General features: G+C 17.4%; 5 protein-coding genes across 5 annotated transcripts in view, besides 11 other annotated features; 1 reads left to right on the top strand and 4 right to left on the bottom strand.

The window, feature by feature from the left end:
- The window catches only part of PGAL8A_00329700 (hypothetical protein), a gene marked incomplete at both ends in the record, with an annotated part of 3,526 nt that extends 798 nt beyond the window's left edge, over window positions 1-2,728 (bottom strand). Inside the window, 9 exons of the mRNA XM_028672326.1 lie at window positions 1-841; window positions 924-1,040; window positions 1,124-1,291; window positions 1,382-1,531; window positions 1,631-1,789; window positions 1,869-2,036; window positions 2,126-2,293; window positions 2,371-2,535; window positions 2,619-2,728. The exon at window positions 1-841 is cut by the window's left edge and continues 798 nt beyond it. Of these exons, the coding sequence (XP_028528889.1) occupies window positions 1-841; window positions 924-1,040; window positions 1,124-1,291; window positions 1,382-1,531; window positions 1,631-1,789; window positions 1,869-2,036; window positions 2,126-2,293; window positions 2,371-2,535; window positions 2,619-2,728 (2,046 nt within the window). The remainder of the gene's footprint in view (window positions 842-923; window positions 1,041-1,123; window positions 1,292-1,381; window positions 1,532-1,630; window positions 1,790-1,868; window positions 2,037-2,125; window positions 2,294-2,370; window positions 2,536-2,618) is intronic.
- Window positions 2,729-10,010: 7,282 nt separating this feature from the next.
- Window positions 10,011-11,834: a repeat region.
- A 287-nt stretch (window positions 11,835-12,121) lies between these two features.
- Window positions 12,122-12,541: a repeat region.
- Window positions 12,542-13,223: 682 nt separating this feature from the next.
- Window positions 13,224-13,643: a repeat region.
- Window positions 13,644-13,652: 9 nt separating this feature from the next.
- Window positions 13,653-14,124: a repeat region.
- A 281-nt stretch (window positions 14,125-14,405) lies between these two features.
- Window positions 14,406-14,933: a repeat region.
- A 2,080-nt stretch (window positions 14,934-17,013) lies between these two features.
- Window positions 17,014-17,737: a repeat region.
- Window positions 17,738-18,262: 525 nt separating this feature from the next.
- Window positions 18,263-19,231: a repeat region.
- A 2,547-nt stretch (window positions 19,232-21,778) lies between these two features.
- On the bottom strand, window positions 21,779-22,574 carry PGAL8A_00329650 (Plasmodium exported protein, unknown function; the record flags this gene model as incomplete). The annotated part of the gene is made up of 2 exons (XM_028672325.1): window positions 21,779-22,255; window positions 22,386-22,574. 2 exons carry the CDS (start codon window positions 22,572-22,574, stop codon window positions 21,779-21,781), a joined length of 666 nt encoding a protein of 221 aa, XP_028528888.1.
- A 5,156-nt stretch (window positions 22,575-27,730) lies between these two features.
- Window positions 27,731-28,138: a repeat region.
- Window positions 28,139-28,976: 838 nt separating this feature from the next.
- Window positions 28,977-29,644: a repeat region.
- Window positions 29,645-42,616: 12,972 nt separating this feature from the next.
- Window positions 42,617-43,708, bottom strand: PGAL8A_00329600 (Plasmodium exported protein, unknown function; the record flags this gene model as incomplete). The annotated part of the gene is made up of 2 exons (XM_028672324.1): window positions 42,617-43,417; window positions 43,532-43,708. The coding sequence occupies 2 exons, from the start codon at window positions 43,706-43,708 to the stop codon at window positions 42,617-42,619; spliced, it is 978 nt and encodes a 325-aa protein (XP_028528887.1).
- An 8,626-nt stretch (window positions 43,709-52,334) lies between these two features.
- On the bottom strand, window positions 52,335-53,301 carry PGAL8A_00329500 (Plasmodium exported protein, unknown function; the record flags this gene model as incomplete). Its single annotated transcript, XM_028672323.1, has 2 exons — window positions 52,335-53,003; window positions 53,110-53,301. 2 exons carry the CDS (start codon window positions 53,299-53,301, stop codon window positions 52,335-52,337), a joined length of 861 nt encoding a protein of 286 aa, XP_028528886.1.
- A 5,416-nt stretch (window positions 53,302-58,717) lies between these two features.
- Window positions 58,718-59,251: a repeat region.
- Window positions 59,252-67,345: 8,094 nt separating this feature from the next.
- PGAL8A_00329400 (Plasmodium exported protein, unknown function) lies at window positions 67,346-68,085 on the top strand (the record flags this gene model as incomplete). The annotated part of the gene is made up of 2 exons (XM_028672321.1): window positions 67,346-67,381; window positions 67,504-68,085. The coding sequence occupies 2 exons, from the start codon at window positions 67,346-67,348 to the stop codon at window positions 68,083-68,085; spliced, it is 618 nt and encodes a 205-aa protein (XP_028528885.1).
- Window positions 68,086-69,681: 1,596 nt separating this feature from the next.
- Window positions 69,682-70,087: a repeat region.
- Between the last annotated feature and the right edge of the window lie 2,002 nt (window positions 70,088-72,089).

Raw genomic sequence — 72,089 nt, 5'->3', positions numbered from 1 at the left:
TCTAGAAAGAATAATATTTTGTTGAACACTTTTTATTTTAGTAATATCTGTTAATAAAAATCCATTTTTAATTGATTTTTCATTTTCAACTATAATATTTTCTATATCGTCTAAAATTTTACACAAAGCTTCTGAGTTTTTCTCTGGTAATATTTGAGGAACTAAATAAATAAAATTATGGGTCAAATTTTTTGCAATTTTTAATGCCATTTCACTTATTTCTTTCAAAATATAAATTTTAAGTTTAAAATCTTTTATATTATTTAAAAGGAGCTTTACATTGTTACTCACTTTTTTTAGATTATTAAAATTACATTTTATACGTTTACCGAATGATAGAATAAAAATATCAACATTTTCTCCTGAATTATTAGCATTCGCAGAGAATTTAGCACAATGTCTATTCATTTCATCTATATCTGCTTTATTAACATTTTTCATTTCTTTTATAATAGATTCTTTCAATGAATGAATATTTTCATTAATTATTTTTATTAATTTATTGTTTCTGCTTTTTAAATTATCATATATATTTTGTAAATTAGGAGCTACACCATCATATAAGTGGGTTAATTTTGTTTCAAAAACGTTTTCCATAATATATTGAAGAAATTTACTATAATTTTCAGGATGATTCATTTCATCATTTGAATTACTTACATTACATTTTGAAGTATTAGGATCATTATCAATATTTTTTTCTTTATTATCATCTTCTGTATTATCTGTTTTTTGCTTTTTTAATTTATCTTCTTTGTCTTCTTTATCTTCTTCGCCTTCATATTTTCTTTTCCTTAATTTCATATGTAAACTATTACCAGGAGGATCACATGTTTCTTCCCTAAAAATAAAAAAATTATATGTGTAATTATAAAATAAAATTAAAAAAAATATATGACAAAATATTCAAAAAGTATATATACTTTTTTGTGAGTAAACTATGGAAATCTTGTGCATCCGTTATATTATCTTTCTCTACATCTTCCGTTTGCATAGGACTTGTTGTAGGACTATTTTCAGAACTATTATCTGATAATTGCCTAAAAGAATAAAAAATAATATATATAAATAATATTTATTTAAAATAAAAAATATTTTATATGAAAATATTCAAAAAACATACTCTTCGGTAGATGAGCTAAGAGATCCTTCTTGAAAATCAATGGGTGTATTACTCAATTCACAGAGAAAATTCTCTACATTAAGGAGTTCACCTTGTCCTGAATGTTCTGCAAATATTATATCATCTATATTTGGAGGAATTTCTTCATCATTAATAGTTGAACATTGCCTACAAAAAAAGGAGATTATATACATATGTATATAATATCTAATTTAAAATAAAAAATATTCTATATAAAGACATATAAAAAATTTTTACTGTTCGAATGGAGAATTATGAGCTTCCTTTACTAAATAGGGTGGTGTGTTTTCTAACTCACGAAGAATATTTTGTAATTCAACTAATTCATCATCATCTTCATATGTTGTTTCCATTAACTCTCCCATATTAGAAGGCATATTTTCATGACTAAAAGTTGATTTTTTAAAAAAAAAATTATTTGCATAAATATATATATATTATTTAACTAAAACATATTTTATGTGAAAATATCCAAAAGATATATACCTTTCTAAAGGCAAACTATATGGTTTTATTTGAAGATTAGAAGCTATATTTTCCATCTCACCAAAAAAATTTTTTAAATTAAGTATATTCTGCTCAGAATTTTCTGAGGATATACTCATTCCATTACTGGAAGATTTTTCACAAACATTTAGAAATGCCCTAAAAGAAAATTATATACGTATATATATCATATTTTGTTAATAATAAATCTATGTTGAAATTCTCAAAAATTATATACCGTTCTAAAAGATGATCATTCAATTGTTTTTGCAGATGAAGGAGAGTACTTTGTAACTCAAAAAAAATATCTTGAAACATAATTACTTCATTTTCATCTAAATTTTCCATTTGAAATATGCTTTTTATTTCAGACGATATACCTTCATGAAGAACAGTTGAACATTCTCTAAAAAGAAATACATGTGCACACATATATATACCATATTTAATTAAAATAAAAAATTTTCTATGCGAAAATATCTAAAGAGAACATACCCTTCTCCAGGTGAATGGTGAAGTTCTTTCTGCAAATGAATGAGCGTTTCTTGTAATTCCGATAGAACACTATATAATTTGAATTTTCCATTTTTTTCAAAATTTTCTGTATGTTCTATATTTCCTTTTTCAGAAATAATATCCTTAGTTTGAATAGTAGAATGTGTCCTAAAAATGCATTATATATATATATTTACATATTTGATATAAAAGATATTATATATGAAAAAGTTCAAATTGTATACTGTTCTAAAGGAGAATTAGCATCACCATATGAAGTTGATGGTTTGATTTGTGCTTCACTGAAAACATTTTGATGAGGGAGTAATTTATCATCCCCTGAATTTTCTTTGTTTACTATTTCTTCTAACGTGGGATTATCAATTTTGGATTTTTTTATTGAACTTTTTCTATAAACATTGATAATAATATATAAATAAAATAATTAATAAAAAAAAAATTTGATATATGAAAATATTCAAAAATTATATACTTTTTTATAGACGAATTAGTTTTTCCATCTCTTTGTTCTTCTTGTGATATACAAATGTTAATTAATATAAAAAATTGAATTATGTAGTAAAAACAATTTATGTATAACATTTGCTTTAAATTTATATTGCTAACTTTTTACTAAAAATGTTTAAAAATTAAATTTTTTGTTCATATAGTAAAATTTTATATCTTATTTTTACATAGAAGTTCTAATTTTATTTTTTAATATAAATACTTTTTTTTCTAATTTTAGATATCTAAAAAAATATATTAGAATTATATTGTTCATTATTTAAATAATTAATAATATAAAATTTATTAATATTTACTAAAAAAAAATAGTAAAATATTATATATTTAATTTAAAAATTATGTATAATTATTTCCATAAACTAAAGTTCTGTATTTTATTTTATTTTATTTTTTTTTTTTTTTTGATTAAATATATTGTTCTTTAAATTATATTACAACATTTTTAACCTTAATAAAACAAAATAAGTGATATGAATTATAGAACATATCTATGGAATAAATTTCATACAAATTTCGTTAATATATAAAGTAATAATATTATTATATAATATTTTATATTTTTTTTTTTTTATTAGAGTGATATTTTTAACTAAAAAAATTTTAACCTAATTTTTTTAAATAATACTTTAGATAATATGACATTACTTTTTGTTTATATTTTTCAAAAAATTTATAAATTTTTAATTAATAAAAGAAATATAAAAATTATTTATTTTTCTAAAAATATATATATATTATAAATTAAACCTAAAGCAACAATATAATTTAAAAATGAATTAGTATTTGCTATCATAGTGCATGTAGTATAATTTTTACAGTATTATAATGTAATTTAAAACTTGTTAGATGAAAATTTTCTGGATAAATACATGCAATTAATAAAAATTATTTATAGTAAAACAGAACAAATTTAAAGTTGTAATTTGATATTTGAAAAATTCAATTATATAGTAAAAAATAAATTATTTATATTCTAATATTATTAAAGAATTCTTAAATATAAAATATATATAATAAATACCTAGGCCTTAAAATACATTTTCTTTTTTTCTTTTTTCTTTCATTGTTTTTATATTTGGATAACAAATTAAATATGTATTTTTTTACAGTGCCTGAAAAAGTTTTCCTTTTTTATATAAATTATACTCGTAGTATTTAATAGAAAAAAATCAAGGTTATAAACTAAATATGAATTATATAATAATATAAATAAAAAAAAAATATTTTTTCTCTAAACTTGTAGAAAAAACACTTTTTCATATTAAAAATGGAAGAAATAATTTATATTTATATTTATATTTATATTTAATTTTTTTTTTATTAAAAATAACAGTCACTTCCTTAAATTACTAATATATATTTATTTTATCCTAAATAATAAGGTATGTTTATACATTAAGTTATAAGAATTTATATAAATTTACATTAATCTCTATATTTATACGTATTTTATTAATTTTAATGAAATCTTATTAATTCACATATACAAATATTGTGCTTCACTAAAAACAGAAATAAAAATAAAAAGTAGGTTATTGAATCGTTATAATTACTGAAAGTATTCAATTAAAATTGGCAAATTATTTATTATGGTTTCATTAAGTCAAATTTTTATTAATAATGAAAATAAATTTTTTGTTTTTAAAAAATGGAAAGGTGAACTGATACACTTTAATAAAAACATATTTGTGGCAGTAAAATTATTTTTCATATATAAAAAGTGTTCATTTTATTAACTATAAAATCACATCTCTATTTGAAGTACTTTATATATATACATATATTTTCTACCATGTTTCCTTAACATTTCATTTCATTATCATATGGTCAACATAATATAATGGAAACAAACATGATCAGTTCTAAATTATTTTTACAACTAATATTAAATTAATTCTTATAAAGTACAAAATCATAAAAAATTAAAAATTAATATTTTTTTTTTTTTTTTTTTTTCTTTCTATAATTTACTTCAATTTATTAATATATTATATCTACAGTCAATGAACATTTTTATGTATAACTTCTTTCAGTTTATTTCTTTTAACTACTAAATCCAAAGGTTTATTTCAATTATATTTTTCTTTTCTTTGAACTTTTTTCTATAATTTGCCAACTTAGTCAATATTAATTATTTTTAAAAAAATATTACTATTAAGAAAACAAATATTATGCAAAGTAAATAATGTTTTTATTTTATTTCGATCTTCTATTGATTCACATAAATAAAAATTATTATTCTCTCTTTAAATCAAATTTAAAAAACTTTCAGAATTTTTATGACTTGAATATACAACTTTCTTATTCTAATGAAAACTCATTTATTTTTATAAAAAATATACAACAGTATTTTTCAAAAAAAAATCCTAAATTATTTTGGTATATAATTTATTTTTTATTAAATAATAAAAATATTTTTTTATCTTTATCTTGTATATTTCATTTGATATATTCAATAAATTTGACAAATTTAAACATTTTTCCAGTTTTTTCTGCATATTTGATGTAGTATGGAACAAGTTTAATTTTTTTGAATAGCATAAAGAAAGATATAAAAGTTAACAAAAATCTATTCAAAATGAAACTTCATTTTGTTTTATTCTCTAAATTCGCATTAAAAAAAAAAGTTCTTTATTTAATTCCGTAATCACATTTTTAGAGTGAAAAATAACTATTTCCATATAATATTTTTGTTATTACATGATATGAAATATATCCTTTTCTTAAATAATATAAATATATATTACAAATGTTCAAGATATTTTATTGTATATCTTATGTATTCTGTTTTTTTTTTTTTTTTTTTTTTGTTAAAGATATAATTTACATTTTTCTCATATAATATGATGTATTTATAAATTTCAATAATTCATAGTTACTTGTATGCAAAAATCTCAATTTTTTATAGTTAGATATATTTATAAGTACTATAAATTTTTTATATAACGAATATATTTATTAATACCATATCTGTAATATATATTTATGCATATTTATTATATCTTTTTATAAATTTAAGTACTATGCAAACGAATCAAAAAAAAGAATGAATAATAAATCTATTTCATTTAAGAAAAATTTTATAAAATGAAATTACCAAAATAACAAAGCTATAACTTAAGTTTATCAAATCCTTTTTATAAGCACATTTTTTATCACTAAAGTTTCTCATAAACTCTATTTTTTTTTGCTTTATTTTTCTTGCTTCAATTAAATTTTCATTTCATCATGTTCATTTTATTAAATTTGTATACATCTATATATTTAAATGAAAACTGCAATTAAAAAAAATTTTATACTTTTTTATTGATAAGATATTCATTAAATTTTTAATATTGTTAATTAATAGTATTAAAATGAAAAATCCAATTAAAAGAAGAAAATTTGCTTATCATTTTTTCATTAAACATGTAATAATAATATGCCATTAAAAACAAACAAAAAGGTAAACAAGTAGGAAATGATGATATAATAAAATGGTACTTTATTTTTACTTTAATATTAGATATACTTTAGCATGATCTATTAATAAAAATAGGTTTCAAATCTTAAATTACTAATAATATAAAGAAACATTTCCTGTAATATTTTCTTTAGTTGTTACATATATATTGATGAATAAAATCATTTTTATCCGAAGAAGCTAAAACTTTAATATCCCACGTAAAAGTCTGAAAAAAAACATTTATATAAATTAGATGAAATTTAAGCTATATATATACGCTTATTTTATTTATATAATTAGATTTTTTTATTAAAATAAATATATAAATATTAAATATTAGAATAAATTTAAACATTTTTATATTAATTTATCAATATATTTGTTCTGTATTTTCATAGCAAATATTACGTAAATTTGATTATGGATATACATAAAAAAACACTATAATTTATGTAATATAATGGTTTTTTTTTTTCTTCATTTCTTAATAATGTATCTAATTAAATTTTTTTTTTGAGAGTAATATAAATAATTTTAATTAGATAATTTAGTTTATATTTCTATTTTCAATTTATACATTTACTAAAATATATATGGCTATTCTATTTTTTAGTATGAAATCATCAACAATCGAAATTTTAATTTATTTTAATAAAAATAGAGAATAAACAGTTTTACTAATCTCACGAGAAATTCATATTATTTACAAATTTTTCAAGCATGCATGCAACAATATAAACTACGTGAATTTTTACAATCAATAATTTACATTTAAGAATTGTTTGATTATGTAATTTGCAACACAAATACTCGAAAAGTAAAATATTGTAGTTTATTTCTTATTTATGCTGTACAAATTTTAACATTCCTCATAATATTTAATTTAGAATTATTTTAATTTATATAAAAAAAATAAAATTTTCTATTGTATTATAAGATTGATAAATTCATAATGAAAATAATATTAATAATTTTCTGAGTAACTATTATTAAAAAAAAAAAAAAATTAAATATGCATATAACAAATTAAAATATATGCAATAATTATTATTAAAATATATTTGAGTTATTAGAGTGAATTTGAAAATTCATTTTTTAAAAGCAAAATGTACCTGAATTTTATTTCCGATTGATTAATATATATTATTATAAAAGAGAATATTTTTAGTGACTATGCAAAAAATTATTTTCTTTAATTTATTCTTAATTATAGAAAGAAAAAAAATGTTAAATAAATAAATACGTTAAAAGTTTAAATATTGATAAATGAACTCATATTGAAACATGTTGAGAAGCAACAAATACTTTAATAGTGTTTACATAAGAAAAAAATTTTAAAATAATTGTATAAAAAAAATAATAATATAAAAACTTTTTTCATAAAACAATATAATGTATAAAAATTAAAAATTATTAGCCCTTTTTGTATTGCTTTAAATATATTTAAAAAAAAAAAAAAAATTTAATTAAAATAGTTTTTTTACATCTTTATAAAAAAAGTTCATTCTTTTACCATTAGATTCAATAACTTTTATTCACTAATTATTTTTAAAGAAATTAAATTAGAATGAAAAAGTTTTTTTTTTTTCTTTTCATTAATATTTCTATTTTTTATATTATTCGTGTTTTACATATAAATGTAAATTGGATTTATTATTCCTTATTTAAAAAAAGAATGAGAAAATTAGAGGAAAAATTTAGACAGAATATAAAAAAAAAAAAAAGTAGCAATTAAAAATATTGAATCAATTCAAACATATTGCACATAAAAAATGTTTTATAATTTTTTAGATCAAGTAACAGATAATATATTAAACTGAGTTATGTAAAAAAATGTTTTGAATACATTAATAGAAATTATTTTTTGACTACCTTAAAAAACAAAAAAAATAAAAATTATGTAAATTAACTATGGATAATATTTATTCATATTATTCCGTTTTTAATATTATAAAATTTTATTAATTTTTAATTTAATTTTAAAGAATTTCTAAATATTTTTTAATACTTTTCTTTCAATGAAAATCCTTAATAATCATTTTTCTGTAGTTTGAAAAGATTTAGTAATTTCATTAATGCACTAAAAATTTTTAATTTTCGTTGAGGTTACACAAAAAATTTCTAAAGAATTACTATTGTTTGTCTTATTTCTATTAAAAAAATTTTATTAATAATTTTGGTTATAATAAAACATAAGCTATTTAACGAGATTTAAAAGCAAACAAAATTAACACCTAAATAATTTTAAAAAATATAATATTTATATAAAAATAATTATGTTACTGTAATTTATATTGAAAAAAAAATTTTCATAAGAATCCTCTCTTTATTATTTAAAAATGAAAAGTTAAATTATAGGTATGGAAACAATTACAACAACAACTTCTGAATATAAAACTAAAGCTCCAAGTTTCCATAATATATTTAGTAGTCTTTTATTAATTATAAAAACCTATATGCAGATCTAAAAAAATGATTAAAATTACTAGAGATGCTTATCAAAATGGAACATGTTATTAGGAAAGTATTTCAACTAAGGAAAATGTTAAATTAATAATATAATTAATTTTTATACTTCTTTATTTCAAAAAATTTATTGTTTAATTATAAATTAACTTGTTTAAAATGTAATGCCTTTCTCGAATATGTATATCTTGAAATTGCTTTAACAGTAATCCTATTATTTCTTCGATTTTCTCATGTTTATTATGTTTATGAACATTAATAAATAAATGAAATAAAGTGAAATTTTAAACCCTAACTAATTAATAGTGAATAACCAATATCACAATTACATTGGCATCCTTTAATTTGGTAATTGATTGTTCTGAGTCTTTCATGAAATTTTAAGTACTCAATTTAATAAAGGAAATTCGGAGTTATCTCAATTTATCTTGTTTATCATAAATTTAAGTGGTAATTTATTAGTTAACGGCTCAATAACTTTGCTATTACTGAGAAAACAAATTGGTAAAGAGCTTATAGAAAAAACTCCACTTATTTTATTTAAAATAAAATATTACATTAATTATTTATTTTAGTTAATATTAAATATTAAATATTAATCCCATTAGTTATTAATTTACACAGTATTCTATATATGTAATATTTAACATTACACTTTTAACTCTTCGCAAAAACCTCCAGCTACGCTCTCCTCTCCTCCAAAAAATAATAATAATTTTTTTTAATATTTTATTCTTTTAAAAAATATAATTAAAAAAATAAAATTCTAGTCTTTTTTTATTGCATTAAAATTTTTTTCTTAAACAGGAATCATAATCCAAAAAAAAAAATATATAAATATATTTTTTTTGGATTGTAAGTATACACAATAAAAAAATGATATAAAATAATATATATATTTTTAAGTATACACAAAAAAAAATTTTCTTAGTATATATAATTTTTTATTAATAGCACTTTTAATGTAAAAATTAAGATGTGCACATTTTTTCCACATAGTATGCACCAATGAAAAAATATTTACATTGTTTAAATATCATTTAAAGTAAATCTGTAATAGTATTGATTGACAAAGTAGATAGCTATATATCTTTTTCATAATCATCCATATACAATAAAATAAACACATTAATTTTATATCTCATAGTTTTTATTACTATTATGAATAGTTTTTGTTAAAACCATAAAAAAAAAATTGTATTATACTTTTTAAAAAAATGGCTAAAAATTTTTTATAATTTTTTTTTATTATTATTAGCATTAATATTTTTATAAACACATCTTTAATGTAATTCAGAAGATATGAATTTATGGAAAACTATTTTATGATTTTTCTATGTCCACTAAATATCGTTGTACATGTTTTTATATCTTTGTACATTCCTATTAATTATCTTGCATATGCATTCCTTCTTTAATATAATCCACTATTATTATATAAAATCTCAAAAGGTTCATTGAAGTTTTTTATTATCCATACTTCCTCATCTAGATAAAGAAAAAATTTCATGTTAAATTTTTATTTTTAGCTTGTTTCATGATGTCATGTTCCTTTCTTATATCTTTAACTATTTTATTATTGTTTTTATTATTAATATCACAAGGAGTGCAATTACTTCTTCTATAAATATTAAAATAAGTTTTAGGTTTCAGTTTTTGCATGAGGTTTCGTTTATTCTTATTATTTTTAGTAACCTGTATTAAATTTTTCAGTTAATTTTCTTATACTTTCTTTACCTTCTCTCTTAATATCTTGACCTCAGCAAGTGAAATTTGTACGTTCTTATTTCTATAATATATAGGCACTGCTTTTAATTTTTCCTCCTCAATATTAATTATTTTATATGGAAAAGCTGAATATGGTTTTCATTGATAGTTTCCATTATAATTCTACTTTTATTTTATTCATATTCCGGTAATTCACATGATATTATGCTACCTGCATCAATATGTTTAACCATATATGTTAGTTTTTCTGCGAGTTTATTCAAATCTTCATACATATATATCCATGTGTCATTTAAATATATGATTCTCATCTTTGATGTATTTTAAGATACTAACTTTGAAAAACCTATACATATACAGTTCATTATACACATTGTGAGATGTGATGTTTTCCTAAAACTACATGAGGTGTATTATTGTATATTAATACTGCTTTTTTTAATAGTTCTTCAATACATATATCTTTTTCTTATATGAGCTAAAGTATAAAATTAAATCTATTATGAGGATATCTATCAGTATTGTTTTTTTGAGGATAATGAGGACTAATATTATATATTTTTATATGGAACTTCTTGACATTATGACATTATAATCTTAAAATTCTTGGCTCATATAGATTGAACTTTAATCGGTTAAAATACTTCTAGTATATGCAAATATAGAAATTTAATTATTCTTTAACATAAAAATTGTATCACAGTAGTGAACATTTTTTTAATAATATTAGTTAACATGAAAAGAAAATGATGATCTATTACCACTTGTATAAAATATTCTTCGAATATCAAGATTGTTGGACTCATAATATCTGGAGACATAACATTAAATAAGTTAAATTTAGTTAAAACCTGATTATTTTAAAAATTAAATCTTTTTTTACTTTTTACTTAACAAACTTAACGATTTGTTATGTATTCTTCTATATCACAACTGATATTAAACAATGAAAATTGTCTTTCAATTTTCTTTAAAATTTTGTTGACCCTATAAAGTCCAACATATTTACTAATGTGAAACAAGTACATTAAATTAAATCTATATTTCTCTGAATGTATAGATATCTTGTTCTATAATGAATTAGAAAGACACATTTCCATGTTACATTTCTCGGAACATTTCCTCTATCTTTTAGTACATCATTAGCTGCTTTTTGAAAAGGAGATATAAAATAGAAGTTCTCAAACTCTTCTAACGATCTATTACAATAGAGTGTAATATAACTAGGAGGATAAGATGTCTAATTTCCTGAACTTATAATACAATCAACTAAAATATTTTGAGCTCTCTCAATGTGTTCAAATTCTAAAATAAATTGAGATAGTATTAATTAACATTTATACAATTTTCCTGTATTAATAGAATCTATTCCTATGATACCTTTAGGATTAGTTTTAATTAATTCCTTAGATATTTTAATGTAATAATTGGATATTTTGCAATTTATAATTATTGAAAATAACTTTTTTTATATTTTTATCCACTTCAATTGGATATCAACTATCTCAATGTATAATGGATATGTTTAACCTGATCATTATCGTATGATTGGGTTGATAGTTAGAAAAGGGAATTATTAACCTTTTTGAGAATGAAACTAATATCCATGTGGAAAATGTGTAATTAGCTATACAGGAGCTATGTAAAAAAAATAAAAAAAAATTTTTGTTAATTTTTTTTTGTTTTTTTCTATAAATTAAATATGTAAAAAAATATATATATTTTTTTTTTAAAAAAGAAATTGGAAATGATAGAGAAAAAAATAATGATCTAAAAATATTAGAAATCATTTAATGATAAAAGAGCTCCTTTGTAGGGCATTTTTGTTTTTAATTTAAAGAGAAAATTATATATATATATATATAATAATAAAATTTTCGTGTTTGTAATATTTCCATAATTTGATTTGTATTTAATTAATTACTTATGTTTACTAAATTAAGGGAAATTAATTTGAGTTTCTAAACGATATTCATAACATTATAAGTAAAATACATACAATTATAAATTGATAATGAAAGGAGATTTAAATTTTTAATAAAAATACGGGATTTTCGTTAAAATAAATAAAAGCCTTTTGAAAATAAAAAATTCTCAACGAAGTAGAATACATAAATACATATTACTTATAGCATTTAAAATTATACATAAATTCATTATATTAGTAGATACAGCTTTACATTCTTTTTGTTAATTTGTTTTTTCATTTCTCTAACAAAGTCATTGAAGATAAAATTAATAAATCACTTGTTAATCTTCCGATTATTATATTAAAGGATCGAAGGTATTGATTAAGACTATCTGTATGTATATAGTAGGAATAGATTCTATTAATATGAAAATTATATAGATGTAAATTAAGACTTTCAGAATTTAATTTAGAATTTTAATATATTGAAAGAATTCTAAATAGCCTAATAGATTCAAAAACTAAATTCGTAAATAGTGAAACTTATTTTCCTAGTTACATGACACTATTTAATAATGAAACACTCGATTAATATGAAAACTCATTTTATTCTATCTTGTCAAAAAGTAACTTATTCTATAAGTGAAGAAAAGAGAAGAATAATATTACAAAAAATGTAGTTTGGAAATATGCCTTTCTTGTTGGTTAATAAAAGGCTTCATTAACCTTTTTGGTAATAAAAAGGACTAGCTATATGAAGAATACGTAGTTGGTTGCGCTAACGAAAAAAAAAAAAAAAAAAAAAAAATTATTGAAATTTATTTTTTTGAGATATTTTTCTTTTGAAAAATGGAGATATGTAAAAAAAAATATATTTGTTTTTTTTTAAATGATTTAATGAGAGAGAGAGAAAAATTGGTAAAATTAAAATCGAGAGGAAGATTTAGCACCAATATAAATAAGATCTTAAAAAGTTAATAATGTTTTCATAAAAGAGTTTAATTTGCATAATATTTATATTTTTAATTTGTGAGAGAATATTTTATACATATGAAAATAAAATTTTCACTTAATTAATTTTCATAAAATTAATTTGCATTTTTACTAATTGTTTATGTTTGTTAATTCAGCAGCAATATATTTAAATTGCTGAACATAACTCATGACAGAGATATAAGTAAATTACAATTAAATAATAATCAAAATTTAATAAGGATTTAAATTTTTCATAAAAATAAGGATTTTTATTAATGTAAATAAATGCTGTTGAAATGAAAGAATGATGAACGAAGTTGAGCACATAATTAAGAATTACTCGTTCAAAGCATATAAAAATATATATAAATACAACAAAATCGTAGGGGCATCTCTACATGCTCTTTATTAATTTTTTTGTTCAGTACTCTAGTAAAGTCACCGAACACCCAGTTAATAAATCACTTGTTGAATAAAAAACAGAAAGGTTATATATACCAAAAAGATATAGGTTTCATTTCATGTACTGATTTTACAATGTTAAATTTTATGGAAATTTAAGAGTCAATAAAACTATATGGTAAATACAAGACATTTTTGGTGGCCTAATATTAGTATAGATATTGAGGAATATGTTACAGATAGTTTAGTTTGTCATGCAATATGCAATGGAAATTTTAAGCCTAATAATAATAATGAATTATCAAAACCTAATTTGTTTTACATGATTTCATTAGATATTGTTGGATATAAGATATTAAAATGGAAATAATACTTTATATGGATAGCAATATATTATTATTCACAGTTTATGTAAACTAATGTTATTAAAAGGGTACAGACTTTTAGAGATGTAATATCTATGATAAAAAAAACTTGGATTCCTATATTTGGATGTCTTATAAGTATTTTTATGGATCGTGGTACTATTAACAAGAGTCAAAATTTTCAAATAAAATTATAATATAAGAACTCTCATTATCTACAAGGAAGTGACATTAATGAAAGTTCTCATAAAAGTTTCAGTTATATAATTAATACCATATATTAAGAAAAATATATACCTATTAAAGAAATAGTAAAAATTTCAGTAATGATACATAATAATACCCCTCGTGCAGTTTTGTGAGAAGCAACATATTTTACTATATTCGTAATGGATTGCATGTATCCTGATTTTTCAAAATTTTTACCAGAAAACATCTAATAAATGAGAAATTTATCTAAATGATGGAAACATATTAATAAAGATTGGTATATATTGAAGGAAAAATCATTGATAAGAATTAAAGATGTTAAGGTTGACAATATTATTTCATATTATTAATAAAGTTAGCATAATAGTGATAATAATCACTGCAAAAATTACTGTTATTTACCACATAGAATGGTTAAAATTGAAAACGAAAAGTTGAAACAATACAAATATATTTTAAAGAAGGAAAATTAAAATCGCACTTTCTGAAATTAAATTATTAGATAAAAAACTGTGGAGATATACAAGACTTAATCAAGAAACTTAATATAGATAACTAAAAAGAATAAAAAAAATTCATAAATTGAACATGAATTAGAACCCAAAAACTGTTCTAATATTTATAAAAGAAATATATCAATATCATACAGTTTAATGATTATGAAAACTGTAAAATAGATAAATAGATGTTAAAAGGAATTGAGATTGTGAAACATGTTAAAGAAAATAAGATTAAATAATATCATTATTTTCCTTAAAGTGATAGAGTATGAATTATAAATAATACTATCAACTTTTTTTCAATAATATTTAAATAAGTAAAACGAATAAAAACATTTTTATTTGTGTATGTTAAAATGCAGGAGAAATGTGTGCACATAAACGTGTACAATAAAAAAATAAGTACATATAAAGTATATATACTAAAAAATATATTTCCATTAAGAGCAAGTATATAAAAAAAAAAAAATTTTAATATATTTTATTATATTTTTTTTTTGTGAATACTTACAATTATAAAATATATACACACTATTTTTTTGTATGTGGCGCTGACTTAAAAAAGAAATAACTTTTATAATAATGATATTATTATTCTTTATTTTTTTTGGGGGGGATAGGAATGTAATTTTTTTTATGCAAAATTAAAAATGTAATATTAAAAATTACATCTATGGAATATTGTGTAAATTAACTAAAATATTAACTTATATAATTAAGATCTAATATTAATTAAAAAAAAGTAAATTATTCTCTCAGTATTTTTATTTTAAGAAAAATAAAATAAGTAGAATTTTCTCTGTATGGCCTTTATTACTTTTTTATGTCAATAGTAGTAAAGTCATTTAACAGGCAATTAGTAAGTCATGCATATTTTTCTTCTGTTAGGTGAAAGAAATATAGTTGTTTCTTTTTTTTTTTAAAAATTTTTTCTTGGTTAAAATATATTTTTTTTTTGCTTTTGAGACACCAATCCATTCATTTGAGTTAATTTAATTTTGAAACAAATTAAATGCAATTCAAAAGTTGTATAAGAAAAATAAAATACTTTTGTTTTTATTTTTTTTATTAAATTCTTGTGTGTTTTAAAATATAGCAAACAATTTGAATTAAAACTTTGTTAGAATTAATTAACACTTATATGCATATATATTTTTATATTAAACAATAACTGTAAGAGAAACATTATATGGTCTTTATTAGTTTGTTAGTTCAATGCTCAAGAAAAATCAACTTATGGAGAATTAGTAAATCACATATTTATAAATAAAAAATGAAAAGATAACAAAATATAGTAAAAAGAAAATGGTTATAAATCCATTAAAGTGATCAGTAATTTACCACTCTTCACAATGAAATATTTATATAAATCATTATATAACTATATATTCGTAATCATATTTTAGAGATATCTAAAATAAAAATATTTACAAAAATAAATGATTACTGTATTAACTAAATGAAACATTTTAGGAATTACTACTTATTTTTAATTTATAAAAATGACCCTCATATTAATTTTACTTGCATCATAACAAAATAATCTCTATATCTACATTTTCTGATAGAATACAAATAGTACATAGAAAAAGAAAAGAAAAAGAATGAAGTGTAATATAAAGGTTTAATAATATAATAATTCAGAGATGATTTATTAGTATGTTATTAAATAACTATGGTAAAGTTTTAAATAATAAATGATATTATTTACCTAATTAAAATTATGATTAGTAACTCATATAGAAAATAAATTATCTGTGCATATATGCAAATTAAAAAAAAAAAAGTTATTACTTTTTTTTTATTTTTAATATGCTGTTTATTTAAATGTACTTTTAATGTTTAATTGTTTTTTTTTGAAGATGTTCTATTGATTTATTAATTGGCTATTGAATGAATTTGTTATTATTTAACAAGATAATTAATAGAGACCATGTAAAGAAAATTTTAAAATATTTTGTTTAAAATAAAATATTACTAATTTGTTTAATTTAATTAGTATTAAATTTTAATTCGATTGTGTAATTATTATTTAGTTTAAATCATACAATACTCTGGAAAAATATAGTATTTAACATTATATTTTATTAACTTATTTTTTTTTTTTAATTAGAAAGAAATTACTATATTTAAAAAAAAAAATTTTTTAATTTTTATTTTTTTTTAAAAAAAAATGTTGTCTCAAAAGAAAAAAAAATAGCATATATGCAAAAAAAATTTTTTTCTTATATACTTATTATTTGTGTACACATTTAGATGTGCATACTTTTCTCGCATATTTAGCATGTACACGTAAAAATATATTTACTTAATTTATTTGCTTAAATGTCATTTAAAAGAGGTCAATAGTCCTATCAATAAGTTATGCTCCACCACCTTGAAAAAAATAATAATATTATTTTATTTGGCCTGTTTTATAATTTCAATACCTTTGCATAAATATTTATCAATTTTAACACTTATATTATCTTTCAATTTATATGGTTTTATAATTTTTCTTCTATAAATATCATAACAATCTTTAATTTTCTATTCATGGATAATTTGGGGATTTTTCTTATTCTCATCGGTAACTCGTAATAAATTCTTTAATTGAATCTTATATGTCTTTCATCCTATTATATAATAATCTGATGTTTGAGATATTTGAATTTCTTCACCCCTATAGCATGTAGGTTCTTTTAACTTTCCATTCTCAATTTTACTCACTCTACGTAAAAAAGACAATAAGGTTTGTATTTATTATTACCATTATAATGCTTAAATTGATTCTACTAATAATATGATAGTTCATATGAAATAATTCTACTAACATTAATATATATAGATGATACTAATGGTTTCTCTTTAAAACTTTTTAAAATTTTCATGCAGTTGTTTTCACCAATTGTTTAAATGAATTTTCTCATTTCTATATTATTTTCAGTTAATGATTTTGAAAACCCAAGACATTTATAATCCACTTTGAAATTGGTAAAATAAGGTGCTTCTCTTGAAGAATCGTGAAATATATTATTATAAATTATTATTACCTTTTTCATTATTTCTTCAATAGGTATTTTTTTTTTCTTCATATATAGTCTTAAGTTGATTTATTAATTGACTATTCAAAGATTTTTATAGTTTTTTAAATAGTCAACAAAGAGTATTTAGGCGAATTTCTACTTGTTTTATTTATAATAAGTCGATTTAAGTAGATAATTATATTTTTCTTATATAACTACCTATTCATAATGAATTAAACGTAGTTATTATTATATCTCATTGTTTTTATTATTTTTCTGGACAATTTTTATAAAATTAAAAAAAAAATTATAAATAAATTATTTTTTTTTCTAAAAAGAAAACTTAAATTTTTCTTTTTATATAAATTTGCTAATAATATCATGATATTTTTTAGACATATCTCTTCTACATTTAAGGAAGTATGCATTTTATTAACTTCTTTGTGATTTTTATGTGTATACAAAATATTTCTGTATATATGCGTTTTCATGTATTTCTTTGTATATGTTTTCTAATAATCATTTATCCACAAGATATACTTTAAAATAAATCACCATCATTATATAAATTTTCAAAAAGATCTATGAAGTTTTTTATTTATTAATACAAGAAATATAGAGAACTCATTTAGTAAATTGGTTTCATGGAAGTAAATTTATTTGATATTGTGGAGTTAATAAAACAATAAAAAAAATTCAACTGAATTTATAGTAACCTAATATCAGTCGTACTATTGAGGAATATGTTACAAATTGTTCAAATTATAAAGTAATACATGGTAAGCTTGAGCCTAATATTAGTCATTATCAAAATCTAATATTCTTGGCATGTTTTCTTTAAATGTTGTCATTCTTAGAACATTATAAGGAGAATAATATTTTATGTAAGTAGAAACATATCATTATCCACAGCTTATGTTAACTAATGTTATTAAAAGAACTCTCACTGCTAGTTATACAATTTTATGATGAAAAACATCTGGATTCCTATATTTGGATGACTTAAAAGCATTATTACAGATTGTTATTCTATATATATGAGACAATAATTTCAAAAATAATTCACAAATTATGGGTTAAATTATATCATACAATTTCTTATTATCCCTAATGAAATGATACAATGAAGGTCTTCATAAAAGTTTTGATGTATACTCATGATTATATACAAAAGTACATGTCTATTGATAAGATAGTAAGAAATAGAGTATTGATAAATAATATTACTAGTCATGGAGATTTAAGAAGAATACCATATTTTAACATGTTTGAAATGGATTATATATGTATTGTTTTTTCAAAAATATTGCCTAAAAATACATCAGATATGAAATTAATTTGTTTAAATACTATATAGAAACAAGTACATAAACATTTAAATATATTTAAAGAAAGATCACTAGTGATTAAAGATATCATTATTGAAAGTGTTATTTCATATAATCTATCTAAATATGAACAAAATCATTTGAGGCATTTTAGTGATAATAATCACTACAAATCTAATTAACCTTTTTTACATAGGGTAACTAAAATTGAGAATAGGGAGGTAAAAGAAGTATCTATATACTATTGGTTATTAAAAGATATTTTAACCTTTTTGAGAATAAAAGATAATAGATATATGGAAAATAAATAGTTATCTGTGCAAAATTTAGATTAAAAAAAAAAAAATAAGTTGTTTATTTTTTTGTTTTCTTTTCAAATATTTAAAATATATAAAAATATATATACATATTTTTTTTTTTTAAATGATTTAATGGTTGAAAAATTAAAAATAAGAGTTTTTAACTAAAAAGTTTTTTGTAGTATATTTGGTTTAAATTTATATAGGAAAATTTTATATTTACGATAACAAAATTTTAGCTTATTGTAGTATTTATTTATTATTTTTTTTTTTTTTTTTGTAAATTATTTATGTTTGTTAATTTGAGAGCAATGAATTTGAATTTCTAAACGTTACTTGTAATATTATAAATGAAATATATGCAATTATAAATTGATTATTAAATGGTATTTAAATTTCTAATGAAAATGAGGATTTTTGTTAAAAAAAAATAAATGCCTCTAGAAAAGAATAAATGTTCAATGAAATACACTACATATAACAAATTTTATTGCTTTATAACATTAAAATTATACATAAATTTATTAAATTAGTAGAAGGAACTCCACATGCTCTTTATTAATCATAGAAATAAAGAAATTAAAATCCCACTTGTAATTATCAAATTATTACGTAATAAAACTAAGGATATATATGAAATCCATTTAAAGATTTTTATACCGGTTAATGAAAGGAATATGAAAAAGTCACAACCCCTGCATAAATTGGAACCTAAAAATTATTTTGACATTTATGAATATGTTGTAACACTCTGTATATTGAATTGGGACAGAGATAATAAAATAAAAAAAGATATACAAAAGCGCTTAAATTTGTAAAACAAGTTAAAATGAATAAAATAAAATAAAACAATAATATTATTTTTACCAAGGTGATGAATAATGTTCTATAAAAGGTATTATCGATCAATTTTAAATAATGTATAAAATTCTATTTAAGTAAATTTATTCATAATTCGTACATATGAATATATGAGAAAAGTTTATACCCCTTTATTCGTACAATAAAAATACATAATCTAAAAAAAAAAATATATAATTTTTTTCTTTGTTCTCGATATATATAAAGAATAAAAAAGAAGGGTTTTGTGCTTTCTTATTTTAGTGTGCAATATAGATTAAAAAAAAAAAATAATGCAAAAATAAATCATTTTTTTTTTCTTTTTCTTTTTTGTGATATAATGTCTTTTAAAAGAAAATTTATTTTTTATAATTTTTTTGGTAATATAAAATGTATCTGTTTAATAAAACAAATTATCAAATATAAATAATCCATGTAAAAATTATTTTACAATTAACAAAATTAGAAGAGTTTTCTATACGTTTTCTTTATTAATTTATTTGTTCAATACTAGTATATTCATTCAACGAACAATAAATAAATCAATAAATGCTTTACATCCAATGATTTACAAGTCTATAGTTTCCATAATGTTATCCATTGGTATATCACACATAATATTATAATACATTTTATATTTTCTCTTTAAGTTTATGATGAATATGAATCTTTCTAAAATAATTTGTAACAGCCACATATTTGTTATTTCTTTATTTGCAGAAGTTGCTATTATTCTACTATGATAGAAATTAGATAATATCATTCTTATCAACAAACAAGATTATGTTTTATACAAATTTAGTTATGCCACAAAATCTTTCAATTCTTTGAACCATTTGATATACTCTTTTAATGATGTTCCTTTAAACATAGAAAGCCTCTTAGATATATTTATTTTTTACACTCTATCATCTTACTCGTTTATAAACTTATATGATTCATTTATATTTGTACTTCAAAAATATATAAATTTAGCCTCTCTATATCAATATCTATTATTATATTATTTTAATCTGATGTTGATTCTTTTTATTTCGTCTTTGAATAATACACTCATTGTCTTTAAATAATTTATTAATTACTTGTTCTACGATTTATCAGTATTGAACAAAAAAAATAAAAAAAATAATTAAAGATCATGTAGAGAAAACTCAATTTATATTATTTATTAAAAAAAAAATAAATTATTACATAAATTATTTTTTATTGATAATTTTCATTAAATATTAACTATATTAATTACTTGTTTTTTAAGTTTACATTATATTCTATAGAACGTAAAATTTCATATTATATTTTTAAATTTTCACAAAAACATATACATATTCAACAAAAAGGAAAAAGATTAAATAAAAATTGTCTTTTATTTATTTATTAATTTTTTTTACATAAATTTTTTTTTAATTATTTGCATATACAAAAAAAAATATAATATGTTTTTTTTTTACTTTGTATCCCTTTAGTTCACATATCTAGATAAGTATATTTCTCATTTATACGTAGAATAAACAAATACATTTACTTAATATATTTAAGCATCATTTAAAAGAGACCTATACTATCATTTATAGGAAAGTGCATGAGCTATTCTTTTCTGTGTTTTTTTCTTTGTCAAATCTTAATTTTAATTAGATAATTTATTTATATTCATTTTTATGATTTTTTTTTATCATCATCTGAAGTATTAAATGGATCAATAAAACTTAAAGCTCCTACATATCCTAAATATATGGCGAGTGCCTTTACTGGAATATGTGGTGTTCTCGAATTATTTAATGTAAGCATTGCCATTGTAAATAAAAATGGTGCAGCCATCAATGACCTTTGAAGCATATTATTACTTTTTCCCTTTAATCCACTTGAGATTTTATTAGATTCATTTCCTTCATTTTTTTTCAAGCTTTCCAATGATTCATCATTTCCTTCGTCTGTTTCAGAATCTGATTCATTTAAACTTGGCTCTTGTTCCGGATTATTTCCTTCCCTATTTACATCATCTCCAATACGTAATAAATTTAATTTTAATTGATCTGTTATTCCTTCATTACTAGATTCTGACAAATTTCTTTTGTTTATTAAATCAACTATCCCCCCCAAGATTTCTTTGGAATTCTCAAATTTATATGTGTACTAAGAATTATATGAAATATTAATAATTTAAAAATATATATTTTATTTTATAAATGAAATATCAATTTAAAATAAAAAATATGAAATATCAACAAAATACAATCTTTCTTAAGTTTTATTATGGCCTTACACTACTGAAACCCTCTAATACCATTATTAAAAGGGCAAATAAAAAAAATTTAGAAAAAAGAGATATGTTTGTTTTCTGTTTTTTATTGCATATCTTTGAATTTTGTATATATGTTGTCATATAACCTTTAGCTACATAATCACCGTATCCTGGCATATTAATAATATTAAATATAATATTACTTTTCATATTCTTTTTTTTTTTTTTTTTTTTATAGAATTAAATAAATCTTTTTTAATAAAAATTTAATTTAATTTAATTATTGTTATTTTATTTTTTTTTTTTTTTTATAGATTTAAATAAATCTTTTTTAATAAAAATTTAATTTAATTATTGTTATTTTATTATTTTTTTTTTTTTATAGAATTAAATAAATCTTTTTTAATAAAAATTTAATTTAATTATTGTTATTTTATTTTATTTTATTTTATTTTTTTTTTTATAGAATTAAATAAATCTTTTTTAATAAAAATTTAATTTAATTATTGTTATTTTATTTATTTTTTTTTTATATAAATTTATTTATTTTAAGGTAAAATTGGCATTTAAAATTTTTAAAAAATTAAAAATGAATATTTAAATTTAAAATAATAAATAAAAGTAATAAATCTTAATTCAAATATGAAAATTAAAATTACTTATAAATATATTTTAAATTTTTAATTAAAAAAAATTATAAAAGTATCATGTAATTTTATAGATGAAATATAATTTATTAATAAAATTTGAAACTCCTAATTGTTAAATATTTGCTTAGTGATTAGGAATTTTTTTTAATAATCTTTTTTAAAAAAAGATGTAATCTCTACAAATTTGCATGTATTACAAATAACTATTTAATTGAAGAAATGCTAATTTTATTCATGACCCTAATTTGGAATGATATTGTTAAATGATATTTTACCAAAATTTTCTGGCATATAATAATTTTTATAAAAACTTGAACAATAAGTATAGTAATAGTTGCATCACAATTTAAATTCTGATGTGATGATGAAAATATACGTAGATTTTTAAATTGTAATATTACAAAAATTTTTAGAATAACGTAATAGAATTTTTTTTGATAAATATAATCAACTATAATTTTATTATTTAACAAAATTTTAAGATATAATAATATATATATTTATAAAGTTTAAGTTTTTGGTTAATGGTCAATTAAAGGCTTCATTGATCTTTTTGAAATTTTGTATAATAATAGTGGACTATTTTAAATATTTTCCTATGTATGCAAAATAATTAATAATCATTTACAAAGATATACATAAAGACATGTATAGCAATATTTTGCAGGTACAAAAAAACCACAAAGTAGCTTACGAAAAAAATGCATATCTTATAAAATGTAGTAGAGGTATAATTATGAATAAGCATGATAATAATAATAATAATAATAATAATAATAATAATAATAATAATAATAATAATAATAATAATAATAATAATAATAATTTATAAAAAATTAATTTTGCATTTTTTTCCTTGAATCTGTGGTATTCTTTTTTTTTTATAGCTTTAACAAAACTATTGAAAAAGGTTAAAAAAACAAGATATAAAATAAATATATTTATTTTATTTTTAACAGATAATTATATGAGAAATATATAATTACCTTTTTATATTAATTTTATGATAAATAAAATAAGTAGAAATTTCTTCCCATGTTCTCTCTTAATTTAACTATTTAAAGCAATACAAAAGTCTCTGAACTGTAAATTAATAAATGAGCTACAGAAGTTAAAAAATAGAAATTTAAAATTATTACTTGAATAAATGTTTACTATAAATTGATATATTAAATGGAAATTCATATACTTTTATTGTATTTTAAGAAGTCATACTAATAAATAGAATGTGGAAAAATGCATACTTATTTTATTTATTATAATACCACTTATTATAGATAATTATATTCACTTAATATAATTATACCATATAATATAAAATATGTAATTTATTTATTTTATATTAAAAATATTTTAATTGATATTATGCTAATATAAATCTAGCTTTTCTTAATGCATTAAATTTAATTATTATGCTTATGTTGTTTTTTATAAATACATTATATGTTCAGAATTTATTGTTACTTTTTATTTTATAACATATTACCATCAAAAAAAGACAATTCTTTCCAAAAAAAAATGTATAGAAAAAGAATATAAACATCTAATTTTCTTTTCTTTTCTACACATATTTAAGTGCATGTATTTTGAGTGTATGTTTAATAAAAGATATAATTAACCTTTTATGAAATAATAGTTATATTAAGTCATAAGGAAATTAATGAGTTAACCTTGAGCATATAGAATTTATAAAAAAAAAAAAAAAAAATTTTTTTTGTATTTCATCTTTTTAAGGGGTTTTTATTAAAAATTATTTTTAAAATTCAATTCAATTTTTCTATTTATTACTGATCATATTTTGTTCGTTAAAAATTATACTTGAATAAATTTTTGAATTGGTAAAAATTAAATTAAAAGTATAAAAGATAAGAAAAAATAATTTTATTTTTTTATTAATATTTAATTTTTATTCATTTAAAAGACTTATGGTAACTTTAACTTAAATTTACTAATTTATTTGAAAAAATTATTTTAAATATAAAAACTATCTTTCACGAAGATATATATTTTTAATAAAAATAAAGATAGTTTTTACTGAAATAAATAAATCCCAATAAAACAATAAATGCTTAGCTATATAAATAAAATACATATGGATTACTAATTTATGTCTTTAATATAATTTTTTATAACATTTAAAATTATTGAAGATACTGTACATGTTTTTTATTAATAGTATATTCAATACTCTAAAAAAGCCATTAAATAATCAATTAATAAATCAATTAATGACAAAGACAATAATATACAAAATGATACATTTAGAACTCAATTGAATCAATGATTTATTAATTGGCCATTTAATGACTTCATTAGTGTTGAGAAAACAAATTAATAAAGAGAATCTAGAGTAAATTCTATTAATTTCCTTAATTATAAAATAATCTATTATATAAAAATTATTTTTTTTTGATAATCTGTAAAAATTAATAATTTTATTAATTATTCATTATTTAATTTACACAATACTTTATAAACGAAATATTCCATATTGCATTTTTAAATTATTTATAAGAACGAACACATTCAACAAAAAAAAAAAAAAATAGACAAAAATTATTATATATTTATGCATTAATTTTTTTTCTTTTTAGTGTCATACCTCAAAAAAAAAAGTAGAGTTTTTTTTTTTATTCTTTGTAGATACCATAAATAGAAAAAAAATATACATAATGTTTTTTTTTTAGTGTATGTATCTATGTGAACATATTTTTGCAATATAATGATTTATTATTTGTCATTTTAATGATTGTACTAGAGTAATGAACATACAAAATAATTACGAGCATGTGGAGTTACCTCCACTAGCTTAATGAATTTAAATATAAATTTAAATTTTATAAACCCGCTAAATATATTTATGTAGTCTAATTTGAGTATTTAATGTTTTTAAAAAACATTTATTTACTTTAATGATAATTCTTATTTTTATTAAAAATTTGAATCCATATTAATTGTCGATTTTTAATTAAATATACTTTTAGTTTTATGAAATATGACAATTCCAATCTATTTATTTTAAAAGAAATAAATAATTATTAAAACATAGATTTAAATTATATAAATATTATATCACAAAAATTTGTTTTCTGCATGTATAAAATATTCTTTTAAAAATATCTAATAAAATTCATTATTCAGAAAAATTGTTTTCTTAAACAATTATTTTTTTAATTTTCCACAAAAAAAATAAAAAAAAAATTTTTTTTTTTATCTGTTTAGAGTATTCATAAATAAATGCATATTTTTCATACTATTAATTTTTATCCTCAAAAGGTTTAATGTTGCTTTTTATCAACCGCATATTTAACATGAACAGATAAAGAATACATTTAATTATGTGGCATTTTAAATTTTATTTAAAATAAATAGATAATACTATTTATATATCATATTCTAAAAGCTTTTTATGTTTTTCGGAATCAGGTGGGTTAACATTAACAAATAGTTGGAGAAATTTTAGGTGGAGATTTGAATGTTCATAAGAAAATATATTTTAATAAATAAACCTAAATGAAAATCATTTCATTAAACTATAGCTTTTATATAAACTTTGAGGGAGAATCATATTCATGAAAATACTAGTAAATATATTGGATAATATTTAATTGAAAGTAATAACATCGTAAGGAAAGAAAACAACTAGATAAATTCTCTTAACAAAAGTTGTAGCTATTTGAGATAGATCATTTAAAAAAGAATTATATATTTCAGAAGAATATATTTTATAATTGTAATATGATAAGTCATTTAACGTAATTATGTTGAAACAAAATATTTAAGGACAAAGAAAATGAAATTAAATGTATAATAACATATAAAAGATATGATATTAATTTCAAGATGTTAAAGAACGAAATTAAGCCTTAAAAACTTTGTTTAATGAGAAATTATATAGATTTATAGTTAAAATATTTAGAAAAACGAAAGAATAAAACTAAAGAAATCAAACACATAGTATTCAACTTAAATGAGTCAAGAACTTAATGAATATATCACTAAAGAATTACCAATTAGGATTTTTTATATAAGTTCTCATAACACATAAATAAATGGCAGAAACAAAAGTCCTCATAAAAATTTCAATCATATAATTGATTAATATAAAATGTCAATCTTTTATGTAATAGAAATTAATAAATTATAAGGAAAATAACGAATTAATTATGCTCTTCATCCATTGAAAAAATATTTAACTATAAAAAATAATATTAAATTTTTTTTTTTTTAAATTATTAATAGAATTTATTTTTGGAACAATAAAAAATTAAATTCTTAGTTGAAATAAAAACAAAAAAGATTCTGTTTTTGCTAGTATTTAATTTTTACGAATTTTTGAAAAAACTGTTAATAACTTCAATATTAATTCGTTAATTTATTTAAAAATATTATTTTAAGTAAAATTAAAAATTTTTATAATGGCGCTTAATAAAAGGAATTATTAATCTTTTCGATAATGAAAATAGCTATATATATGGAAAATATATAGTTAGCCATGCAAATGCTAGATAAAAAAAAAAAAAAAAAAGAAAAGAAAAAATTATTTTTCAATTTTTTTTTTGTTCCTTTTTACTAATTAAATACGTACACAATATATATTTGTTCTTTTTTTAAAAAGGGAATTGGAAATAATGGGGAAAAGTAATTATAGAAAAATATAAGGATTAATTTATTGGCAAAGGAGTTTCTTAGTGTTGAATTTTTACTTTGAGTTAAAAGAGAAAATTTTATATACATTAAAATAAAATTTTCATGTTTATAATATGTATATAATTTAATTTGTATTTCATTAATTACTTATGTTTATTGATTTGAAAGTAGCAGACTTGATTTGCTAAACGCTATTAATAATATTATATGTAAAATAAACATAATTAAAAATTGATAATTAAAGGGGATTTTAATTTTTAATAAAAATATAGGATTTTTATTAAAGTAAATAAATGATTCTTGATAACAATAAATATTCAACTCAGCAAACTGTATAAATACAATTTAATTGTTTATAAAATTTAAAATTATAAACTAATTCCTTAAATTAGTAGAGCCAACTCTACATATTCTTTATTAATTTATTTTTTTAGTACTTTAGCGAAGCTACCGATCAGACAATTAATAAATCAAACGATGATTTAAATTTTAATAAAAATGAGGATAAATTTTCATTAAAATAAATAAATAACTCTAATACAATAAATATTCTGCTATGAAATGTATATAACTAAAGTTCCGTTGTAGAATAAATATGTTTTTACAATAATTAAAATTAATAAAGTCCTCTATTCATACTTTTTTTAATTTTTTTGAAACAATAACAAGACAACTGAATATTCAATTAATAAATCAGTAATGGACATCTTATGCTACGACAATAATAAACTTTTTGAGAAATAGTATAAAATGTAAAAACGATTTATAATAATGCAAATCATGGTACAAAGAGAGAAAAATCATATTTAATAACATTAGGAATTTATTTTATATGTCTTGTCTTTTCAAAATTATTGTATGAAATAACTTCACAATGAGAATAATTTATTTGAATGACTGATAAAAAAATATTATAAGAATCCATATAATATTGTCTAAAAATCAGTAATTAATGATAATAATATTAATGATAGCAACATTATTTCATTAGAATTGTCTGAATGTAAAGGAAATATGATGAGTATTATTTTGATGAATATAATTTAAATTAATCTTTTTTACATAGATCAATAAATGGTATTATATATCCATTTATATTTGTATTAAGAAGTAAAATAATGTAAGTGCATATTTAATTGCTTATGCAAAGTATTTGAGGACAAAATGCACCCTCTAATGCATGATTAAGTATATTCAAAAAAAGGAAATCTATTTTTTTTCTATAATTATATATATTTGTGAATGCTTCATACATTTTTCTGTTTTACTTCATAAAAAATGAACATTTTTTTTTTTAGAAGATGATGAATATATAGTTAATTCATCAATTGCTTATTCATTGACTTTGGTAATGCATTGAACAAACAGATTAATAAAGAGCATTTAGAATTTGCTCTACTATTTTAAGGAATTAATGTATAATTTTAAATTCTATGACCAAGTAAAATGTATTTATATAGTCTACCAGGATGGAAATTCTTTTTACATTCTACAGAAGCATTTATTTACTTTAATAAAAATCCATATTTTTGTTAAAAGTTTAAATCCTAACCGAACATTAATTTATAATTAAATATATTTTACTTATAATGTTATGAATTATGTCTAGAAACTGCAAATACATTACTTTTCAATTAATTAACGTGAGTAATTAATGAATTACAAATTAAATTATATAAATATAGAAAACATTAAAAATTTATTATTATGTATATAAAATTTTTTCTTTAAACAAAATAAAAATTCAATACAGAAAAATTCTTTTGTTAATAAATTACTTATATTTTCCAAATATTGTTTTTTTGACAATTAAATTTTTTTTAAGAAAAGTAAATAAATTTTTTTATGTATTTAATATATAAAAAGAAACATAAAAAAATTAATAATTTGTTTTTTTTTTTTTCTTTATCTAGTTCTTGCATGACTAACTAGGTTTTTTCCGTGTAGATAGTTATTTTCATTTTCAAGAAGGTTAATAAATCATTAAACAATTATATAATATTAAATAAACAATTAATTTTATATTTTATTTAAAATTCATGAATTAACAACTGGTTGTTTCAATACTTTTGCATTATTTTAAATAGTCAAATAATAATAGACATACAGAAAAATCTCCACGCGTTTTATTTTTTATAAAGTTAATTAATATATGCAATAATTAACTACCTATAAATTAAACTACATAATTCAACAAAAAGTTTATTTTTAATTTTAAAATAAAATTTTATTATATTTATATAACTTTTAATACTTTATTACTTAATATAAACTTAATTATTTGTTCTAAATTTGCGTTCACATATGCACTATATAATTGATGATATACACATCTTAATGCATTTTTACTATACTCTACATTAAAGATTAAGTAGAAAATAGTAAACTATTTTTTCAAAAAAAAAAAAAATTATAAAAAAAATATATTCTTTTCCTTTAGAAATAATAAAAAAAAATAAAAAGAATTACTATTCAAATATTAAAACATAAGATGTAGTGCGCACATTTTATATTCTTGTTTTGCTTACATACCCTACATACATAAATAAAGCTTTATTTATTTTATATTTATTCTTATTGTAATTAAAAAATAGATAGACAATGCAATTTATAATCCATATACTAAATAAATATTTTATTATACCCAACACGTTAAAATATAGTAACATTATATAGTTTAATAAAAATTATTATACACTCGTAAAATTTGAACATTCATTGTCTACAAATATTAGAAATATAATGTATATAACGACTCCTTTCTTTTTATACTTCTCACAAAAAAAATCATTTTTTTTTAAATATTTTACATATATCTACATAAAATAAAAATAATAAATATATTACCTTAAAAAAATTATTATAAATAAATAAATTTTTTTTTTCCATAAATATAATATAATGTGAGAATCTTATTACATGTATCTTAGGTATGTATCTTTGAGAATTCAATTTGATATATTCATATATTTGAATATTTTGAATGTACTACTAAATTCTTTTCTGAACCTTATCTCACCATATTGAAAATTCTAAAAAATTAATAATATTCTTTATTTGACACACAAGAATAGAAGAAATTGTGAAAATATCAATCATTTTTTACTTTTTTTTTTCTTTTTAAATTAATATGTTTCTTTTACATTTTATTATCCTATGAATTTGATTAAATATAAAATTAATTTTAATAGTTGAAATAAGTATTTAAATTATTGAAATAATAAGAAATAAAAAGACATTGTTTATATGGAAAAACTTTATGAAAAACTAAATTATAGAAATAAATGTATTAATTACAAAAGAGTTTTAATTATGAAGGGAAAAAAATAAAATTTTTATTGAATTGTGTCATATTCATGTAACAAATTCAAAAATTAAAATGAATTATTATTTAAATTTGTTACTTAAGTTTACTCTCATATGTACATTTAAAATAACTTTAAATGCTTAAAATATTAAAATCTTTAATAAATAAAAACATTCTAGTTTTTAATTTTTATTATTTATAGATTAAAAATAATCAAAACCTTTATTCATTAAAAAGTAAAAAAAAAAAATTTCTATCTTAAAAAAAAAAGAATTATAGTTACGTATTTTTCTAATTGAAATATAATTATCTAATTGGTTATTTAGTAAATAAAAATGCTATTCACTTATATGCAATTGTATTCATGAATGACATCTTAAGATAGTGGAAAGAAATTAATAACCGTTTTTTTAATAAAAAAAAATAAAATAAAACTAAGAATGATATATAAGTTGATATTTTCTTATAAATTTTAGTGATCATCTAGTGAGGTTATGTTATATGTAATTATATAACTAAAATATATATAATAAAATTATAATGCAAATGCTATTTTAGATACATGTAAGTTATTTTTTAAATTTTTATTAGTTTTTTTATTTTATATAATTTTTCCATTTTGAAATGATAACATAATTAAAAGAAAAAACTTGAAATGTGAAATGAAAATGTTTAAACCAAGAGTTATTTAATTAGAAAAACATAACAGTGTTAACAGAAGTACACAGAAGTTGCCAAAATAAAAATAATAATATAATATTATATTTATATATTTGTATAATTAAAGAAAAATAATAAAAGATTTTTTAGAAGTATGATTTATATATTCTTTTTAAATGTTATTCATAACAGATTTAATTATATTAATTCATGTTTAATTATAGAAGAAATGATATAAAAAATATATATATACCTTAACTTGTATTTTAATTTTCTTAAAATTACGAACTTCATTTATAGTTTTCCCAAAAATAATTTAAAATGAACACATTAAATTTTTTCATACAAGCTATTTATTTCAGATAAAAATAAAAAAAAGTTTATCACTAATTTCATATATAATTATAATTTCTATAAATAAGAGATAAAACAAAAATAGAAAATTCTGCTTCATTTCTTTTATCTAAAATAAGAAATATAGGTAAATGTATTTTTTCAGTTAAAATATAATTATTTTAATTTAAAAGTATAGTGAAATATTAATTGTAAGTAATCTTAAAAATTGCATTTAAGAAAAAAGCTAGGTGCAACTTATATAACATGAAGAAACTCCTCATTTTATCTTTTTTAAAAAAAATAAAAAAAATAAAAAAAAATAACTCTTAAAAATGAAATCTCTAAATTAAAAAAAAGGTATTTTTTTTTTAAATAAAAATATTAATTTTTTTGTAATAAAGAATTATATTAGGGTTTACTTTGTAAATTTTTGTGATGGGGAGATTCTCATCAAATTATGTATAATGAAAAAATTTGAAAGGCTAAGATACAAACAAATTATTATTTTTATCATTTTTTTTTAAGAAAATAAAAAAAATAAAATATTAATGATTTTTACTTTTACAGTTATTATGGAATTATATAATTGTATACAAATGACATATTTCAATTTTATATATTTCTTACCATAATTTTGTATTTTTTTAAAAATATTTTAGGAAACTTAATTTTTTATTTTAATATTATTTATTTTATAATTTAAAATTATTTAACTTACATTAATTCATATTTTTTCATAGAAATTGATTTATTTTATTTTTAAAAGTATTGTATTTATTATTAAATAATAAAAAACTAATTTATATTTCTCAAATATACATATTGACATGAAGATAATTATGTTTGTTACACTATGTAAAATATATGAAAATGGTTCTTCTAATTTTTATGATATATTTTTACTTATATATATATTTTGGAATAAAATAATAGTTAAAAGTACATGAAAATAAGAAAAAGAAATATTCCTTTTTTTTATAAATATTTTGTATATTATCAATAAGAATAAAAGAACCCTATTACTTTACTTAAATTTCTAAATAATATAAAAAAAAAATAAAAATTAAATAAAGAAAAATAAAAGGCAGTGTGGATGAAAAAAAATTGAGTATTAAATATTAAATAATAAATTTGTTGTAAAATAAGTATTGTCTATATTTATATATATATGTAAATCTAAAAAGGAAAATAAATTGCAATATTAAAAATTTTATTTTTTTTTCTATTCAAATATTTTTTTTAATTTTAACAACTCATATCTATATGTATTAAAATGTTAGTTATAGTTTTAGACTTTAAGTACAATATTCAATATTTATGTATTTGAAATTATAATACATGAAAAACATGCAATGTATTTTCATTTCTTCGTTCTTCTATATTTTCATTTATTAACCATTTAATTTATCAACTTTAATGTATTTAGTTTTTTTGATTTATAACCTTAAACCACACGGATTCCTATTTTGAATCCAAGTAATTTTTCATCTTATAAATGTAATCATCTTTATACATCATTTTTTTCTTCCATTCATCCCAATTACACTTCAATGTTTTCCTCCACAAGTCTCTCAATTTCTATTCAGTCTATCCTTCTTTCTATTTCTTAAGATGATTTCTTAAATATATTTTATAAACTTCTTTTTGTCTTGTTTCCATTATAATACTCCATTGAAAACATATGTGATTTTGTAGTTTAAAAAATTAACATTCATCTAAATCGAACCCTTCATCTTTCGTTTTGAAACATGAAAAACAAGACTCAAATGGATTTATCTATTCTCTTTCTTTTATCATCTTCTTCGTTTACGAATCTTATATACTCCACTTTCGCTAATTGTCTTAAATTTAAATTACTGAAATATAATCCCAAACATATTTTATCCTACTATGTAAAAACAGACTATAATATAATATAAAGATAAAGAAAAAAAAGTTTTTTAATAACTACAACTTTAAATACATTTAAAAAAAAGAAACATGTATTTTCTGAAGTAAATTATATCTTGTAGAAAAATATATATGAAAGTGAGAAATAATATAGAATATAACATATAGAGCTTTGAATTATTAAATTTATTCTTTTAAATATTTTATTTAGATTTCTAAGGTAGTTATTAAACAACACTAGTGAATCCATACCATTAAAAGATAATGTTCTTGATAATTTTTCCCTTTTATCCTTTTAAAGTCTCACATTATATTGATGTACTTTTAAAATACAAAATTACATTTTATAATAAATATATATTTTTATTTTTGTTTGTTATTTAATGTATTATAGTTACTTTTGCATATAGTTACTAATTCTTATTATAAAAAAGTACAATAAAAGATATAATAAATAAAATTCGAAAAACTAAATTCTATTCACTTCTTTTATATTAATATTTATTTGTTGTTCCTTATATATATTTTTATTTTTTTAATTTATCATTTTATTCTTTAAATATATTAAATAGAATTCAAGAAATTTTAAAAGAAAAATATATAGGTTACAAAATATCTCATTAAAATATAGATGATAACATCTTATTTGCATTACATGTCCCCGTGTTTTTAAATACTAATTTATTCATGATTATTATAATCAAAAAAAAAAAAAATATATATATATATATATAATCTACCCATCCTTTTTTTGAATAAACAACAAAATCCTGAAAAAGGTCTATAGAAATTTAAAACTTATTATTTAAAACAATTGATGAAAAATTAGTAATTCAGAATTTACACTTATAAAAAAGATTAAAGTACTATTTAAGAAAAATAAAAATTAATAAAATATTGTTTAAATGAATTTTTTGTTTTAGATTTTTTTTTTTGTCTTTATTAATATATAATTTTAATTAGATAATTACTCTGAATTCATAATGTTTTAATTCTTTAATATTATGATTTTAATTTTTTTAATTTTCGTTATGATTAAATTAAAATTAATTTCTATTTTCTTCTTTTTCTTAATATTTTTTTCAATAAAATTTCAATTTTTGTAAAATTTCAAAAACATAAGATAAATGTTTTGAATACTGAAAATATTCATTAAAATTTTGTTTGTTAATTATACTAAAAAAAAAAAAATAATAATTTTTTTCTTCCATTATTGTTATAATACATTAAAACACTAAAAAGATACCATAAAGTAAAAGCAATTTTTATTTGTATATCTATTTTATTTATTTTATTTTTTAATTACACAGTAAAAAGTTTTAATTTTCATAAATTAGAAGTACTTAGTCTTATAATTTAAATCATAGTGATATATATAATTTTTTCATTATACATATTTTAAGAAATTTTTTTTTATAATTTATCTTGAAAAGAAAGTTAAAGATAAAAAAAAAAAAAATAGAAACAAAACAAATTACGTATTAAAGATTATGACTTAAGAGTATCGAATCAATAACACATTTGTTATTATGATCAAAAAGAGGAAATATTTATAAATAAAAACTGTAGACAAATATTTGTAATTTTTACAATTGTAGAAGCAAATGTAGGTTATTAAATATAATTTTACTAATTAATATATTATTTTGTAGCTAATACATAATTATATAATCTAAAAATATGTAAATCATATTGATACCAGGAATTATAAACGGAACAAAAACTAAGAGAATACAACTGCTTTTATATATTCGCAATGGCATATATTTAAAAAAAAACGAGAAAATAGTAGAAAAAAGCAAGTTACATAAGATGATATAAAAACTATTATAAAATAAATGCTATTACATATACATTTATAATAAAAGTTACAAGTACAAGATGTAATATATACATATATATATATATCAAATAATGCAATAATAAAATTTTTTGTATACATTTTATGTAATTATAATGAAAAAATGCTAAATAAGTATGTAAAGTTGCTTTTTAGTAAAAAAAATTTTTAGAATAAGTAAATGATTGATACAAAATGAAACTCTACATAAGCACATTCTTTTTTTTTTTAATAAATAATGGTACGAAACATAAGTGATGATTAAATATAATAAAAATACAATAAAAATAAAAAAAAGTAAATAAAATTATTGGTACTTAACATATAAATATGTGTGTATTTTTAACAATTATAATAAAAATAGTAAAAATTAAAATAATTATGATCATATGTTAATTTTGAAAAAGTTTAAAGGATATGAATTTTTTGTTTATTTTAATTGTGTAAATTAACATGAAATATAATAATTACGAAAATGTAATGAAAATATAAAAAAAAAAAAAATGGTATATGAAATAAAATAAATTTTTATATATTGTTAATTTTGATAATCAATTTGGTAGAAGATACCATATATTTCTTAATTTTATTAAATATATAATCGGAGAGTAATAATTTATATTATGATTAATGTTTATTAATAACAAAAAATTTTAAATAGTATATGAAATTAAGATATATTTAGTTAATATATATATTAATATGAAGTAATAAAATAAAACAAAAAAAAAAAAAAAATATTACAATATACGTAATTATAATAATTAAAAAATTTTATTTTTTATTATAAAATGATATAATTACGAAAAGAAATATCATATAAACTATTTAAACTATCTTTTTACTGATAATAATTATTAAATAATATTAATACTGATATATATAATTACTATAATAGTAATTAAAAAAAGACATAAATAATTTTTACATTAATGGATATACCCAATAACTAGTATATGTATAAATAGATATAATACTTCCTTTTAGTAAATAAATAGTAAACAAATAATAGATAAAAAAAAAAAAAAATATTAATAATTTTATAATTATATTTATCCATAATATTATGTAATAATAAGTATAACTTTTTTTAAAATAACTCTATGTTATAAAAGACATATAATAATAAAATATTATTTTTTTAATTTATTAACAATTTTAAATTATCAAACTTTCACTTTTTTTTTTTTTTTTTTTTTTTTTTTTAATATAAAAAGGTAATTCTTATGTAACTGCATATAAATAGTAACATAGAAAAAATATTAAATGAAAAAGTTATTTTTTTATTATTTTTGTTCTACATAAAGAATAAAAAATAATATTCATAAATAAATTAAACTAAAATAAATTATATGCTAAAATAATAAATATAAAGTTCTGTTTATATGAAAAAATAAGACAATAATATTTTTAATTTCTAATTGAATCTTTTTTTCAATAGTGATTCATATAATAATGGAATTAACGCTTTATATTAAGCTTTTTTTTTTTTTTTTTTTAAACACTAAGATTAATATTTGTCATTTTCCAGGTTAAATTTTTTACATTTTCACAGATAGTTATATATTTAATTTTTTATTTATGTGTACTAATTTTTTTTTTTTTAATAAATTAATATATTAATATATCTTAATTTTTAATTGTTTACTAGATCTTTGTAATTTTGATCAAAGATCACGTTCAAGAAATTCAGCAAGAATAAATAAAAAAAAAATAGGAGAGTCAAAAAAAGCAAGTAAATAAACAAGTATGTGCTTAATGATATTTTAAATTTTATAATATATAATAAAAATAATATAAAAAATGATAAAAATAAAATAAAAAGGATAAAGTATATTTTACTATATTTATATAAAAAGCATTGTGTATTAGAACTACATTTTTTATAATAAAATTGTGTTATTACAAGAAACAGAAAACATTATTACACAAGTTTATTGTGAATTTTAAAAAACATACTTAATAAGCAAAGATATTTCATTAGAATTATTTCAAAGCAAAAAGTAAAAGGCTTTTATTTTAATATAGAAAAAGTACACATTTATTATAATCATTATTATTTAAGTATATTTAAAATTTAATAGTATGTCGTTTAAAAACAGTAAAATTTTAATACATTATTAGCCTTATAATTTATAAATGAAAGAAAAATTATTTAAAAAAAAAAAAAAAAGAAGTTATTTTATACCTATTATTCTAAATGTGTCACAGTAAAATGGAGAATTCATAGAGATATATGGTAATTTATATTATTAAATAGACATCTGTATATACAGTGGTTACTTTTTTTTATATATATGCCCTTTATAAAAGAAAATTGAGAACAACCTATATAATAATTTGAAAATATTATATTAATAAAAGTAAATTATGATTCCACATGAAATATAATTTCTTAAAAAAAAAGCAACAAAATGGATATTATTAAATAATTAATATAATGAACAAAAAACTAAGCAGAAGTTTTAGTTACAATTCAAGAATATGTTTAAAATACTTGAGTTTTCTTAATTTAACTAGTAAAAAGTATAAATACGAACATAAAGAAATGTTAAATTTTTGATGACGAAAATATGAAATTAAAAAAAGTTTAAAATACCACATATAAAATATATTTCAGATAATTGATTCATATTGAAATTTTTAATAATATATATTTTAATAATTCGAAGAAAATATGATTCAGATAATAATGTTTTTCTATTCAGTATAAAATTATTAGACATTTCATTTAAATTATACATCATTAATAGAAGTTATTCTTTAAAAGTATATATGGGTTAATGAAAAAAAATTTCTTATAAAAAAGAGAAATTGAATTTTATATAAAATAAAAGAAATTTTAGCATCTAATATGGTTTATCAATTATGTTTTAGAATGTACCAAAAAAAAAATATATTTAGAAAAATAATTAAGTTAGAAATGAAGTAAAATGATACAACACAAATTGAACATTAAATTACAAAAAATATTTCATAGAAAAATTATAATAAAATTAAGTAAATCATTATCAAAATAAATTAATACATAATCTTTTTATATGTATTAATCACATTAATACCGTATTATACAGGCATTCTATTATTCATATTATTTGAATACTTTTCTATTATTAATTTAAAAAATTTTTTTTTTTCTTTATTAGTTTTAATTATAATATATGTTTTCAATTAAAAAAATTTTTTTTTAAAAAAAAGAAAAGTTTTTTTCTCTACTTTTAATGTATTTTTTCAGGAAATATATATATATATATATATCAAAATAAATTAATAAAATTTACAGGAATGAAATGAAAATATCATATTAAAAGAAATTTACTGTTTTTTAGGATTTCCTTCTGGGAAATTTTTATACGTAAAATAAAAAATATATTGTTATATTTAACTTGGAAACATTACTATATTAAATATTCTGTTGACATCATAATTAATACATTTAACATTTGTTAAACACATAAAATACCTTTCATTTTGTTATCACTGTAAGAATAAATTATTTTGATTTTATAATATTATTATTTTTATGTGAAATATTATAAATATTATCCTAATAAAGGGAAAGTAAATTTTATATTGATTTAAAAGTTATTAAATATTAGCAAATTAACTTATTTATACATATTAAGAATTAACAGATAATAAAAAAAGATGATAAATAATGATGGATTTTATAGTTTGAATATTTCTTTTACATGCATGTCTTATTTATGTCATGTAACTCAATTATAAATAATTTATGATTTATTATACATTAATTTATATTTTCATACCTATAAATATGTTTATGTTTCATTTTATTCAAATTATTAATTTATTATTTTAATAATTGCTTAATAAAACTTATTATTAATCTTTTTATATACCTAAATTGTTAGTATAATGTAAAATGTTAAAAATAGATGCAAAAAAATTAGAATATTTTAACATTTTAGAGAAAAATTCTATCTTAGCTATAATAAAAAATTTTCATATTTCAATGAGAGATATTTTATTAATTTTTTTTATTTTTTTTTATATATGAATGAAATTTTATTGGGAATATCTTTGTAAGAATTATTTTCATTTTAGAGGGAGAATTTCTTTCTTTTAATATTGAGTAATCAAGTATATTACGAAGCTATATTTAAAATATTGAAATAATTTTCAGCAGAGAAAATTTTTGTTTTGAAAAATTTATAAAAAATGAATACAGTGAAATGTTAAAAGGAATAAAATAAGGGAAAAAACATTTTATTAAAGAAGGTATTAACTATTCATCTTCTATAAAGTTTTAATTTGTATTAAGTGATTTTATTCAAAATTATAAAAAGTTTTAATACTAGGTATTGAATTGGTCTTCAGATTATTTTGGTTACTTATTTCAAATAAGAATAATATAACAAAATTTAATCAGAATATCCAGTAATAAAAAATTAAATATTTTAAAATGCATCACCTTAATTGAAGATATACGCCAAAACATGATTTATCGAATTTTTAATAAGACATTATATAATATATATTGTAAAATTAACAATAATGTTTAAAAGTTAAAATATCAAATAATTTAAAAGAAAGATAAATAGGATAGCAAATATAAAAATCTATGTGTGTTATATTTATATATATATTTTATCTTTTTTAGAGTTTGAACAAATGTATTAACATTTCTACAAAATTGTTATAACATTGATTATTGTATATTTTATAAAGATACTTTATTAATTTTTTTCTATATATAAATTAGAAAAAAATGATTATAGCATATATTATAATATAAAATAGAACATTATATAATGCAAAATAAGAAACGATATTTTGTGTTTAAATAAACTTATTATGAATATTTTTTTGAAATACAAAATTATTACATGTATTTTATTTATATAAATATATAAAAAAAATTATTTTATAAAGTGATATAATATAAATTAATTGTAATGTAATTAGTTTACGTATGTTTTATTTACTAATACAGTGAAACAAAAGATTAAACTTAATTATTAGTTTGATACTAAAGTTATGCTTCTCTACGGTAGAGTTATATATTAATTTAAAAAAAAAAATTATCACTAAAAAATAAAAAATTTTTATAAATATATTAAAATTGGTATTTCTATTTAAGTGATGAAAATAAAATTTTCCTAAATAAAGAATTTTTTATTTCATTTCTCTAAAAAAAAAAAAATAAATAAAAGACTTTTTATGTTGTCTTATTTAGTGTCTTTAGTTATTTATATGTTTAGTGTACTAATATATGAGATAAATACAGTATACCTCATTTTACATTTTAATATTTCCTTAAAATTTTGAAATTAGCTAATTTTTTTATTTGTGTGATAAATAAATTGATCATTATGTTAATTCATATGTAAAATAAAATATATGTAAAAATATACATAAATTTTTTATAAAATTTTGTTCTTATTTAATTAAAATTTCATTTATTATTCTTTTTAGAAATGAATATAAAAACTAAATATTTGTTTAATCAGAACAATTAAACTTGCCATTTTATATACAGAAATTTTATAGAGTTTAATATTTAAAATTGTATAAATAATGACATTATTTAAAAAATATTTATACAATATTTTATACTTAAATATCATTTAACTTAATGATTATGAAATTTTTCTAAATTATTTAATATTTTTATATAAAATTCATTTAAAAAAATAAAGTTAATAATGCAAGCATAAAATCTAGCAATAAAATTAAGATTAAGAAAAAAGAAAAATATAATTTCCAAAAAGACAAAAGTAAAAAAATTTTGAAAATTATATTCGGAAAAAAAAATAAGAATGATTCTTTCATATTGTTATTTCATAATATATCTATCTGTATTAATAAGACTTCTTTTTGTATATATTTACTGTTTAACTAACACTACTTAATTTTACATAATCATATATTCAGAAAGATTAATGATATCTTTTATTAACTATATATTAATAAATTTTTATAAAATTATAACGATAATTAGTTTATATATTGTTATAAGTAAATAATTTGTTTAAATATATAGAAAAACCACAAAAAGGAAAAAAAAAAAAATAAAAGTAGAAATAATATGAATTTCATATACAATGCTTATTTGCATCTATAAACTTTTTTTTTTTTTTGTTATGTTCAGGCTTTTATTTATATAAGTATTACAATAAAAAATAATTTTTAAAAAAAATTACATAGGTGGGAACATATTTTTTTATTATTTCCACAAAATATGTTTTAATTTTAAACGAAAAAAAGTAGAATATCAAAATTAAAAATTAAAATAATGTTAAAACAAAAATGCACTTAATTTTTTTATTATTTAAAATTACAAGTTTATTCATTAATTTGTATTAAATGCATAAATTATGAATATTGAGAAAAATGCAAAAGTTTGCAAAGATCTTACATGTGTATTAGATGAGAAATATTTATATGTGCATCCAAAAAAATCGTTATTGAATCCTATAAATGAACATAAGGATAATTTATTCTAATACACATTTTTCTTTATATATAAAAAAAATTAAAAATGAGTTATTTGAGAAAATATTTTTTTTACTATAAAGATACAGATGAAATATATGCTGAACAAAAAATAAAATATAAAAAAATATTTATTTAATTATAAAAGGTTCAATACGGAAAATTAAATATATAATTATAAAAAAAAATAAATGAATTATTAAGTTTTTCAAGAAAATTTATATATAATCTTTTTATAAAAATATATTTTTTTCTTCATTTCAACATTTCCCATGTACGTGTATTTAAACTTCTGTTAGTTATATCCTCTGTTTTTATCATTCTAGACTCTTTAATTCTATTTCTGTTATATATGGAAGACAATAACTTATTAAAACATGTTCTACACTAATCTATTACAACATTATAAAATTAATGACCTAATTTTCATCTTTAAATCTCCTTAAGCCTACTCCTGATACTATTTAGATAATATCTTTTTTTTTTCTCTCCTTATTTTATTAATTTCCATTCCAGCAATTGTTCCCAAAATCATTCCTGCTGCACCTCCTGTTATTCCTCCAAACACTGATCCTAGGATTTTTACTGCACTTCTTGTAATTTCTTTAACTATTTCTTGAGAAATATTCCCAGTGGATAGGGGTATCCTATTTGTGACTCTACTAGAAATTCCTCTTAAAAACTTTCCTGAAGGATTTCCCATTAATGCTCCTATCAATCCCCCCATTCCTCCTCCTATAGTTCCTCCAACATATCCTCCTGCGCCTCCCCCTATAAGACCTCCTATAATTTCACGTATGGATTTTTCATCATTTTTATATGTCGATATCTCTGTTTGGTTTAATAATTTTCTTGTTACCAAACCTACCGATTTCCCCATTGCAGCCCCTACTACTCCTCCCGATACTGATCCTGCAGTTACTCCTACGGTTCCTCCAATAATTCTTCCACCCGTTATCAATATTCCTCCTGTTATTCCTCCTAATGCTCCTCCTACTATTCCTCCTGCTATTCCTCCTGTTGTTCCTTCTATTGGTTCTCTTACTTTTCTTCTTACCCTTCTTCTTTCAACTTCTATTGTAGATTCCCTTAATACATCTCTTTTCACATCTCCATCTATTAAGTTTTCTTTGTTTTTTATTCCCAATTCTTGAATAGGAAAAGGTTTTTCTTTAGTTTGATCTGTTAATATTCTCTTATTACATGGCAATGATTTTATTTGTAAGAAATGCTCGGGAAAACATAATGAATAGGAAGTATACTATAGTGAAAATTAAAAATTTCATAAAAAAAATGTATTTTATTTGAGTATATATGGTTTTAATTAAAATAATTTAAAAATTATATACACATTTACATAAGAATTTTGCATTACGTTAAAAAGGTACTGAAGTTTCAAAATAAAAGCAACAAAAGTAAATATACTAATAGATATTACAAATGCGATTATTTTTATTCTTGCATAACATTGTTTTAAAATATATTCATATGAACTAGAATTGTTTGCAAAGCTAATAGTTGCATTTGAAGTATCATCATATTCGATATTCATTTGTTATTATTTTAAACTTCAAAATAATTTGATACACTAAATATTTTTTACGAATTTATTTTTATGTATGATCTACAACTGTAGGATTTTTGTTGAGAATAAATGTTTTTCAAAATTTTTAAAAAGATATTATATTATGTAAAATTATAATTAATTTGATAAAATTGTATACAGAAATAAAATATGATAATCTGTATAATAAAAAGAGTTATTTAAAATTATTAAGTTTCATTTTCAATTTAAAATATGTATAAAAATGTCATTTATTAATATAATAAGAAACAAACAAATAACTGAAATGTTAAACTTTCAATTATGGATTTTACTATTTAAATTTATAAAGGAATTAAAAAAATAAAAAATGTAGTCTATATATATTTATAAAAGAGAAAATTTAAAAAAAATATAATACATATTTTTATGATAAAATTTTTCTATATTTATTTCTCTTAAAAAACACATAATTGTTTATATCTATGAACTTAGTTTTAATAGAAAAAATTAAAAAATTTTACTTTAATAGATTTCTAAAATATTACTTATATTTGTGTAAATAATTTTAAATATATATATATAATAAAACAAATGAATCTTAAATTAAAAGAAATAAATAATTTAGGGTTAATTTGAAGCTATATGACACATTATCCGATGTAAATATATATTATTTTTTTTTTTTTTTTGTTAATATAAACAATCCTATTATTGTTCGTAATGTTTAATTTTTAGTTGTTTTAAATATCATATATATTTTTTTATAATTTTTAATATATTTGAGATATTTTATAATTTGAAATATTTAATAAGTTATGGATAATTTATATTATTTTAATTTCGAAAGAATTTTATTAAAGTACATATTAAAAAAAATTAAAAATTTACCTTAAATACTTAAAATATTTAACAAATAAATATAAATTAAGTATTATTAAAAGTGAGAATATAATTATATTTTTTGAAAAAATAATAGCAATATGTATTGAATACATAAAGCATTTAAAAAGGTTTAGAAAACTTGTGAAAAAAAATAAAAACGAAGAAAACTTTTTTATTATCCTTTATTACTTAGAACAAAAAGAAATATAAAAGAAAATATTATCATTTATTTTTAATATTTACATATGAAATCATTAAAAATGTTATATTTTATTATGCATATCAATTTCTAATGATTAAATAAAAAAATATTTATGTTTTTCTTAAATTAATTTGTTCATGTCTATAAAAAAAAAAAAAAAAAAAACAATTAATGTATTATTTTATCACATAAGAATTATTACTATGATTTTATAAATTTTTAAAAAGGTTAATGTTAATTTTATTTGGTGTAATTTTGCTACTTAATTCATATGACATTATTTTACATATATATATATATATATATATATATATATATATATATATATATATATATATTATTATTATTTTGTATTACTAGTATTTCATTACATATTTGCGAAATTTAACTTTATTAGTTTTTACTTTATACTTTATTTTATTTAAATTGCTGATGAAATAATTTTATTTATTATAATTTTAACTTTTCTCATAAATTATACATTTAAATTTCATAACATAAAGTAATATTTTGTTAATATAGTCCATATATATTTATTTTAAATGTACTAAATTATTTAAATTATTCTAAATTATTATATATATAACTCTTATATTGTTTTTATTCTTTTATATTTGAATAAATATATGATATTAGAATAATCAATATAAAAAAAATAATTAGTGAAAATTTATTTATATTTTTCTGTTTTTAAATTTAACTTGGTAAAATTGTTAGTGTAATAAAAATATAAAAGAGAAATGGAAAATATTTATGTTTTAAATTTCTTTTATTTTTTTTTATAGATGTTACAATATTTAAAATAATTTGCTTTTATTCTCCAAATTTCATGTTTTTTTAACAAAAATTACAAACAATTTTAATAATTAATATAATCTTGTAAAATGTTAACATGATTAATTCTTTGAAAAGCTCATATAACTAAATTCAAGGAATATCAAAATAATTTTATAATCTCTTTAAAAAGCTTCATATTTTAAGAAATGAAAATAAAATAAAATAAAATAAAAATATCAAGTTTTTAGTCAATTTTAATGACAGTTTTGTATTAATAATTAATTTTGTATGAAAATAATTATTAATATATGTAATACACAAGTTGAAATTGTAAATAAAATTAAGGTAAAACAAGGTTCTTCATTTATACATCAACTCTTTTTTAAAATTTTTTTTATTTTTTTTTTAAAATATATAGATGTTTATGGTAATACCAAAGTAAAAATAATAATATTTAAAACAAAAATTTTTAAATGAAAAAGATAAATATGAAGGTACAACATACTCATCTTAATGTTACAAACTTATGCAATATTTTAAATTAAATTGTATGCTTGTATTTCTATTTTCATTTATAATTTTAATGTAATGGAAAATTATAATTACATAAATTTTGTAATTAATTAAAAAAAATATATGTATCTTTAAATTTAAACATATGTTAAAATAAAAAATGAAAACATACTTTTTAAATTTATACATTAGCTTTTTTAAAAAAAAATAAGAGTATTTATAAAAATAATTACGAAATTTTAAATTTTAGAATAAAGAAAAAAAATGTAATAATTTAACAAATGCAAAAAATCTAATTAAAAAAAAAATGTTCATCATTATATTTTATTTTTAACTATATTGAATATTATGTATATATAAATAATTTTTTAAAAATATAAAATGAGTTCGAGAATTTTTTTTTCTTATGCATTTACATAAAATATATAATAAATGAAAAAATGTATATTTAATAAATTTATAATTTGCAGAATGATACAGTGAAGTTTTTCTTATGTTGGAGTCAATGATTAATTAATTTTTTTATCTTTTCTATTATCATTCTTTTAAAAAAAAAAAATTTCTGTTCACTTTAATAAATTATTAATAAAAGATCATGCATATGTCTTTATTTTGCAATTTTGCCAACCATATATTCAGGTAAAATAAATTATATGTAAAAGGTGTATTATAAAGAATTAATCTTGTATAAAATTTTTAATGAATTTTTTCTTAATTTTGGAAATAAATAAATGAAAAAAATGTAATAAAAATGTATATAATTTCTATTTTAATAAAAATATATAATTATTTTTGTTATTAAATTTTTATACAAATAATGCATTTTAAATGAATAATTCTTACTCAAAAATGATATTTTTATAACATTTATGTCTACTTCATTTTTTAGATTAAGTTGTTTTAATAAAATTATTTAAATTTATTTTTTATGTTTTACTGAAATCATTAAAAATTATTTCATATAAGAATATTTTATATTATCTTTAAGAGTATCATTTTTTTATAAAAGATAAAAATTGATATACATTTCTCAAATATAAATAAAAATATAAAGACAATTACAATTGTTATATAGGAGGCATTATATAAACATGTTCCATTTAATTTTTTTTTATATTTTATATATATATATATATATATATATATATATATATATATATATATATATATATATATATGCTGTAAAAATAAAATGTACAAAACTACAAGCAGGAAATAAAAGGAAATTGTTATTTTATGAATTTTCGTGCATTACTGATGAGAAAATAAAATTTTATAATTTTAATTATGTTTCTTAATAAAATGAAAAAATAAAGAAAGGAAAAATAAAAAATAAAATAATAATTTAAAAAAGGAAAAAATTGGAATTATTCTATAAACAGCTATAATTTAAAAAAAAAAATTTTATGTATTAAAAAAAATATCTTTTATTGCTACGTAATGCATTATTATTATATTCTAGAATAAGAATTTCTATATTTCATATTTACATTACCGCTAAAATGACAATTTAAAATATACATATATATTTTATTATTATATTTAATTCTCTTTATGTATATCATATATGGTTTTTACCCCTACTAAAATTTTTCATTTAATGGATTGGATTAATTTCTAAAGAGTAAAAAAAGAAAAAGAAATTAAGAACAAATCATTATTATTTATTATGATAAGATTTCATTTGAATATATAACTATTTTAGATTTTATTTATTTTTTTTATTACTAACATTGGAAATATAATATTTTAAGTTTCGATTTTATTGAATTACATATGCAATCTTAAGATATAGAAAATGTGCAAAATAATTTTTTTAACAGTAATACTTTTTTTTTTTTTGTAACATAATCTAATTTTAAAAATCATTTTAATTTTAGGAAATAAGGAAAAAGATTCCATTGTATAAAAAAAAGTTAAGTAGTATAAAAATTATTATTTTATTTAGTATAATAATAAGAATGTAATAAATAAAAAACATATATAAGAATTCATTATATTAGTAATTATAAAATGAGAAACAATTCTCTTTACAAAACTGTCTATATATATGTAAATAAGAGATATATATGCAACATCATATGAGTATTATACGTGTGTTACTAATATGAAAAACTATAAAAATAAGTATTAATTTTAATATATTTTCAGAATTAAACATCAAGACTAAAACTGTAAAAAGAATTTAATATAACTTTGATTATATTATTCATGATTGAAAAACAAACATAATGCTAATTTTGTTGTATTTTTAATAATTGGTGCAACAATAATGTATATGTTAATAACTCTGGAATTAAATGTTATATTTCATATTTTTATTTTAATGGTAGTAATTGTAACATATATTTTAAAATTGACCCATAAATGATAATTAAAAAACTAAAAAAAGAATATGAATAACATATTTATGAAATTAATAATTATGTTAGAGAAAATTAATATATGGCTTTTTTGTTCTATATAAATAAGAAGTATTCTTCATAATTATAATAATAAAAATATGTTTGTGTCAGAATCAATAAAGAAAACAATTTTATTATACATATATCAAATTATAATAAATTTCATAGAGAAAATAATGGAAATGTAATTGTTCAAGTTTGTAATTTTATAATTTGATTTATGTAGAATTAATATATTATTTATGAATTAATTGTAAAATTAATATTTTATATAATTCTTCTTTAATGAAGAATATATATAATTTTTCTAATCGCATTTCACTATAGTAATATATTGGTGCAATCACTAATATTTAATTATAAAATATTAACAAGAACAATTTATCACACAGTTACGTGACTTAGTTTTTTAAGCAAAATGCTTGTCGTATTAACTACTAAATGATATATTAAGTTGTTTATATAAGAAAAAAATAAAATATGTACTTTTTAATAATTTAGAAATATTGTTAGTTTTTATTATTTAAATTAAGAATGAAGCATTTAGAAATAGATCTGCATATATAGTTATGAAATGTAGGTCAATGTAAAATTAAAAAAATAATATTTCGTAAAATTCGTCACTCTTATCAAAATAAAATATTTATTATAATATTATTAAAAAATTATGCTTCTTTTTAATAAAAAAGAAAAATATTAATTTACAATTACTTTTTTTTTTGTAACTTTATATGAGTATGTTTATTTTTATTCTAGAATATGTATTAGCAATTAAAAATAAAAATAATTTTTAAATTCAAAGATAAATATCATGGTAAAATATAAGAAAAAATGAAATTGAATATATACAAAAATTATATAAAGTGTAAATTTATATGTTACTTAACTAACATTTTATTTGATACTTTATTTAAAATAAAAATTATTAATTTTTAAAAAAAAATTTTATATATTATTTTTATTTCGGAGTATTCATAAAAAAACAATTTCATTTATATTTCAATATTATGAAGGGAAATTAAATAAAAGTTAAAACTGTTATAAATTAAAATCTTTTTATAAATGTGCAATTTTTATAAAATTCTCAAATTTTCTCTCTTTTTGAGACTTAAAAAATTTCTTAAAATTGTAAATAAATGTTCATAGTCAATATTTAAATGCATTAAAAATACAAGTAATGCTAAATATTCTTAAAAAATATATAACTCTTCAATACTTATATATATGAGACTTGTTTATTTATCAATAAAATGAAAAGTATAGATTAATATAGTTGTTCTAAATGCAAATGTTATTTGTTAAGAATTTATTATAAGACCTATATTAAAATTTCTTAAAATTGTAGAATATTTTTTTTTTGCTTTTTATTTATTTTCATTTAAATTATTGATATAGAATTTATATTTTTTAATTATTTTTATAGAATATATATATATATATGATAAAAGGATAAATTTATATTTTTATGAATATTAAAAAAGTTTTCATAACTGTATAAATATGTAGAATTATCTAAAAAAAAATAATAGTTATTTGCTAAACTCTTTTACGCAAACATAAAAGTAATTTATAAAAAAGAAAGCCACTATACATTAAACTTTAAGTTTATTTTTTACAAATTTTATATTAAAATATTTTTTTAAATTATAATATTGGACTACATACCATATATTTGTATGAATTTTTATGATAAGAATTAATATAAATTTTCATTTTTTATTATAATAAAGTAATTTCCATTGTATTAAAAGAATATAAAAACCTTTTAAATAAATAAATTCATTTACCTAAAAGTGTCCATTATATATAATATAATTTTATAAGGATATTAAGATATTTATCAATAAGTAAATATAGAACTTTTAAATTAAATGAAATTTAAAAGAAATTTTAAAAATAAAATATAAAAAGGCTTTTATAAAATATATATTTTTATATTCAAAAATATAAATAAACAATGCTTTAGCGAAACCAGTATTTAATAAAATGTCTATACAATCCTGAAACTAATCATCTATATTCTTTCTTATTTAGGTAAAAAATTTATCCACATAATTAAAAACATACTTAAGTGTAAGATATATATAAGTGACTTGAAATAAGAATACTTTTTAACTTAATATTTTTCGAAAATTGTTTTTGAAATATATAATTTTTTTTTTCAATTGTAACTGGTCAATATGTAGTATTATTATCTTTTTTGAATAAATAGTGAAAAAAAAAAATTTAGCTAATTTAGATATTTATTCATGCAAGATATTGGATAATATATATATTTTGTTAATTATGTGTTTTTAAAAAAAAATTTATTTTTATTTTTTTTAGTAATTTTTCCTTCAAAATAAATAGAGTATGATGTATTTTTAAGAAAAATTATGTTGCTTTAGTAAATCATAATTTTACATCCAGCAAAGTGTTAATTATTCGGAGAATGTTTATTAAGTTTTTTTATAGAGATTTTCTTTTGTATTATATAAACGTTTTGCTAATTAAATAAAAGCAAAAGAATAATAAAATATATTCACACATACTTTATTATTATGTCTTAAAAGTCGTATTAAATAAATAAATATTTTGTATTAAATATTTTAATTAATTCGAATATATATATATATATATTTTTAAGACTCATATAATTAGCAAAATAAGTAGGGATTGTTCTATATGCACTTTATTAATTTATCTATTATTTATCAAAAACCATTGAATGTCAAATTAATTAATCATCACCTTAAAAAATTTTTTTTACGCAATAAAAATCACAATTTCAATTTTCAGAATACTTAAAAAGAATTTTTTATTCATAAAGAAAAACATAATACAAAAAAATGTGTACTTAATTAGTAGTTTCTTCAACATTCCATTTTTATTCATTTATATATGTGAATATATTAAAAAAAAGGAAAGTTAAACTATTTACACATATAAATTAATATTAAAAATAATTTATAATAATGATTTAAATAGTTTTAAAATATTTTATTTTAAAATTATAAAATTATACTTCTAGATGCAAGTTTAAAACATTTATATTATATATAATTTTAATGGAGAAAGTTTTAACAAATATGTTGTTGAATTAAGATATTATTTTTCTTAGAATATTAATTAATTGTACTTATGTTAACTTTTGTATAATGTTTAGAATTTTAAAAGTTAAAAGTAACGTTCATGATCAAGTGTATTTGTGTTCATATTTTTTTTTTGATATATATAAAAAAAAAAAAAAAAAAAAAAAAAAATATAAACTTTATATCCCTATGATAATTATTTAAATTCTATTTATTCAAAAAAATTAATAAAATATTCATAAATATAAATTTTTGCATGTAATGTATAGCAAATTATATTTAAAAGTATATAAAACAAATGAAAAAATTTTTTGTTAAGTAAGATTACCAAATAATTTAATTTAGTAAACTATTTTTACTTAAACAAAAAAACTAAAAAGGAAAATTAAAAAATATAAATATTTTATTACTTAAAAATGATAATAATTAAAATAAATAAAAATATAATAAAATTTTAATTTTGAAAAGATAATGCATAACTTTTGTTTTTATGCATATTTCATAAGACAAATGAAATGCCATATTTTTAGGAAGAATCCTCATAAGTATACTTGTATATTGATTCATTTTTATACTTTTTCCTATTAATATAAAAATTTACTAGTATATTTCTATATTTTTTTTTTAAGTTATATTATAATGTAATAGAGCAATGAAATATCTTGTACAATACAGAAAAATCCTTATTTTTATTTGCTGTTCATCCTTTCTTTGAACTTGTAATTTTGAATTATACTTTTCAATAACATAAATTTATTTTTCATTATTTTAATGTTTTAAATTTATTTTTTTTCATTTTCCCATTGTTCCACTGATATGTTAACAAATTCATCCCATTCTTTCATTATTTTAATCTTTTTCTTTTCAAATGATTTTTCTTTTTTCATAAATGATTGAACAATTACTTCTAAAGAATATTCTCTTTTTATCTTTTTCTTGAAACTCTTCGTATCTTTCATATCTTCTTTCCACATTTTTTTAGAGAACATTTCAAACCATTCATTCCACTTCTTATCTTTCCACTCTTTATCCATTTTTTTAGTTTTAGGTCCAAAATACCAATCAATATAAATGTTTTCTTCTATTTCATTCCAGTATTTCATCCTTTTTTGCCAATAACTTGCTCTTTCTTTAAGGCAATTTTTATACCAAATTTCCTTTAGTCTCTTGGATTTTTCTTCGTCTGTTTCAATATCTGGAAAGAGATCTAACTCATAGATTTTCCTTTTTGCATACATACTTTCACTACTCTCTAAGTAATACTTTCTACATTCTTTACTTAGATGTTCAGTTGATTCTCTTAAATTTAATTTATTGAAATATAATCTCAAACATGGAAAATCTTCTACAGATTCTCTATACTCTTTGCTGAGCTGTTCAGATAATTCTCTTAAATTTAAATTATTGAAATATAATCCCAAACATGTTTTATCCTTTCGTTTAGAAATACGCTATAATATAATTTAAAGGTAAAAAAAAAAAGTTTTTTAATAATTAGAACTATAAATATTTAAAAAAAAAAGAAATATATATCTTGTGAAGTAAATTTTATCTTACTTGTAGCAAAAAATATAAGGAAATAATAAATAAAATTGAATATAATCTATAAAACTTTGAATTTACTAGATTTATTCTTTTAAATGCTTCATTTTTATTTCTAAGATAGTTAATAAAGAACACTAATGTATACATATCACTAAAAGATAATGTTCTTGGCAATTTTCTCCCCTTGTCATTATAAAAAGTCATATTAATGTATTTTTAAAATACAAATTAACATATAGTAATATAAAAATACTTTAATTTTATTTTAATTTATTTTTTGAGTAATTCATTATATAATGGTTGTTTTTTTATAAAATTAATAATTAATACTTTAAAAAAATCATAATAAGATATATAACGAATAAAATAATATATAAAATGTAGAAATGTAGAATTGTAGAAATTTTTCAGGTAAAAAATTATTTTAAAAAATCATAATTCTAATTTCTTTCATATAATGTTTAAAAAAAAAAATTATGCTTTAATAAAATTAAAATTAAGTATAAAATTAACAAAATTATTTTCCATATTAAATAATATACAATATATATCAAAACCAAAAAAAAATATTTTTTTATAATTTTTTTACAATTTTTTTAAAGCAAAAATTTAATAAATATAAAGAAGAAAAAATTAGTGTAATTTTTACCATTAATCATTAATTGCAACTTCTTTTTTTAAATATTATATCTTTCATTTATTTACATATTTATTTATTTATTTTTTTTTTTATTATTATTTTTATTTTAAAAAATTAACAAAAAAAAAAATATTTCATTTATTTTTTTAAATCTATATAGAATGAAAAATGTATATGTATTTTTGTGAAAATTATAATACATTTGCTTTATTTCCTTAAGAATTCCATTTATATAAAAAGCTATTTATATATAAATGTAATTATTTATAAATATAGAAGAAACTTTTTTTTATAATAAAATAGTTAAATTACATTATATTATTTTTTTTTTTTCTAAAACTATTGTAATACACGGATTATTATGACTTTTAAATTTAGATTTAATAGAAATAAAATTGTTGTACTCCAAAATTAACTTAAAAAAAAATATAATAGAATATTAAAATATTTTTTACATTTATTTATTTAATTTATTATTATTTTAAGATTTTAATTTCATTACCAATTTAATTTATTTTTATTTCTGTAATTTTTACTTTTAATTATATTGTTGTAAAAACTGTTGTTTTTTATACTTTTCCTTTTAATTTTTTATTGTACTTTTTTTAATATTTTCGATTTTTATCAGTAATTTATGAACTATTCTGTAGTATATTTTTTTTTCATGAAATTTCAATATGAACAATTTAAAAAAGAAAATAAGGAAAATTCATTTTCATTTTATTATATTAATTAAAATAATTAAGTAAATATTAAAAAAAATTTAATTTATAATTAACTTTTTTTTAAAAATTATTACATAAATTTTTTTTTTTTTTTTTTGTTTTTTATTGTTATGAAATACATAATTTTTACATAATTTTAAACACATTGATTTAATTAAAAACAAATCTTGATTTTTTTTTAAAATTTATTGGATATTAAAAAGAAATAAATAAAAAAAATTGAAAAAAATAAAATAAAAATAATTTTTCTCTATTAAATGATATAATATTAATCTAATTAGTTATATAAAAGTGTAATTACTGAATTTATTATCTTTCAATTTATAAAATTTATAATTATTTTAATCTTATATAAATTATTCCACTTCGTAATATAAGTGTATAAATAACTTTTGCAAATTTTTTTTTATATTTTGTTCAGGCATAGTTATATGAGTTAAAATAATTTTACTCATAGTTTTTAATAATTTTTATATAATTTTTTGAGCATGCATTATTAAGAAAATTTATATTAAAAAAAGAAGAAATTAATAATTGTAGTATATATAATATTATAAATATTATTATTATTTGAAAAAATATAAAAAATTATTGGAGTATGTTATAGCTGAAATAAGAATAACAATGCAAAAATTTAAGTGATTAAATTGAGTATATTTCTATGATTATTTAATTGATTTTAGCTTTATTTTAATAAAGATATATAATAATTTTATGTTAATGTAGTTATATAATAATAATACTATGAAATAAAATTCATATATGAAGATTCCTCTTTATGTATAAATAAACATTTAGTATTATAAATTAACAACATAATTTTGAATAAGAAGTAATTAAAATAACAATAATATATTATATAATAGTTTATTGTTTTAGACATGATTTGTAGAGTTAGTAATTTTAAAATTATCATGATTAAAAAATTATGATGTCTACTATAATTAAAATAATTACGAAAACACTAATATGTGATTATTTTGTTAATAGTAAATTATGTTATAATATATATATTAGTGAAAATTGTTAATGTGAAATTAAAAAAAATAGTGCATTATGTAGGAATATAAGCTTCTTTTCTACTAAAATAAATATACATATACATTTAATTGGAATAAGATATTTTTTCAACGGGAAAAAATAAAATATTAATGCCACATATATATTTAGTCACAATATAATACATGTGAATATACTTTTATTGTAATTAAATATATAGTATAAGAGAACTATAAAAGTAAATGTTATTTTTTTTTTTTTTTTTTATTTATTAGTAAGTATTCTTTCTATAATATACATATATATATATTATTACATTATGACAAATAAGAGTAATAGAATGTTTGTATGTGATTTAAAATAAGCAAGATTTATAATAATTCTCTAATTCCAAATAAGATATTCTTATTTACATAATTTTCTTTTTAGTTAATTTTTATCTTGAATAATAGTGTATCTGCGATTTTTAAGGTTTAAGCTGTAAATATAAATGAAAGAACGAATTATTATATTTTTATATATAATGTTATTTTATATTATTTTAACTCACTTCCTAATTTTTCTCAATGTTATATATTTTTAATTATTAACAAACTTTATTACAATAAAAAAAAAAAATGGGATATTTAATGCATATTAATATTTCGTATAATAATAGGATATATAATATTTAACAATGGATTTCTATAAAATTTGAAATATTTTATGCAGTGATATACATTATTTATTTCATTTTTATTTAATTATCATAATCATAATGACTAACATTATTTTCATTTAGATATTTTATTACATTATACAAAATTTTATAGATGTAACTTTAAAGAATAAGCGTAATTTTTCAAATAATGCAAAAATACTTCAAAATGATCAATTTTCCTCTGATAAAAATCAGTAGTTTAAAATAAAAATGATAATTTTTAATATTTTGATTATCTACATTATTTATACACAGAGTTTTTAAAATTATAATGCCCATTTATGAATAATTTTATATTTAAATTACTTGCATATATTTTTTAAACAAGTGATAATTAATTCAATTTTTTTCTTTTTAAGGTAAATTTACATTTATAAATAAAAAAAAAAAAAAAAAATATGAAATTATTAGTTGGAAAAATTTGAAGTTGTGGAATATTAATTAAAACATTATTATAATTTTTCAAAAGTTGTTTTATTAAAAAAAATTGTAAAATAATTAACTCATGATGTTAATATAATAATATAAATGTACAAAAAATTGCCATATATTTTCTAATTTTTTTTTTTTTTTTTTTTGCTGTTCTTGTTAAAATTCGTAGGCTGTTTTCTTAAAAACATTAAATGAAGTGAATTTAATTAACTAATTTATTTTTATTCAGCTATTTAATGATTCTTATTGACAATTTTAAAAACAACTGAGAAGAATAAAAATTATCTTTCATATATTTTAGTTCTTACATTAATATATACGAAAATTTTAAGTTATATGCAAAAGAATTCTCTACTAGGAGAATTAATTATTTATACATACAGAAATAATATTTAAATTTAAATAAATAAATTATAAAAAATTCCTTTTTGTATTTAGTTATATAAAGAAAGAAACATAATTCTATTGCGTTAATATAGATAATTGGCTTAACATGCATCTTTGTTTTCATCTAATAAAAATTTAATTTTTTATATTTCAAATTAATTTCATATATTTACTTTTTTTTTTTTTTTCTAATTAAGTTAATATTTTCATTTAAGGAGAACAATAAAAGATGATTATTTAATTTACCTATGTAATAATATACATTCTTTATGTATTTTAATATGTATATACCTTTATGTTAACATTATATATAAAAATAAATAATTTATTTAAAAATTTTTTTTTTTCTTTGTTACTAAAAATAAATATTAATAACACAGCATGAAAAGTTCAATAATAAGTAAAATAGATAAGAATGAATTTATGTTTTTTAATCATTGCTCATTTATTTAAATTTAATAGAGTGCACGTTATTTTGAATATTTTTAAATGAAAAATTTTAAACATTATAAAAGTGTACACACGTTTAATTTTTTTTACTTTTAAGTATTTTTGCAACTTTTAATAATAAAGATAAATAATAATATATTTTTTCATTGGATGATTTATTAATTGCTCGTTTAACAACTTTACTAAGTTTTTTAGCAGTAAAATATCCTATTAACCTTTTTGATATTTCCTATAATAGTAGTAAATTTTTATAAAGAGTTTTCTGTACATGTAAGAAATTTAATGATACATACTGAGATATGTTTGAAGATATATAAAACAATATTTTGTTTATACAGAAAAATTATGAAATATTTTACCAAAAAATATATATCTTCTGAAATATAATGGAGATATTTTTTAAACGTGTGCATAATAATAATAAAAAACAAATGAAAATTTTTTTTTTTTTTTAAATTATTTTAAATGTGGGTGAGGATAATTTTTTTATGTTTTATATGTATATGTCTTTTAGCAAAAACTATTGAGAAAAGTGATTAAAACTATGAAATATAAATACATATTTTCATTTTATTATAAATAGATACTTATATAAAGGGAATATAATTATATAAACATGTATATCTATTTATTCTATGGTAAGTAGATAATTATATAGATGAAATATAATTTCCACATTAAGTGTGCTTTTTATAAGTAAAACAAATAGAGATCTCTCGATATGCTCTTTATTAATTTCACTATACAAAGTACTATGAAAGTCAATGAAAAGCCAATTAATAAATAAAATATTTAGTGAAACATTATCTAATGCATTAGTTTTTGATATATTTTTGTTTTTATTAGGTTTAAACTTTCTTCTGAGAACTATTTGACAAACTAAACATTTTCTAATATATTCTTAAATATCTCTTCTAATATTAAGTTACTAAAAATGTTTTTGAATTTTCTTTAGCGCTGTTGTTTACTCCATAAAGTCGGACAAATTTACTATTATGAAACAAATATATTTTGTGATATCTATATTTTTCTTATATGTATAACCTTCCTCTTCTATAGTGAACTGATAAATAATTGTTCCATACTTGGTTAATAAAAGGCTTTATTAAACTTTTTGGTAATAAAAAAGACTAGCTATATGAAGAATACATAGTTAGCCATGCACACACAAGAAAAAAAAAGAAAAAAAAAAAATTTTATTAATTTTTTTTTTTGTTTTCTTTTTGTAAATTAAAATACTTAAAAAAAATATATTTATTTTTTTTGAAAAGAATTAATGGTGGGGGGAAAATTGGTAAAATAAAAATTAAGAAAAATATTTGTTACCAATAAGAATGAGATTTTAAACATACAAAGGATATTTACATACGAAAGAGTTTAATTTACATAGTATTTATATTTTTAAATTGTAAGAGAAAATTTTATACATGTAACAATAAAATTTTCACGTAATTAATATTCATATAATTTATTTGCATTTTTACTAATTGTTTATGTTTGTTAATTCAACAGCAGTATATTTAAATTGCTGAACATAACTCATGACAAAGAAACAAGTAATTTATATTTAATTAATAATCAATATTCGATAAGGATTTAAATTTTTAATAAAAATAAGGATTTTTATTAAAGTAAGTAAATGTCTTTTAAATATAAAGAATTATGAATGGAGTAGATTACATAATTAAGGATTACTCGTTCAAAGCATTTAAAAATTTATATAAATACATTAAAAATCGTAGAGGCAGCTCTACATGCCCTTTATTAATTTGTTTGTTCAATACTCTAACAAAGTCACCGAATACCCAGTCAATAAAACAACACTGCATGCTTTAGTATATTATCATTATCTTTTCTTCCTACACATCTATAATTTCTTAACAATATGGTATAACATATAAATGATTTTTTAGTATAAAATAATTTAATTATTGTTTTATAAGTAAATTTTTACCTATTTATAACAATTATTTCTAAATTAACAAATATAAGTAAAAATTAAAAGACAATTTTAAATTATATAAACTTCTTTTTAACAATGAAATTTTTTTTCTCGAAAATATATATTTTTCTTTATTAAAAATTCTTAACAAAAAATTTCCCCCCTAAAGAATTAATTAAAAAAAATAAAAAGAAAACAACAAATTTTAGTTTTTTTTTTTTTTTTTTAATTATCAATTTTGCTGGTTTGATCAATAAATAGTATTATAGATCTATTTTTAGTAATATGAGTAATTAATAAATATTTAAAGTTTTACTTGTTCTTATAAGATATATTAATAAAACAAGCATATTAAAATGAGTACACTAAAAAATCCATATTTCGTCGCACATTTTGATAGGTATGTGATAATTTTTTTTATTTTATTTTAATTCTTTTCTCTTTTTTTTTTTAAAAATAATTAATTACTTTTGGTATATTGCAAGACATAATATGCAGCGAAGCTACATAATGTTGTTTATAATATTAATAATATAGTATATATGTTGACTGAAATTTAAAATAAATAATGATATTGAAATTAAGTGATAAATTATTAAAAATTATATAAATTTAGTAAAATTTATTTTAAAAAAATAAATTATGGATTAATTTAATTAATATAATAAGTAAATTATTTTTTATAAGAATTAATATTATAATAAATAAATTAAATAAATATCTCTCTATATGTTCTTTATCATCTATTCAACGCACTATAAAAGTCTTTGATTTGTTAATAAATTAATAGCTAATTTATATTTTTCTGTAGAATTTACTAATCATCATTTCAAACAGGTTAATAATATCTTTTATTAGTCATTTAAACGTATATCCCACTTGAGAATACTTATATATATTTTTTTTTAAGAAATATATTCATTATTGTTAAAATTTTAGGTGTTGAAAATTTTTTTGATATTTTTTTTAATATAGATTCTTTTTTTCTTTAAAAAAATTAAAAAGAAAAATGTAATTTTCCAAAATTTTTTAGTTTAAATAGAAAAATGTTACGTATTCTATAAAACTGTAATATTTGATAAATTACAATTTTATTTGTGATATTTTAATTGTTATTAAATGGGAATATATATTGTCTTAATAGTTTATTTTTAATTATATAAACTTCTTTTTTTAATAATTAAAATTTAAAAGAATAATAAGATATCTACAGTTAAAAATATCTTTTTTTTTAATAAATTTTAAAAATTTTCTAAAATAAAGCAATTATTTCATATTAAGCAGTTTAATCATATAGAATAATAATTAATAGAAAACATTATAAATCTTTTCAAGAGTAGTAATTAACGGCTGTATGAAAAATATAAAGGTAGCAATTCACAATAATTAGCTTAAAAGAAAAAAAAAAAAAATGTTATTTTTCTTTATAATTTTTTTTAAGTTATTTTATTATTTTAACATTAATTTTCTTTTTAAATAATTTTATTTTTTTATAAAAATACCTAGTAGAGAATTTTTTGTCAAAATTTTTTACTATTAGGGAAACTTTTATATTTTCAAGTATAAAATTTTTTCATTTAAAATAAGTTAATTCAATTTGCATTTGTTTTTTAATATTTGCTTATTTTTTCTAATTTAAAATCAGTGGATATAAAATGTTAAAAATTTATTCATAGAATTATAATTAAAATATTTTGTACTTAATAGCCACTAATTAATGAGAATTTGCATTTTCAATAAAAATAAAGGATTTTTTATTTAAGTGAATAAATTCCTCTTAAAATAACAAATGTTCAATAATTTAAACTATAAAGTCCACCAATTTATATAGTCAATATAATTATTTATAGGAATCAAATGCATACGTAAAATTATACATTCTCTTTATTAAATTGTCTATTCATTACTCTATAAATATATAAGTTAACAAATAAAGTAATAAACAAAAAAATAAACAAAAAGAACATAGAATATTCTCTTCTAGTTTTAATTGCTGATAAGACTGTATTAATTTTTAAAATGAATGAACTTAATAATTTTCACAATTGAGAACTTATTTGCTTTAATAAAAATAATCTTTATTCTTTTTAAAACTAAATCCTCTAAAATTACTGATTATATGTAAAATAACCTTTTAAAATAAAGTAAAAAATTTATGTCAAATCTATTAACAGTCCCTTAAAAATGCATAAAAATTAAATATCAACAAAAACAAAATACTTTTTTTTTTTTAACTCAAAATATAACTTTCAATTATATAACATTAATTTTATTAACAAAAATAAAATTTTCCATGTGCAAGATTCAATTAAAAATAAGGAGTAATTTTTCCACTATTAATAATAAAATTTAAAAAATAGATTAAATCTTATAAAAAAATATTTAATAAAAGCAACGCATAAAAATAAAAGAAATGAATTTTTTTTTTTTTTTTTAGAAAAAAAACATGGATAACTTTTTACTTTACATATAAATTACTATTATTTCATCAAGGATAATGTCTTTTATTAATAATAAAGAAAAAAATATAGAAATCCAACTTAAAAAAAAAAGTAAGCTAATATATATTTTTTTTTGTATAATATCAAAATGTGAATCATTTAATTTTTAAAAATAACATACGATATTTCGTAATAAAAATTAGTGAAAAATATTATCAAAAAAAAAGAAAAAGAAAAAATTTAGATAAAAATTAAATTATCTTATATAGCATAATTATAAAAAGAATATATAGTTATATATAATAAGTGTTTTTATAATAAATAAGTTGAGAATTCTGTACCTTCTTTTTATTAATATAACTCTTTAAAATACTAAAGAAGCATTTGAATTTCAATAAATAAATCAAGCATTTCATAATATGTTGTTATATGATATATAAATACTGCACGTTAAAATTTACATATTTTAAATAGCTGAAGTTTTAGATTTGACATAAAAACATTTACTATTTTAGTTAAAAGAGTAAATGTTTTTCCATAACATTTTTATCAAAATATTTGTTTAAAATTTTATAAAAGTGATTTAATAGTAAATTAATAATATTATCTTGTATATATTATTTTTTATTATTATTTATTTTTTTTTTTTATATGAAATAAAGTTTATAAATATAGAACTCAAATTATTATAACTTTAATTATTATTATGGAATTTTATTAATAGGTTTATCTCATTATTATATTATTTTCTATTCTGATAGATTACCTCAAAATTGATATAAAAGTTAATTATATTATACTATTTATTGTTTTAATAATACATTTTTTTTATATTATTTCACATTAATTTTTTTTACTTAAATTATTATTGTCATTATTAGGATTATTATTATTATTATTAAATTTACAATTATTATAATTGAGATACAGTTTTATGATTATTTTATTTTATTTTTTTTTTATTATTGTAGTTATTATAATTATTGTTTTCGTCACATTTAGTTAAATAAATGGAAAAGTAATTTATTAATTGCTGGTTCAATGACTTAGGTAGTATTTAACAAACAAATTAATAAAGAGTATGTGGAAAAAACTCTATTATAAAATAATTTATTACATAAATTGTTTTTATTTTATAACTTGTATTAAATATAAACTCTTTTATTTATTAACTTAATCTACACACTAAACAATAAATGTAGTACTTCATATTACATTTTCTAAATTTGAAAAAAAAACATACACACCATGATTTTCACATCAAAAAAAAAAAAAAAAAATAGTATCATTGCATAAATAAAAGATAATTTTTTTTTTATAAAGTCATATTCTTATAAAAAAAAATATATGAAATATCTATTTTTTTGTAGATATATTTAGTTTACACAAAAAAAAAATTTTTTTTTAGTGAATACATTAGATCTACTCATTTTCCTGTATAACTATCATGTATCAATAAAAATATATTTAAATATTATTTAAAGCATGTTAATAATAGCATTTGTAGACTAAAAGCTTCTTCCTTTTATTTCTATGTTTTAATCATAACTTACAGTAATATATTAATGTACAAAATTATAATATCGTTTAATTATTTTATAATTGAATTTTTAATATTAATTTAGGATTATAAAATTATTATTTAGTTACTATAAGTTTTTAGTTACATTTCATTATCATAATAATTAAACTTGTTACAATGTGTTTTTTAATAGCTTTGTAGAAAAACCTTAAGTATATCTATATATTTTATATTATGCTCATATTAATATTTTTTATTTTTTAAAGTTTTTAATATTTAAAATATACTGGTATTATGAAAGCAGTTTTATGTTTAGACTAATTTATAGACTTCAAAATATATGAAATTTATTTTTTTTTATTAAAAATATAATTTAACATTCTTATATATTATTCTCTAAATATAGAAAGAATAAATGAATAGTGAACAATGAAAAAATGTTTAAAATGTTCTTGAAAAAATTAAAAATATAGAAAAAAATAATGTAAATAAGCAAAGATAGTAGAAAAGAGGAAATATAAAGAGAAATTTATATCATAGAAGAAGAAATGGGCAAAAGACAAATAGAATAAAGTGATATGATATTTTTATTTGCTGATGAAATGGGAGAATAAAGAAAATAAATATATAAATTATGAAAAGGATGGCGAAAAGATTTTCATGAATATATATACATCTTAGAAAAATAAAAAAAGTGCCTTAAAATACATTTAAAAAGAAATATATTCTAAGAGAATATGAACAAATAAAAGAAAAAAAAGTATATAAAAGAAAAATTTATTAAAAATATATAAGGAAAGGTAAAGGAAAAAGAAATATTCATAAAAAAAATAAATAAATAACATAAAAAAAGAAAAAAAGAAAAAACAAAAAAAATTAAAACATAAAATAAGCAAATCTAGAGATGTATAAAAGTAACAATATAATGGTAATAAAGAAGAATTTAAAGTAACTGCTTACGTTGGAGGTACATGTTATAGTGATGAGTGCAAAAAAGAGAGATTATAATTAAGGAAAGATGCTTTTTTTGAAATCAGACTAACAAATAAGATAAAAAAATATTATAAAGACTCAATAAATAAACTTAAGAGAGATGGTAAATATATAGTAATATCTTCGTATTTATATTTTTAATAAGATGGCTTACAAAGTTGTTTAAGGCTTTTTTTTCCATGTAGAGTATTAGAAGAAAATAAGTTCATTAAATGCATAAACTAAAGAGTATAAATCTCAAAATACCTGCACTGAATTATATTCATTAATATAATTTATACATAGGGAAGATAATAATTTATATGTAATATGGTTATTAACTAAATGAAGATAAATAATAAAATTGATATTTAGTAATAAATAAATGAAAAACTATATAAGAATAATAAATAAATTTATTTTAATATAAAATAAATTATGTTTTAAATTATTTAGTGTAGTTAATAAAGAATTAATTATAATTTTTAAAATCATTAATATATAATAAATTAAATGGGTAGAGATTTTTTCTACATACTACTTATTAATTTGATTGTTAAAAAAATTACAGAAATGTTTTATTACCATTTAATAAATTAAGATAGGAAGAAATATAAAATTAGAAGAAAAAAAAAGTGTTGCAAAAATGATGAATGTGTAGGAATAAAAATAGGTCTAATATAAATAAAAATGAAATTTTAAAAATTGAAGAAAAAATACATTTAAGAAAAATAGAAAAACAAAAAATAATAAAAAGAGATAATAAAAAAAAACTTTTATTTTAGATACATTAAAAATGATATATAAAATATAGAAAAAGTTATCTTAAAAGATTATTACATAGCATTATAAAGAAGAACATACAAAAGAAGGAAATAAAATCGTGAAAAATAAAAGAAAAAACTATAGAAAATATGGAGAGTAATGAATATTAAAGTTGAACATAAACCAATGAGGGATACAAAAAAAATGAATTTGAAGTATAGTATGTGAATAGAGATATAATGAATAGGAAATGTAAAAGAATAATTAGTTTCTTAAAACATCAATATCAAAAAAAAAAAAAAAAAAGAAGAATTATTATATGAACAAGAAATGTCAAATAAGAAACTAATTTAAGTAAAAAAAATAAAGATATAAGAATATTATAATAAATAAAAAAAAATAGTGAACTTGAAAAAAGGGTAAAGTTTTTAAGAGTTGAATTGAAAAAATAAAAAATAAATTATATAAAATGAAATAGAAATATCAAAGATGAAAGATAATATGTAAAATTAAATAAGAAACCTGCAATTAAAAGGTAAAAAAAGCTATAAAAAAGAAACAATTAAAAGAAGCTTTATAATCATCATATTCAAAAATCTAAAATTAAAAAATAAATGGTTATAAAGATGATTTAAATAATTTTGGTATATCTTTATTAAAAGATTTTGTATATTATATACTGTGTGTTATGTTATACTTTAAAAAAAATAAATGGGAATAAAGATAAAAATAAAAATGAAATGGATATAAATTATGATCCTGTAAACTAACCATATAAAAATTATATTTGAAAAAAAATTTATTAATGCAATTTCATAGATAGAAAACAAATTTTGTTAATTATATACAATGAAGAAATTATTTATATAAAATTTTTTTTAAAAAATAATGTTTTATAAAATATATGCTTACTATGTTATTTAAATAAAATATATAAATTTAAAAAAAAGTATTTATAAACTTAATAAATATTAATTTAAATAATTGGAGTAATAAAAAAGTGCGAATGAAAGATAAAAGTAAAAATAATAAAAATAAAAAGGAAAATTTTATATTTTCTTATAATATTTATTTTTCTTTATTGTAAAATAAATAAAAAAAAAAATTAGCTGTTATCTCTTTTTTAATTTTTTAATTTGAACTTTGAACGTTATTAATTTAATTTTATTACATTGTATATAATTATTATTTTTTTTTTTTTTTTTTTTCTAATGTAATTTACACACTTTTTCGTGTAATTTATATATTTATGATAATTTTCTATTTTCATTTTTTTATAATTTTTCATAAATAAAACTCGATTAAAAAAATATGTATATGTGTTGAAATAACTAAAGTATGACTCAAAAATGATAATTTAATACATTAAAAAATTAGAATAATGAAAAATAAAATAAATTTCATAAGGAGTAATTGAGTATTTTAATATAGGAAAATATTATAAAAAAAAATTTAATAAAAATATTGTTAAAAAATATTTATAAAAGATAGTTAAAATAAAATTCTCAAAATGTACTAATAATTCAAAGTGTAAAAAATTTTGACTATTTAGAGAAAAAAACTATATCAACATAATAAAATTACGATTTAATCTTTTTTTTTCCAATAAATTTTTTTAAATAAAAAACTTACCACATTTTTTATGTTTTATATAATTGTAATGAAAAAATATTAAGAAATATGTGAAAAGTTTGATTATATTTATTTCATTAAAAAAAAAAAAAGGTGAAATAATCGGAAAAAATTTTTAATATATATATATATAAATAAGGTTTTAATTAAAAAATGTAATCCATTCAGTATTGAACTTTTTTTGCTAAAACACGTTATTCAAAGGAGGCCCACTTATTAATGTTCATTGTTAAAGGCTAGCAATTTTAGCTATGCATTTAATTTTATTGAGTTTTTAATAAAACAAAATTTAAATGAAAATTTTATGAAATTATTTGTACCTTTAGATCTACATAATATTTTATTATAATTTTTACATATTGTTATATTTTTTCTAGATAAGAAATGTTTATAATAATTATAAATACGAGTGTAAACATAAAAACAAATTAAAAATTCAATTTAAGAATTAGACTGATTTTAATAATATAGCATTTACACATCAGATCTCATAGTGTACGAAAAAGCAATTTATTTAAAAATTGCTTATGATGTTATAGTACAATTATAAAGGATTATGCTATTTATTGAGAATTAAAAACGAAGAGCAAAAAAAAAAAAAACAAAATTAAATAATATCTATGTTATCTATAATTTAAAAAATGTTATTTCTTGTACTTTTATATATTTTGTTACAAGTAATATGAAATTTACATTAAGCAATATAATTATTTCTTTTACTTTCATGATATTTATTTCAAATAAAATTTTATTAATTTAAAAGAATATATTAAGTATTTAATTTTTAATTATACTTTAGTGTGTTTCAAAATTAAGAAATGAATTACCCGTAAAATTGCAACATGATAATTTCCATTCAAGAACTTTAATAGAATATGAACACTCAGAAATAAATAATTCTAAAAATGAAGAATATTCTATAATTATAGATAGAGAATGGAAGAAGGAATATAATGAAAATAGAAGATGTCTATATGAAATTGATAAGAAATTATTTTGGAATTGGAAAAAGATATGTATTATGAATAATATACATTATAAATGGGAAACTGAAAGATGGAACACTTGGAGGGAACTAAGAAACAAAATGATTCTAAAAAGAGAAGAAAAAAATGAAAGAGATTTAACAAAGTTTAAAAATAAAAATCCTAATTCCAATAAAATCGATCTTTTTATTAGAAAAAATAAAAATTCGTTCAAACGATTTTGTAAACATATAATAAAAGAATGGAAGATTTTCTTGGAAAAGGCTTTAAAAGATTGGAATGAATACAAGAAACAAAATGCTACTCATGGTCAACAGAAAAAAAGTGATAAAATATTCAAAAAATATCTAAAAAAGTATAAAACACAAATTCAAAAAATAAAAAAGGAAAATTAAAAAAATGTAGAGAAATACGAACTTTAAGAATTAAAAAGCCGCAAAAATAAAAGATTAATGATAGAGAACAAAAAATTTAGGAGAATATAAGAAAATTATAAAGAATTACAATTATGATTAATATAAAAAAAAAATTTTGTAAAACAGAATAATGGAGTAATTCGAGCTCTACCTATTAAAAAAAAAAAAAGAAGATGAAAAAGGCACTTTAAGTAATAAATATACAAATATATGTAATTGAAACTTATTAAAAGAAAAAAGAACATTTATAAATATATTGATATTTTATAAGTCTGTTTTATAGAATTACCTCGTTTATTTTTTTTTGCATATATAAATATGAATAATTCTTTTTTATAGAATATTTATAGTAAAATTTTTAATATTTTATCAATTTTTTTGGTTTTTTTTTTTTTTTGTTATTTTATTTAATGTTACTTTAATATTGTAAAAAAAGTATTTTTTTTTGAATATATTTATATTTTGAATATGTTATGTAAGAAAAAAAATAAATAACAAAATAATACTTAATTTTTTTTAATATAAGAATTATGCTTTTCATTGTATATATGCATAATTTTTTATAATTTATACATATGAAATTATAAGTTTAATTATTCTATTAATTCATATATTTGATAAATTTAAAATATATGCCTAAGTAGATATGAATTACAATTTTTATGAATCATAAGAAAATTTGTATTTTAACTTTTATTTGAATTTTTCATTTTAAGAAAACATTTCTAATTTGAATCATAATTTTAACAAATTCTTTATTATATTAAATCCTACATTGTAATATTTCTTTTTTTTTTTTGTTCATGTACTTTATTAGAAAATATATTTAAAATAAATTTTCTTTTAAATAAAAAAAAAAAATTTCTTAAAACATAAAAATAATTTGTAACGCATAGAAATATTTTTCAAATTAAGTTAAATAATTCTTATTCCTAATATTAAATTTTTTTTTTTTTTTAATATTATTCCTTCATATTTTTAGTTAATTTATTTTTTATATATATAAATAAATAATTTTTCCATCTACCAAAAAATGATTAAAGTTCGTGTTAAAATAAAGAAAATACTGTATTAAAGAACACTAAAAATTTCTGGAACTTTTAACTTTATTATCATCTTATGTTTGTCTTTTTTATATGAATTAAATATTTCAAATAATAGAAAAATTATTTTTTACACTTCTTTACTAATGATCAACAGTAAGTATTTGATCAATAAATGATATCTATCTATTTTAAATAGTATTAAAAACTAAAATTAAATAAATGAGTTTTTGTGTGCTTAATTCTTGACTGGAAAATTCAAAAATTAAAATACTTTCACTAGAATGTATGAATTCAAAAAAATATGTGTATACTAAAAAAAAAAAAAAACAAAAAATATATTTTTTTTTTTGTTTAATACCTGCAAAAAAGAGAATTTTGTAAGAAAAAAAAATATTTAAGTAAATAATACTTTTATTTAATTTTCTTTTTTTTTTCCTGAATAGGAATTAATAATTTTTTGGGACTTAATTAGTGTTATTTGACGCATATTAAAAATGTAAATTTCAATGATTTATATTAATAGTGTATTACTGATTTATACAATGGCTGTTCGGTGGCTTTGTTAGAGTGCTAAACATATCAATAAAGAGCTTGTAGAGCTATCTCTACTAATTTAATGAATTTATATATAATTTTATATAATATAAAATAAGTAAACTGTATTTATATAGGCTACTTCGTTGAACACTCTTTATTTTCAAGAGACATTTATTTACTTTAATAAAAATCATTATTTATATTAAATATTTAAATCCTTGTTGAATATTGGTTTTTAATGAAATATATCATATAATGTTATGTATAATGTTTAGAAACTCAAGCAATTTTCTTCCGAGTTGACATACATAATGAAATACAAATTAAATTATGTAAGGATTGAAAACATGAGAATTTCATTATTATGTATATTAAAATTTCACTTAAACTCAAATTAAAAATTCATTACAAAGAAGCTCTCTCGTCAACAAATTATTTTTCATATTTTTCGAATATTATTTTTCCAACTATTAAATATTTATTTAAAAAAACAAATATATTTTTTTTACGCATATCCTTAATAATAAGAAAAAAAAAATTAATAATTTTTTTTTTTTATTTATCTATCTCAAGCATGGCGAACTGCATATTTTCCATATATCTAGTTATTTTTATTCTCAAAAAAGATTAATAATTCCCTTTATTAAACAGTTATTTAAATTACCGAAAGTGGTAAATAACGAATAAAATATGTATTATGTATAACCTATAAATAGTATTATTGATTATCCTAAATGATATTTAGATAAATAAGTAAAAAAAGTTTTTATTAGTGAATGCTGAAAAAGAAAAAATTCGAAAATATGCACATCTAAATACGTATAATAAAAAAAAAATAACAATTGCACTAAAAATAAATATACGAGAAAAAAATATATAGATATACATAATTATATTTATTTTTTTTGGTGTGTATGTACTTATACAGAAGAAAAAAAAATATTTAATTATTTTTTTTATGAATATGGTGCTAACTTAAAAAAATTTATTATAACGGCTTTATTTTTTTTTTAAAAAAAAATGGCATCATAAAAAAAAAGTGATTTTTTTTTTTTCTGGAGTGGATGATATAGATTATTTTTTTTTTTTACATGAAAGACTAAAAATATAATGTTAAATATTATACATATAGAGCATTGTGTAAATTAACTTAAATAGTAACTAACTAATGTAATTAATATTCTATATTAATTAACAAAAGTAAATGATTTGCTTAGTATTTTATATTAATTAAAATATCATAAGGAGAATTTTCTCCACATACTCTTTATTATTTTGTTTGTTTAATACTAATAAAGTCATTGAACAGGTAATTAATAAATCAGTGGTTAACAATCTATCATAATAATTAATATTACAAAATATAAAATAAAGATAACTCTACATTCCTTTAAATGATATATCTGTTCTATACTAATGAAATCATTGAACATTCAGCTAATAAATTAGTATTATTAATCTTTTCATTTATCTAAGTTATCGAAATTTTGAAAAATAAAGAATTGTCTATTCAAGCAAGGTGCTTAAAAAATACTTCATTAATTTAACTAGAAACTTATTTCATAATGATTTATTAATTGTCTGTTCAATTCATTTTGTAGGATAATTAATAGTGAATTAACAAAGAGCATTAAGGTGAATTTTACTTATTTCTCTTATATAAATAATTCTCACAACAAATAAGTATTATTTATATAATCATTATGCATAATACAAATTATTTCATATGTTATTTATAAGTATCCAAATAAAAGTATATTAACTCAATATATTTAATATCTTTAATGCATTATAACTAATTTAAATGTTCATTTATTTTAATAAAAATTTTCAATTATTTTATTAAAATTTAAATAATAAAAGCATATGAACAATGTACTTAATATTAATATTGCATTTAATTAAAATAAATTCTTCTCAATAATAAAAATACTGTTTACATTAATTTATTCATTAATCCATTTTTTTTTCAAAAGAATTGTCAATATAATGTCACAAAATAAAACTTTTTATTTAGTATTTGTACTTGATCAAAAAATAATATTAAATACTTTTTTATGTGCTCAATAGGATGAAATATAATAGAATAAAAAATTTAGTTGTAATTACTCTATAAAAAAAAATAAAATTTTCTTTATTTGAATAAATTTTTTTATTATCGATTAATTAATAAATAAATAGTTGATAAAATATGATAGAACATTATCAATTACGATTCTTAATTATTGATGAAAAATAATATATATATAATATTACCAAATATATATATATAATAAATAATTAAATTTTTATAAAAATAAGTAAGAATTTTTATTAAGTTATATATATTTTTTAGGAATTACTTAATGTATTAGTAGTAATAAAATAATTAATTAACATAACTCAATCTAATTATAAATA

This window comes from Plasmodium gallinaceum, assembly GCF_900005855.1.
Source record: "Plasmodium gallinaceum strain 8A genome assembly, contig: PGAL8A_v1_98, whole genome shotgun sequence".
NCBI lineage: Eukaryota > Apicomplexa > Aconoidasida > Haemosporida > Plasmodiidae > Plasmodium > Plasmodium gallinaceum.
Note: the sequence above shows the minus strand (reverse complement) of the source record. Positions and strands in the feature narration are given on the sequence as shown.